The 72089-nt window shown below is 46.0% G+C and overlaps 2 protein-coding genes across 3 annotated transcripts in view; both read right to left on the bottom strand.

Annotated features, from left to right (window-relative positions):
• Window positions 1-25587: 25587 nt before the first annotated feature.
• On the bottom strand, window positions 25588-56411 carry commd2 (COMM domain containing 2). 2 transcript variants are annotated; one of them, XM_085989827.1, is made up of 5 exons: window positions 55964-56411; window positions 52447-52524; window positions 51236-51318; window positions 42985-43158; window positions 25588-29237 (listed from the first exon to the last, which is right to left on the bottom strand). In XM_085989827.1, the coding sequence occupies exons 1-5, from the start codon at window positions 56028-56030 to the stop codon at window positions 29130-29132; spliced, it is 510 nt and encodes a 169-aa protein (XP_085845953.1). In that variant the 5' UTR covers window positions 56031-56411; the 3' UTR covers window positions 25588-29129. The 2 variants fall into 2 exon arrangements, with proteins under 2 accessions (XP_085845953.1, XP_085845952.1); XM_085989826.1 differs by lacking the exon at window positions 25588-29237 and adding an exon at window positions 35911-39801 and having other exon boundaries at window positions 55964-56392.
• Window positions 56412-66916: 10505 nt separating this feature from the next.
• The window catches only part of LOC147115524 (protein ANKUB1-like), a 20848-nt gene continuing 15675 nt past the window's right edge, over window positions 66917-72089 (bottom strand). Inside the window, 1 exon segment of the mRNA XM_085989600.1 lies at window positions 66917-72089. This exon segment is cut by the window's right edge and continues 266 nt beyond it. The gene's annotated coding sequence lies outside the window, so the exon portion shown is untranslated.

Genomic DNA, 72089 nt, shown 5'->3' with positions numbered 1-72089 from the left:
CAGGGGAAAATCGCAATTTTTTGAAACCTATTAGTGGAGGCGGGATTCAAACCTACCCAAACCGAAACCCACCTCCATCTTGCCTCCAGTGGGAAAATCGCCCTCCCTAAGACTCTAGATTTAGGTAAGACCGACTTCAACGGGATGAGGCAGAGACTGTCCAAAGTAAACAGGGCAAATCTGTTAATGGGTAAAACGACGGAAGATCAGTGGGAGATGTTTAAAAAAGAATTTAACGTGATACAGAAACAGTCTATACCCCTGAGGGGCAAGAGCTCTACTTGGCAAAAAAAAACAGCCATGGACAACTAAAGAGGTAAGGGACAGCATAAAACTAAAGGAAAGGGCATACAAAAATGCAAAAAAATAGCACAGATCCTGGCGAATCGGAAAGATAAAAAGAACAGCAAAGGGTCAGAAAACAGATAGTAAGAGCTACAGAAAGGGAGTATGAAAAGAAACTTGCAAGGGATATCAAAATCAACACACAGAATTTTTATAGTTACATTCGGAAAAGAAGGGTAGTCAGGAGCAATGTTGGCCCCTTAAAAACTGAAAGTGATGATGTTGTCACTGACAATGCGGAAATGGCGGACATGTTGAATAATTACTTGCTTCAATACTTACAGTAGAAGAAGAAGATAGCATGCTGGAAATCCCAAAGAAACTAATATTGAATCAGGGACAGGGACTCAATAAAATTAACGTAGGTAAAATAACAGTTATAAAGAAAATAATGGCACTGAAGAATGACAAATCCCCAGGGCCAGATGGTTTCCATCTCAGGGTTTTAAAGGAAGTCGGTGAGCAAATCGCAGATGTCCTAACTATAATCTTCCAACGTTCTCTAAATTCAGGAACCGTCCCCTTAGAATGGAAAATTGCGCATGTCACTCTGTTTTTTAAGAATAGTGAGAGAGGGAAACCAGGGAATTATAGACCAGTTAGCCTAACATCGGTTGTGGGGAAATTGCTAGAGTCTATAGGTAAGGATAGGGTGACTGAACGCCTTGAAAATTTTCAGTTGATCAGAGAGAGCCAGCATGGATTTGTGAAAGGTAGGTCACGCCTGACAAACCTGATAGAATTTTTTGAAGAGGTGACTAAAGTAGTGGACAGAGGAATGTCTATGGATGTTATTTATATGGACTTCCAGAAGGCATTTGATGAAGTCCCACATAAGAGACTGTTAACTAAGGTAGAAGCCCACGGAGTTGAGGGCAAATTATTGACCTGGTTAGGAAATTGGCTGAGTGGCAGGAGACAGAGTACTGGGTAGGTACTCAAATTGGCAGGATGTGACTAGTGGTGTACCGCAGGGATCTGTGCTGGGGCCTCAACTATTCACAATATTTATTAATGACTTAGATGATGGCATAGAAAGTCATATATCCAAATTTGACGATGACGCAAAGATAGGCGGCATTGTAGGCAGTGTAGATGAAAGCATAAAATTACAAAGGGACATCGACAGATTAAGTGAATGGGCAAAACTGTGGCAAATGGATTTCAATGTAAGCAAATGCAAGGTCATCCACTTTAAACATAAAAAGGATAGAACAGGGTACTTTCTAAATGGTAAAAAGCTAAAAACAGTGGAGGTCCAAAGAGACTTGGGGGTTCATTAAAATGTCATGAACAGGTGCAGAAAATAATCAAAAAAGCTAATAGAATGCTGACTGGAGGACTAGAGTACAAGCGGGAAGAAGTTATGCTGCAGCTATACAAAACCCTGGTTAGACCACACCTGGAGTACTGTGAGCAGTTCTGGGAACCACACCTTAGGAAGGATATATTGGCCTTGGAGGGAGTGCAGCATAGGTTTACCAGAATGATACCCAGACTTCAAGGGTTAAGTTATGAGGAGAGATTACACAAATTAGGGTTCTATTCCCCAGAATTTAGAAGGTTAAGGAGTGATCTGATCGAAGTTTTCAGGATATTAAGGGGAACAGATGGGGTAGATAGAGATCAGCTCGAGGAGTTGAATGGCCTACTCCTGTTCCTGTGTTCCTATGATCCTATGGTCAAAGAGGTAGGTTTTAAGGAGCATCTTAAAGGAGAAGGAAGAGGTAGAGAGGTGGAGAGGTTTAGGGAGGGAATTCCAGAGCTGGGGGCCTAGACAGCTGAAAGCAAGGCCGCCTATGGTGGAGCAATTAAAATTGGGAATGCTCAAGAAGCCAGAATTGGAGGAGCACAGATATCTCGGAAGGTTGTAGGGCTGGAGGAGGAAACAAAGATAGGGAGGGGTGAAGCCATGGAAGGATTTGAAAACAAGAATGAGAATTTTTAAATTGAAGCATTGCCGGACCGGGAGCCAATGTAGGTCAGCGAGCACAGGGGTGACGGGTAAACAGGACTTGGTGCAAGTTAGGACACGGGCAGCGAGCACAGGGGTGACGGGTAAACAGGACTTGGTGCGAGTTAGCAGAGTTTTGGATGAGCTCAAGTTTATTAAGGGTGGAAGATCTTCTCTTCATATTGAAGCTGTTAGGAAGTGTATAATGTAGAATTCGTCCTTCTAGATCTCCGATTTAGGACACAGATTTAAGATTTTGGCAAAAGAACCAGAGGCGAGATGAGGAGAATTTTTTTTTAACGTAGCGAGTTGTTATGATCTGGAATGCACTGCCTAAAAGGGTGGCCGAGCAGATTCAATAGTAACTTTCAAAAGGGATTTGAATAAATACTTGAAGGAGAAAAACTTGCAGGGCTATGGGGAAAGGGACTAATTGGATAGCTCTCTCAAAGAGCCGGAACAGGCTCGATGTCCAAAGATGTCCAAAGATGTGCGGGTTAGGTTGATTGGCTATGATAAATTGACCCTTAGTGTTAGGGGGATTAAATACGTGGGGTTACGGGGATAGGGTGGGATATGTGTCGGTGCAGGCTCGATGGGCCGAAATGGCCTCTATCTGCACTGTGGGGTTTCTGTGATTCTGTGATGGGCCGAATGGCCTCCTTCTGTATTGTATCATTCTATGATGCCAGCCCACAAATGACCAGATTTATTGAATTTAATTTCACAACTTGCTGTGGTGGGGTTTGAACTCCCAACCTCTGTAGGATTCAGTACTATAACTGCTACACTACCATACCTCCCTCAACCAATGCTACGATTCCACTGCCTAGAGCCCGATTTAGCAGCGTAAATTCTGGCTGCCTCTCTCCCGGAATCCAAACTAAAACATTGTCAGTGTAAAAGGAGCTCTGGCCAATATTCCTCCTTCAAACAACAGCGCTAAAAAAACAGAGAACCGGTCATTCATCTCATCGTTGTTTGTAGGATCCTTGCTGTGCACAAAATGGCTGCCATGTGTGTCTACATAACAACGGTCATTGCACTTTAAAGTAATTGTTGTGAAGCACTTTGGGGCATTCCTGAGAGACGTGATAGGATGCTGTATCATTGCAAATCTTTCTTTTTCTCAAATTCAGGAAAAGGCAGCACCAACCAACAAGATGGAGCATGGGTTAGTCTCCGGGAATCACCAGATTGTGGGTTCTACATTGGAGCAATGCTATGGAAGGCTGAAGAGCAGACCACAGGCCCTCTTACACAGGGAGGGACAGATTTTTCTAATGCCGCTCTCTGTCACCACTTAGTTGTCAGCCAGTGGCTCAGTGGGTCGCACTCTCTCTCCTCTGAGTCAGAAGGTTGTGGGGTCTGTTAAGTCTGTGTGTTATATTGAGAATTAATACACAGACCACAAGAGTAAAAATTAACAGGTCTTTACTAGTCGAAGGTCAGGGCGGAACTGCCCAATAAATCATTACACAGCACTTATATACCGGTGTGGTCACCGCCGGTATTACAGTATACAGCAACCAAGATAAAGTAGTGCAACTCTTAAAATAGTTCTCTTAAAGGTGGAACGGTTACATACAATAGTTCTCTTAAAGGTGGAACGGTTACATACACTACAATCCTCCCTTTTTAGCTTACAGTATATATATTCCCCATTAAACATAACATCATAACATATATACACAACTTCATGTAAAAACAGTTCACAGATTCAGTCTCTGCGGAAAACAGTTCACAGATTCAGTCTCTGCGGAGGCGCCTCCTGCGCTTCTTGACTCGTCCTGGATAACGCCTCGGTGGTGTAGTAGTTCTCGGTGGTGTAGTAGGTTCTCGTTGCTGGGGTGACTCATCTAATAGTCCTTCACTGGACTTAACAGCTTGAACTTTCGTAACTTCAGAACCAGCCTTGCTGACTTCTAAAGGCTCGAGTACCGTGGGAAGTTTTCCTACTTCCAGACTGATTTGGCTCAGTTCAGAGGGACCACCTGCGTGACCTGGTAGGGGTGATAATGGTTCAGATGAGTCATCATCTTCATCATCATGGGACAACTCACATGAATATACTAGATTGCTGTCCTCCTCAGTATCTACGTCCTCCAAATGGTTTATTATTTCTATTTTTGGAGCTTCAACTGTGAGTGTGGCTGTGGTCTGTGCATTACTTGATTTGCAGCTATATTCACCAGAGCCTTTGGGTGTGAGATTTGTAATGGTAAGTTCTATCACATTCTTATTTTGTTTAAATTTGTAACGGTCAGAAGATTCGATTAAGCTCTGGTCTTTGTACCATCTGACCATCTTGGGAGTAGGTGTAAACTCACAGCTCAAAGTAGCAGAATGCTTCTCTTCCCCTGTAATGTTCTGTAGTTCTTTGACTACCTTTGACGGAGGCTCTTTAATAGTAAGCCTTGCCTCAGATTTTGATTTCCCTGCAAAAAACTGCAGCAAGCCGGTCATCTTACAAGTTGTTTTTTTCAGAGTGAGACGATGAATAGTGCCACGATGCTCAATGTCCACATCTTCAGAAGCATGAAGAATTTCACCCTTTAGTATCCATTTTGGAGACTTCACGTCAGCAACTGAAAGCTCACACTCAAGAATGGCGTCACTTGGCTCTGACACGTCCACATCACATAGGGTTTAATGATGGCAATTGATTGCTCTTCTACATATAACTTTGCTGTGCTTTGGTCATCTACGGCGTCGCACATGTAGTTGCCTTCATCTTCAAAAGCGACATTATTAATAACGAGCTTCCTGTACACATCTTCACTCACAATCTCATATTTATTACTGGGATGAATCTCTTTGTCTTTGTAATACCACTTGACAGCAGCATTTGGCCTGGAAACCTTGCATTCGAAAATGACACGATGTTTCTCCATGTCAATCTTCTCTCTCAAGGGTTTCACAATTTTAACTGGCAATTCTTTAATTCGAAGCAAAGCTCTGGAAGTAGCGCTTTCAGCAACAAACTTGATCTCTGCAGCATCTTCAGTCTTTGCCTCTGCCACCAATTCCCTGAGTGGCTTATTACTGCTGACACTGCTCACAAAAGGGTGCTCTTTCTTCTTAGTTTTCAACTGCTCGATGAATTCGACATATTCCCTTTCTTTTGCCCTGCCAGTACACTTTACACCTAATCCCAGCCTATTACTATCTCGTCTAGCTTCTAATCTCTTTTACTTCTTTTGTTTCTTTTATTCTTTTGTCCGATCGCAGCCCTGCCTCCGATCTAGTTTCTTTTCTTTCCAGTTTTGAAGAAGGGTCCAACCCGAAACGTCAACTCAAATTTCTCTCCACGGATGTTGCCTGACCTGCTGAGTTTTTCCAGCATTTTCTGTTGTTATTTCATATTCCCTTTCTTGCTCAGCTTTGATTCGTTTGGCCTCCTCGCGCAGACGGTTTGTGTGTTCCTGCTCCATTTTCTCAATCAGCTGCTTCAGCTGTCTTTCCAGATTCTCCCACTCTGTGTCAAAGAACTTTTTCTTTGCATTCATCTCTTGCTCAAAACGGCGAATCATTTGTTCTAATTGCTGTTGTAGTTTGAAATTGAGTTGAGTTCGAGCCCGGTGTTCCTCAGAAATGTGCATGTCTGTAGACTGGACAGACTCAGAATTCTCTGTCAAACTATGTTGTTGTTGTTCAGTGGAAATCTGTTCTGATACTTTGTTCTCTTCTGAAACATTTATGCACTCCTTTGTTTTTCCATCATTAGTCTGCAAGTCCATTTTAGACTTGTCTTTTGCACATGGGCTGGTCTTACCATCATCAGTTCCAGAGTCTGAGCTGATTGTCTTCACCGAGTTCTCACTCTCTGCTTTGTCACTGTCACTGTTGCATATGCCCTCATCCAATATTCTGGACAATCGTGCAGGTTTGACATTTTTCTTTCCGGAATCTACTGTTATTGCTTTTAGGGAGTGCCAGTCCATAATTATTTTCCTGATCCACTCCCGTCCCAGAAGTGGTGGACCTCCCTCAGGTAGTACATATAAGTCCATTCCTTGGTGTTCTTTGCCCTTGTGTCTCACCTTGACTTTTATCTTTCCGATGGGGTATACTCTTTGCCCCGTGTATGTCTGCAATACTATCTTCGTATCCCGTAGGGGAATATGTGTGAATAACTTTTTGTAATCTTGTTTATTCATGACCGTCAACGCCGATCCGGTGTCCAAGTCCATCTTCACGTGGACTCCTGCTATCTGCAGTGTGACCCAGATAGTTTGTCGGTCAGCTTCCTTACTCACATTGTGAATTCTCAGACTACCCAGTTCCTTGCTGTTGGAGTCTGAATCCGAATTCTGTTCATCCGAACTCTTCTCAGCCACCTTGTGTACCTTGCTGCACTTTTCCTGCGGTGACTTTTTGTTGCTGGTCTTCTTTCCTGACCGGCATACTTTAGCTATGTGACCAAGCTTGCCACATTTTCTACATTCCTGGTTTTTAAACCAGCATTGGTTCTGATCGTGTGTTGTCTTCCCACAACGATAACATTTCGTTGTACCCGAAGCCATTTGATCCACGCTGAGTACCGCTGCCTTCAGCTGCATTTCCGCAGTGCCTCTCGCTGCGGCTTCGTGCGATGCTGCAATAGTGACAGCCTTATCAAGTGTAAGATCATTCTCTTCGAGCAGTCGCTTTTGTGTTCCTTCCTTCAACAACCCACACACGAACTTGTCTCTCAGTGCCTCTGTCAGATTTTCCCCAAACTGACAGTATTTCGCTAGCCTACGCAGTTCAACCAAGTACTCCGCGTTGCTTTCCTCTTTCAGTTGCGTTCTCGCATAAAATTTAAATCGTTCCGCTAACATCAGCGGTGTGGGGTTCAAATGATCCTTCAGGACAGCAACAATATTAGCGAAAGTCTGATCCGCCGGTTTAGCTGGTGATAGAAGATGCTTCAATAGCCCGTATGTCTTCGCACCCATTGAGTTTAGTAAGGTTAGTGCTTTATCATCATTTGATATTTTATTTGCCTTACAATATATCTCTATGCGTTCTACATACGTGGCCCAATCTTCCACATCGGGATCGAAATCGTTGATGTTACCACGCTTAGGCATCTTCGCAATCTTTTTGAGAAACAACAACAAAATTTTTCTTTAACTTTTTTTTTAAATGACGGTTTCCCGCGCTTGTCTTCTTCCCCGCCTACTTCCAAAATGGTGGTTTCCCGCGCTTGTCTTCTTCCCCGCCTACTTTCAAAATGGCGGTTTCCCGCGCTTGTCTTCTTCCCCGCCTCCGAAAAATGGCGGCTTCCCGCGTTTGCCTTTCTCCCCTGCTGGCTGTCTCTTGTCACTCCCGCTCGCTCGGTCTCGGTCTCCCTCGCTCGGTCTCCCTCGCTCGGTCTCGTTCTCCCTCGCTCGCTCGGTCTCCCTCGCTCGCTCGGTCTCGTTCCCCCTCGCTCGCTCGGTCTCGTTCCCCCTCGCTCGCTCGGTCTCGTTCTCCCTCGCTCGCTCGGTCTCGTTCTCCCTCGCTCGCTCGATCTCCCTCGCTCGGTCTCGGTCTCCCTCGCTCGGCCTCCCTCGCTCGCTCAGTCTCTTCTCTCTCCCGCTCGCTCAGTCTCGCTCGCTCGCTCGGGCTCTGTCTCTCCCGCTCGCTCGGGCTCTGTCTCTCCCGCTCGCTCGGGCTCTGTCTCTCCCGCTGGCTGTAACGGCGATTGCCGTATTGCTGCGTTCGCCCTCCCCAGCGGTTTTCAATTGTGCCTCCCAGCCCCTCTTGCAGTCCAGTCCTTTCCCCCCCGGCTGCAGCTGAGTGCTCCGCGGTTTTTTTTTTTTTTGTTTTATTTTCTCCCGCGCCTTGCTGTCCCGGTCGCTGCGCCTCGCGGCCTCGGTAGCTGCCCGGCCTTTTTCACCGGTCGCAGTCGAGCTTGCTCTCGAAGCTGCTGCGTCTCCCAGCCCGCTTGCAGCCCGGTCTCTCACACCGGCTGCGTTTGCATTCACTGCGGTCTCTCACACCGGCTGCGTTTGCATTCACCGCGGCTTCCGTGCCTACGCTGCCCCAGTCTCAGCGCTTCTGGCCCCGACTTCTGTCCGGCTCTTTTCCCCGGCCGTGGTCGAGTTCTCCGCCCTTATATCCTCCGATCTTCCCTCCCCTATTTCACAGCCAACGTGGCCGCCTCGCTGTTCGTCGCTGATCGGCTTACCCACCACCGTGATAGAAGGGATGATCCTGCCTGTTGCTGATGGAAGGCTTCGTGTTAGAATTCTTCCGTTGCTCTGCAGACCCGAGTCTTCTCTCAGCAGAATGATGAGGGCGGATGCCTCTTCTCAACGCCCGTTAAACTGCCTTGGATAATCTCTGCCGCAGGGTAAGATCGTACTCGTCGCCACTGTTAAGTCTGTGTGTTATATTGAGAATTAATACACAGACCACAAGAGTAAAAATTAACAGGTCTTTACTAGTCGAAGATCAGGGCGGAACTGCCCAATAAATCATTACACAGCACTTATATACCGGTGTGGTCACCGCCGGTATTACATTATACAGCAACCAAGATAAAGTAGTGCAACTCTTAAAATAGTTCTCTTAAAGGTGGAACGGTTACATACACTACAGGGTCAAGTCCCGCCCCAAGAGACTTGAGCAAATAATCCAGGCCGACACTCCAGTGCAGTACTGAGGGAGCGCTGCACTGTTGGAGGTGGAGATGAGATGAGGCGTTAAACTGAGACCCCGTCTGCTCTCTCAGGTGGACGTAAAAGATTCCAAGGCACTATTTCGAAGAAGAGCCGGTGTCCTGGGGCCGATATTTATCCCTCAATCAACATCACTAAAACAGATTATCTGGTCATTATCACGTTGCTGTTTGTGGGAGCTTGCTGTGCGCAAATTGGCTGCCGCGTTTCCTACATTGCAACAGTGACTACACTGCAAAAGTACTTCATTGGGCGTAAACATTTTGGGTCATCCTGAGGTCATGAAAGGCTCTATATAAATGCAAGTCTCTGTTTTTTTCTTTTTCTTTGCTGGACCTTATTGATAGCTGGGCACGTCTGCCCTTTTAGCCGGTGTATGCTAAGTGGCACAGGTCGCCTAGAAAAGAAAAACAGAAAAAGTTATTAAATAGCACTCCCTCTATTTTTCTGCCCATCCCTGGGCTGTGCAAAAACTGTGTGTAGAAATGCTAAAAGATGGAGGCAAGACAATCTGCGACTATTGGCCTAGATTGTCAAATGGAAGGTGTGAAAAAGCAAGACCAATATTGGAACCCTGTACGAATGTGCCTGGGCTACTTTCAGTCCATTTCCGCTATGACATGGCTTAGATCCGTAACTCAGCAAAGAGGAGGGAGTGCCGGGGCAGCACCGTGTATTGGCAGTTCAGCGCAATGTGTGCACGATAGAATAGCATTGCAAAACAAAAACCACTGAAACTACTCCAACGTTTTCTTCTCAGATTCAAATAAAATCCCATTCTGTACAGTTATGTAAGCAAGACGTTCCTTTAATCACTCATTTCTTTTAAAAGGATAGTGTTACCTTGGTACACAAAAGAAAGTGCAGTAATTGCAACATATCATGGTTCCGTCACCAAACAGGCCATTACACGTCTCTGTTTTCAAACCTGGTCACTTGCCATGGAAAACACTTTGTCAGATGGCACAGCTCGTCAATAAAACACAGGGGCCTAGAAATTGGGTTTTGGCGCAGCGACGGCTTTAGCGCCGGAAGTTAGTGCCGGAGCTAAGTCGCGCTGGGCGGGCCAAAAATTCACTAGTTCTGCGCCCAAATGGCTGCCGGCGCTGCTGAAAGCTGTTTGCGCCTGAAAACTGGCGCTATGCGCTGAATTGCGGCGCTATTCCGGCGCTGCGGCGCCCGCTGCGGTGCGGCAGGTTCGGGAAGTGCAGGCCTCCTCCTTCCCTTAAGGAGGAGCTGCCTGCACCCGGCCGCGGCCCGCGAAAATCATTGTAAAAATGAGCCCGGCACCTCGGACAAGTGCCGGGCTTGCATCTGTCCCGGAGGGGGGGGGGGAGAAGTCCGGGGAGGGAGCTGCGGCCAGGCGGCCGGCCGCCGCGGGGCCTTTAATGCGCCGGCGCAAAGTCCAGTAAGGCACCTCTGCCAGAACGTTGCTTGCGGCTGCCACGGGCGAGGCGGCCGCAAGTCAATTTCGGAGTTCGGGCGGGTTACCATGGCAACCGGGACGCTGTGCACACCGATGACGTCATCGGTGCCGGCGCAGCGCTAACGGCCTAACGCCGATTTAGGGACCCACTCAATTTCCAAACTGGCCATAACTCCGGCGCTAGGCCCTCTAGCGCCTCAAAAGCGGCGCTAAGCCTACCGAATTTCTAGGCCAGGAGATTTACATCAGCCATTATACTGAAGCAACCCTCTTGCTTTATACCCGCAGTTAAAACCAAAGGAATGAGTTGGAACCCTCAAGCTATGAGCTAAAGTGTCAGCCTTTGGCTCAGTGGTAGCACTGAGTCAGAAGGTCGTGGGTTCAATTCCCCACTCCAGAGACTTGAGCACGAAAATCTAGGCTGACACTCCCAGCGCAGTACCAAGGGAGTGATGCACAGCCGGAGGTGCCGTCTTTCGGGTGTGATGTTAAACCGAGGCCCCCGTCTGCCCTCTCAGGTGGACGTAAAAGATCCCATGGCACTAATCGAAGAGCAGGGGAGTTCTCCCCGGTGTCCTGGCCAATATTTATCCCTCAATCAACATCACTAAAATGGTCATTATTTCATTGCTGTTCAAGGATATTCCCAATGGCGCGGGAGTCCAGAACCAGAGGGTCACAGTCTAAGGATAAGGGGTAAGCCATTTAAGACTGAGATGAGGAGGAATTTCTTCACCCAGAGAGTGGCGAACCTGTGGAATTCTCTACCACACAAGGCAGTTGAGGCCAATTCATTAAATATATTCAAGAAGGAGTTAGAAATATTTCTTAAGGCTAAAGGGATCAAGGGATATGGGGAGAAAGCAGGGACAGGGTACTGAATTTGGATGATCAACCATGATCTCATTAAATGGTGGAACAGGCTCGAGGGGCCGAATGGCCTGCTCCTATCTTCTATGTTTCTATGTTTGCGGGAGCTTGCTGTGCACAAATTGGCTGCTGCGTTTCCTACATTACAACAGTGACTACACTTCAAAAGTACTTCATTGGCTGCAAAGCGGTTTAGGAAGTTGTGAGAGGCGCTATGTAAATATAAATTCTTTCTTTCTATGAATTCAGATTGGAGAAAATGGGAGTAATTTTAACCTTGGCTGCATGACCGGTAATCTGGCGGAATGGTTTGCCCTCCCTTTATAGAACCCACCCTACTGTGTAAAAGCAAAAACCGAGTGTGCGCAGATTTTTGAATGGGTCGCGCAGCCCGTTAAAGGGAACATTGGTGATGGGTGAACGGGACTTGGAGCGAGTTAAGATACAGGCAGCAGAGTTTTGGAGGAGCGCAGGTTTACGTAGTGTGGAAGGTGGGAGGGTGGCCAAGGCAGCATTGGAATAGTCAAGTCTCGAGGTAATATAGGCATGGACGAGGGTTTCAGCAGCAGATGAGCTGAGGCAAGGGGGCGGAGTCGGGAGATGTTACGGAAGCGGAAATCGGCGGTCTTGGTGTTGGAGCGGACATGCGGTCGGAAGCTCATCTCGTTTAACAAGTTTATTTACTTTCAGCACAATGTTCCAAATTTCACATCACCAGAGGAATTTCATGGGAACTTTACAACATTTTGAGTGGGCTTTAAATAGTTTAATTGGACTAGCCACGAAACTCAAGCAACCGAAACCGTTAATATGGATTTTTTTTCCCCATGTACTGCCTCATTTCCAAAATACTTACAATGACAAAATAATTTATTAGAAGTTTTCCATATGTGGACTTCTGAAAACCCAGTTCTCTGTCCTTCTCAGCTCCCTATTGGAGTGAGATGGGCAACAGTGCCTGAAGGCAGCTCCCTGTGATAGGGCTAATCATCAAAACTCCTTCTTAAAAAAGACTAGTCAATACATGCGCAGCAGGAGTGGCCCAAACCATTGTTCCGTGGAAAACCTTCTTATTTTAATTCCTCCACACCCGGCCCCACCGGCTTTTTTTCACAGAACTCCACAAGGCAATGGGGTTATCATCACTATACGGTATTCAGTTTCTAGTTAATGTACAGCGACTGGTTTTAGAAGGATTGGAAATTAAATCTGAACTGAGCTAACATCACTCATAACAGTCATTAAGCCCACTTTCTAACTAAATGGATACACTCTGTTGATGCGAGCAGGGTAGACATGCTGTGATTTTAATTACTACCCAATTTCTTTGTAACTGTGAAACCACCTGTGGGTTGGAAAGAGCTCCTAGAGCATCTAGACAGCAGTGTTCTGGCACTGAGCGCTGACAGATTAGCTGAGAAAAGTACAGGGGGGCAGATACAGCAATTAAACAGCGTCTAGAAAGTGGAGGCAACTCACATTAGTAACCAAAAGCTTTAAATTGCTGAGCTAGCTCATAAATTAGGGGCACAGCTTTGACTTTTACCACATTTACTTTTGGGTGGGTCTTCTTTTGTTGGCTTCTCAGAATAATAATGGCATTTTGATGTCAAACAGACAAAGGGATTTTAAAATGGCTGGCTCCTGACTAATGACATGTTTAATGATGTGTGCAATGTATCAGCGAAACCTTGTTGTAACTTGCCTACGTTTGTCCAACAAGAATCAACATTTTTCTGTGTGTGTATGAATGTGTGTGTATGAACAAATAGTTATCAAAGTAAGTGATGGACGGTAGGTTTTTGGACCGTCCAGATGGACTGCATAATCTTTTCCCAATCTGTATTTTCCTATGTGCTGAGTGCTGGGAAACGGAACTTATTTTTGACTTTGAACCCACCGACCAAATTAAGCACTGGGTCAAAGGGGACGGTACATGGCTGACGAAATCGAATGCAATGCCTACATCACCTCGGTAATGAAACACAGCAGTACCTTCTCCTGTGCTGCCCCTCCACTCCCACTCCCCCCCACCCCCGCAACACCTCAGAAGTTTACATCTACATCCATGCCTGAGAGATTCCAAGCTTTCAGCCGGAGGAGCTGTATTTTCAGTTTCCTCAAGGTCGTGTAATCGATGCCAGGAACTCATTGAAATTCAGATTCTTCTGAAGAAACGCTGGTGAATGGTATGTGTAGTGGCAGCATAGAGTGGCTCACCTTTATCTGTGCTTTTGTTACCTCAAGATGCCAATCTCTCAAGCACCACCTCCAAGATCCCCTCCAAGTCACAACACCATCCTGAGTTAGAAGTATATCGCCGATCCTTCATCGTCGCTGGGTCAAAATCCTGGAACTCCCTACCCAACAGCACTGTGGGAGTACCATCACCATACGGACTACAGCGGTTCAAGAAGGCGGCTCACCACCACCTTCTCAAGGGCAATTAGCGATGGACCAGCGATGCCCACATCCCATAAAAATGAATTAAAAAGAAAACCGCCCTACACAAACTCCAATTCATCCAAAATCTCGCTGCTTTAAAAAAAGCTTCCTCTAACCTATCTTTTTACCACCATTTCTATCCTAACCTACTATTACTTCTTGCACAATTGCCTTGGGACCTTTAATTATGCTAAAGCTGCTATAAAAATGCAAGTTCCTGTTGCTGCACTGCTTGTGATTCACATTAACAGGAAGATTGAGCTTTGTGGATGCTGAATGAGAAGTGGCCAGATACCACCAAATACAAATGAAACGCCTGGAAATGATTGTTAGCAATAAAGAAAAGAAAGACTTGCATTTATATAGCACCTTTCACGACCACTGGACATCTCAAAGCGCTTTACAGCCAATAAAGTACCTTTGGAGTGTAGTCACTGTTATAATGTGGGAAACATGGCAGCCAATTTGCACACAGCAAGCTCCCACAAACAGCAATGTGATAATGACCAGATAATCTGTTTTTTGTTATGTTGATTGAGGGACAAATATTGGCCAGGAGGCTGGGGATAACTCCCCTGCTCTTCTTCAAAATAGTGCCATGGGATCTTTTACATCCACTTGACAGAACAGACGGGGCCTCGGTTTAACGTCTCATACTGAAAGATGGCACCTCCGACAGTGCTGCACTCCCTCGAGTATCAGCCGAGATTTATGTCCTGGAGTGGAGCTGTGAAACCAGAATCTTCTGCCTCAGAGGTGATGGTGCTACCCACTGAGCTGCAGCTGACAATGGTAGTGGACACACATTTAATACGTTTGTACAATGTTCCTCTGTCCATTATTTCATTATTGTAACAAGAGTTTACCTATTTAAACATAAACAGGTTAACACTTCTGTTAAAATAGCATACAGAGGAATGTCATACAAGAGAATTCAGGAGAAACTTCTTTACCCAGAGAGTGGTTAGAATAAGAACATAAGAATATAAGAATTAGGAGCAGGAGTAGGCTGTTTGGCCCCTCCAGCCTGCTCCGCCATTCAATAAGATCGTGGCTGATCTTCAACCTCAACTCCACTTTCCCGCCCGATCCCCATATCCCTTGATTCCCCTTGAGTCCAAAAATCTATCTATCTCAGCCTTGAATATACTCAATGATTCAGCATCCACAGCCCTCTGGGGTAGAGAATTCCAAAGATTCACAACCCTCTGAGTGAAGAAACTCCTCCTCATCTCAGAATTAAATGACCGACCCCTTATCCTGAGACTATGCCCCCTAGTTAGTATTTTTATCATTGTTATGCCATATTTATTCCAATGTTGGGAGGACTCGTAAAAATCAACATTTCATTGTGCAGTACACACGTCTGCTGCATATATGACAAATAAAATTGAATAAAATTGAATTGAATTGAATTGAATTGAATAGTTCTAGACTCTCCAGCCAGGGGAAAGAACCTCTCCGCATCTACCCTCTCAATCCCCCTCAGAATCCTATCTGTTTCAATAACATCACCTCTCATTCTTCTAAACTCCAGAGAGTATAGGCCCAATCTAGCCCAATCTCTCCACATAAGTGTAGGACGTTCCGATTGTCTGACAGTTTATAGAGTTCAGACCCATGGAACAAACACAAAACCCAATGAACCTGTGAAACTTCTTTTACTTCAAAATCAACAATAGGTTAGAAGTAATTACCAGAATACAAACTGTACTCAATTCATGTACTTATTACAAGCATGCATCTAAAATCATTGGCCTAGAAATTCAGTTGCGTTCACCAGCCGTTAGCGCCATAAGAGGGGTAGATTTCGAGCGCTAGGCACTTAGTGCCCGGGCGCAGGCCGATCTGCGCCTACGCCCAACTTCAGTTGACATTTAGCGCCGGCGCAAAGTGTTTGCGCCCGCTCAGCTGTGCGCGCAGCTTATGACGTCATTTCGTCGTGCAACGCTGTTTGTGCGCCCCAAACCGGAAATTCAGTGGCGTCCGCCCAATGTGGGCGTGGCACTGTTAAGAACTGTGAAGTGGAACGCAGCAGAGGCCCTGCGGGCCTCGGGGAGCGATAATTAAAGGGCACTTAGACTGAACTATAAAGGCCAGCCATTTTGCTGCAATGACTTTAGTGCTTTGGATTTCTGGACAGAGACCAAGGAACAGACCTTACTGATTTGGGACAACATAGGAGAGGTATTTTTGGCTTCTGGCCAGAGCTTGGAAATTTGACTCATTGTGATTTCACTGTTTGCAAGTTTATTATGGGGGCTGCATGGGGTTCCAACCCTCAGTTCCAGCATTATGTGCGAAGGGCTCGCAGACGCTGTGTGAGAGGGCCAGCCATGCCTAGACGCAGAGGGGCCATCAGGCGTCGGCAACGTAGGCCTTACCCACTCAGGGAATACCGGCAGCAGGTGTCCTATCTCACCATGACTGCCGCGCATTGTGTTAAGAGGCTGCGCTTCAGAAGGGAGGTGGTTGCAGAGATCTGCCAGCTGCTTCACAGAGATCTGCGTCCACAGCTGATGTGTAGGACGTCTCTGTCGGTGGAAGTGAAGGTCACGGTGGCTCTGAACTTTTATGCAAGCGGCTCCTTCCAAGCCGCTGCTGGGGACATAGCGAACATCTCCCAGTTCGCCGTGCATCGCTGCATCCGGCAGGTCACCGATGCCCTTTTCGCAAGGAGACACCAATTGATCTCCTTCCCCATGACCCTAGAGAGGCAGAAGCAGCGTGCAGTCGGTTTTGCCCGGATCGCCGACTTCCCCATGGTGCAGGGCGCCATTGACTGCACGCATGTGGCTATGCGGGCACCTATCGACAATGCCGAGGATTACCGCAACTGGAAGGGCTACCATTCCCTCAATGTACAGCTGGTGTGTGACCACAGGCAGCGCATCCTAGCTGTCAATGCCCGCTTTCCAGGAAGCAGCCACGATGCATTTATCCTGCGCCAGACTACTGTGGCTGACATGTTCGAGGCACAGCCTCCACCAAGGGGATGGCTTATTGGGGACAAGGGCTACCCTTTGTGTACATGGCTCATGACCCCGCTCCGCGCGCCCAGGACCCCTGCTGAGGAGGCATACAATGAAAGCCATCAAGCCACAAGGAACATCATAGAGCAAATGATTGGCGTCCTCAAGCAACGGTTCCGCTGCCTGGATCGTTCCGGCGGATCTCTACAGTATTCGCCGGATAGAGTCTCCCAGTTCGTCGTCGTTTGCTGCATGCTGCACAACCTGGCTATCCGCAGGACTCAGGCACTGCCACCTCACGTTGGACCACCACCTCAGGAGGACGAGCAGGAGGACCATGAGGAGGAGGAGGAGGAGGAGGAGTACCAGCCCAGGAGGGAGCCACAAGGTCCAAGGGCCGTCCGCCGGTGGCTTATTGAACGACACTTCTAGGCCCCCTGTCAGGGAATGGCTTGTGGCAATGAACGCACCTGAATGCAGCCGCTCCGCAAGCCCTCAGCCGGTTAACGCAACAACCACTTGAAACATGACACCTGGACAAGCTGAATAAATAAAAAGCTTTATTTAACAAACTCAGGGCCCTTCCCACATGAAACAGAAAAACAGACAAGACCCCCAAAAAAGTCAAAAACATATCTCGCTCCCAGAACCTGGGGAGGAATAACAAAACTTGTCCATCCAATTGGCCTTCATCCTCGGCCTAACCAAGACAAACCCCCCCATACAGAACACAAACGCCCCCATATAAAAAAACAGTTGCCTTCATCTTCGGCCTTACCAAAATAAGCCCCCCCCATACAGAACACAAACACCCCCATATAAAAAAACAGTTGGCAACACACTCTACTTGGTGTGCCGAGAGGGCGAGTCCTTGTGCAGTCTTCTCCGGCCCCTGCCCGACCTGTTGCTCCACCTCAACCTGGGCCCTGTGGGTGTTGCAAGGCTGGGGGAAGGCTCCTGAGGGGCACAATGCGTGACGGCAGATGCCCTTGGGGGTCGGCCTAGATGAGGTCCGGCCCAGGAGGGGCCGGCTGCTGACTGCTGCAGCTGTGGCTGGGCAGCATCAGTCTCTGCAGCAGCTCGTCGCAGCTTGGCTGGGGGAGTGGCTGTGGCGGCTGCAGCAATGGGGGCAAGCTGGCTGATGCCAGGCGCTCGCTGGTCGCCAGAGACACTGGCACTCGGCCGGGCTGGCACTGCAGCAAGCGCAGCAATCTGGTGAAGGCCAGACCGCTGTGCTGCAGCAGGGCGGCGGGTGCCCTGGCGATGCCTCCGTGACACAGCGAGTGTGGCAGAAGTGAGTGCCCGAACTGCCCTGGTCTGTGCCCGCATCAGACCAGCCAGTGTCTGCACGGCACCACTCAGGAACTCTCGACTCGCGTCCTGTGCTGCCGCGAGTTGGTCGACACCCCTGGCCTGTGAGTCCCCGAGATCGGCCACACTATGAGCCAGGGACTCAATGGCCTGAGGCAACTGTCCCACAACCCCCATGAACTCGGTGTGGCGCCGCTCCGAGTCCGCGGACATTTCATCAAGGAGGCACACCTCCTGGGCGAGGACCGTCTCCGGACTGGAGGCCGGACTCTCCCTCTGGGGAGAAGGCCGCCGAGCTGCCCGACCCTTCCCGCGTGCCTGGACGCCACTGGGCCCAGCACTGCCCTCCCCTGCAACACTTCCCCCCTCTGGGGAGAAGGCCGCCGTGCTGCCCGACCCTTCCCGCGTGCCTGGACGCCACTGGGCCCAGCAACTGCCCTCCCCTGCAACACTTCCCCCCTCTGGGGAGAAGGCCGCCGTGCTGCCCGACCCTTCCCGCGTGCCTGGACGCCACTGGGCCCAGGAGCTACACCCCCCTGCAACACTTCCCCCTGGCTCTCCTCCAGGCAAGACGTGTCCCCTCCATTGCCATCCCCTGGGCGGATGAGGGTTCCCCCGATGTGCCGCCTTCCTCTTGGTCCTCGTCGTCCTCCTCTTCCGAGGGACTGGCACTCTCAGCTTCAGGGACCTCCTCCTCACCAGCTGAAAGCAGGAAGGCACAAGAGTAGCTTTAGAGTGAGGACAGGGCGTCAGCGAGGGAGGCATGAGTGGTGGCATTATGCGCATTGGTGGGACAGTGGCAAAGGATGTAGATCTGAAGCGCAAGGGGAACGAGAGAGGTGCAAACAGTCATGTCCTTACCATTGGGGCCCAGCACAGGGTCGGCATCTCCAATAGCTACGGGGCCAACCACCCGGGCACGCATGAGCCGAGCCACGCGCTCCTCCAGGTCACTGAGCTCCTGGAACTGGACACGGCCTCCCCCGGTGACAGTCCGGCTCTTCAGATTCTGCGCCAGCTTGGCCTGCAAGAGAAAGGACGGCCTCTAAGTACAGTGTGGTGCCCTGTTGTTGTGTGCACTGCCTCCCATGGTCGAATAGCTTGGCCAGTGTGGTGCCCTGTTGTTGTGTGCACTGCCTCCCATGGTCGAATAGCTTGGCCAGTGTGGTGCCCTGTTGTTGTGTGCACTGCCTCCCATGGTCGAATAGCTTGGCCAGTGTGGTGCCCTGTTGTTGTGTGCACTGCCTCCCATGGTCGAATAGCTTGGCCAGTGTGGTGCCCTGTTGTTGTGTGCACTGCCTCCCATGGTCGAATAGCTTGGCCAGTGTGTAAAGTGCAGAAAGTGCTATTGATGATCATGCCAGTGCCATAGCTGCGGGAGGAGGGCTGGCCATTAGGCCTTTGAGGTCCCTTTGCCCATAATGTGAGGTGCACATGCAAGGATGAGGAGGACACTGGAAAGGGTACTCACCCTGACCAACCGACTGAGGTCGTTGTACTTCTTGCAGCATTGGTCACCAGTCCTGGGGACATTGCTGTTGGCTGAGACCCTCTGGGCGATTTCCCTCCAGGCTCTCCTGTACTGCCTCCTGGGAGCCTTCTTGCCACTGTCCGGGCACAAGATCTCTCTTTTCTTTTCCAAACCCCTAAGCAGCACCCTCAAAGCATGCTCTGAGAAGCGCTGCGCTCGTTCACGGGCCTTCTGCATGGCTTCAGGCGCTATTTGGGTCCACCAGCAGTGTTCAGGCCTAGCTGCAGGGCTCCACTATCCAGGGTGTGGCAGCAGACCAAGTCGACCCTTCCCCCTTTAAGAGCTGGCCGGCGTCAGGGTGTCTGCTGTCAATCAAAACATGACCGCACCTGCGCTGCGCCCGGCCTCGGCGTTATCAGTCTGCACCGCCGGCTTAGCGCCTAAAGATAGGAGTGCAACGCCAGTTTCAGCGCTCGCCCAAACTCCTTGGCCAAAGCTACTGAATATCGGCGAAGTGGCCTCCACTTTCCGGCGGGCGCTAAATTTAGCGCCCACCCGACTTTACCGCCCCAAAAGTGGCTATACTGAATTTCTAGGCCATTTACTTTAAACTTATTTGATTATAAGCAAAACCACATACGTTACTATTCACCAGATGGGAGGCCAATTCAACAATGACTAGACGTATGACTAACTTGGGGAAAGGCCGATTTTAATATGATAAGGCAGGATCTGGCCAAAGTGGACTGGGAGCAGCTACTTATAGGAAAATCCACATCAAAGCAGTGGGAGACTTTCAGAAGGGAAATAGAGAGAGTACAACGCCAACATGTTCCTGTAAAGGTCAAGGGTGGGACCAACAAGCAAAGGGAACCTTGGATGACAAGGGATATACAAAAATGCATTAGGAGAAAAAGGGGGGCTTTTGGCAGTTACAAAAGACTAAAGACGGAGGAAGCCCTAGAGGAGTATAAAAAGTGCAGGGGCATACTTAAAAAAGAAATTAGGAGGGCGAGGAGGGGCTATGAAATAACACTGGCGAGCAAAATAAAGGAAAATCCTAAGATGTTTTATAAGTATATTAAGGGCAAGAGGATAACCAGGGAAAGGGTAGGGCCCATTAGGGACCAAAGTGGCAATCTGTGTGTAGAGCCAGATGATGTAGGCGGGGTTTTAAATGAATTTTTTGCATCTGTGTTCACTATGGAGAAAGACGATGTAGACATAGAAATCGGGCAAGGGGACTGTGACATACTTGAACATATTAGCATCGAGAGGGAGGCGGTACTAGCGGTTTTAGCAGGCCAAAAAGTGGATAAATCCCCAGGCCCGGACGAGATGTATCCCAGGCTGTTGTGTGAGGCAAAGGAGGAGATTGCAGGGGCTCTGACACAAATTTTCAGAACCTCTCTGGCCACAGGGGATGTACCAGAGGACTGGAGAACAGCTAACGTAGTACCATTATTCAAGAAGGGTAGCAGGGATAAACCAGGGAATTACAGGCCAGTGAGATTAGTCTCCACTTGGAGAGGCAAGGGTTAATCAGGGATAGTCAGCATGGCTTTGTCAAGGGTAAATCATGTCTGACCAATCTGATTGAATTTTTCGAGGGGGTGACTAGGTGTGTGGATGAGGGAAATGCTGTGGATGTGGTTTACATGGATTTCAGTAAAGCTTTTGAGAAAGTCCCGCATAGGAGACTGGTCAAGAAGGTAAGAGCCCATGGGATCCAGGGTGCCTTGGCGCGTTGGATCCTAAACTGGCTGAGTGGCAGGAGGCAGAGGGTGATGGTCGAAGGTTGCTTTTGTGACTGGAAGCCTGTGTCCAGTGGGGTACCTCAGGGATCGGTGCTGGGACCCTTGCTGTTTGTGATCTACATAAATGATTTGGATGAGAATGTAAAAGGTATGATCAGTAAGTTTGCAGATGACACGAAAATTGGTGGGGTGGTAAATCGCGAGGAGGAGAGCCTCAGGCTACAGGACGATATAAACGGGTTGGTCAGATGGGCGGAAAAGTGGCAAATGGAATTTAACCCTGAAAAGTGCGAGGTGATGCATTTTGGACGGACAAATAAGGCAAGGGAATACACAATGAGTGGTAGGACCCTAGGAAGTACAGAGGGTCAGAGGGACCTTGGTGTACATGTACATAGATCTCTGAAGGCAGCGGAACAGGTAGATAAGGTGGTTAAAAAGGCATATGGGATACTTGCCTTCATTAGCCGAGGCATGGAATATAAGAGCAGGTAGGTTATGATGGAGCTGTACAAAACGCTGGTGAGGCCACAGCTGGAGTACTGTGTGCAGTTCTGGTCGCTTCACTATAGGAAGGATGTGATTGCTTTGGAGGGGGTGCAGAGAAGATTCACCAGGATGTTACCTGGGATGGAGCGCCTCAGCTATGAAGAAAGACTAAACAGGCTGGGGTTGTTTTCCTTGGAGCAAAGAAGGCTGAGGGGGGACCTGATTGAGGTGTACAAAATGATGAGGGGCATAGATAGGGTAGATAAAGAGGAGCTTTTCCCCTTAGTAGGGGGGTCAATAACAAGGGGCCATAGATTCAAGGTAAGGGGCAGGAGGTTTGGAGGGGATTTGAGGAGGAACTTTTTCACCCAGAGGGTGGTTGGAATCTGGAACTCACTGCCTGAAAGGGTGGTAGAGGCAGGAACCCTCATAACATTCAAGAAGCATTTGGACGAGCACTTGAAATGCCATTGCATACAAGGCTATGGACCAAATGCTGGAAAATGGGATTAGACTGGACAGGGATTGATGGTCGGCGCAGACACGATGGGCCGAAGGGCCTCTTTCTGTGCTGTATAACTCTATGACTCTATGACTCTAACTGTAACTGGCAACTGACCAGGTCACCATCGACTATAGCCCCGAATGTCAGTGTCCAATAACATTTATACCCCAAAACTTGGCAACTCGCCCTCAGCATTCATGTTTTCCTCTCTCTCTCTCTCTCTTCCTATCTGTTTTGACGTTGAGTTAACCAAGGCCAGACATCCAAGGGTTGGAGAGAGTCATTGTTTTTCACATCTGCAGTGTTGTTGACTCGTGGTTCTCACAGAATTTTCAAGATCTTATCTTTTGAAGGAAAAGTACCAGCACATCACTTATTTTACAAATGTTTTTAGCCAAGCAATCTCATGCTCTCAAAGCTTGTCGGTACACTTGGTCACTTTTAGATTCAGTCAAATGGAGATTCAGTCAAGTTTACCATGACAGTGTTACATGGGACAGCATTCTCATCCCAGGAATCAATCTAGTGGAATATGGAACTTGCTACCACATGAAGTGGTTGAGGGGAATAGCATCGATGCATTTAAGGGAAATCTAGATAAACACATGAGGGAGAAAGGAATAGAAGGACGTGCTGATGGGGTTAGATGAAGAGGGGTAGGAGGAGGCTCGTGTGGAGGTTAAATAACAGAATAGACCAGTTGGACTGAATGGGCTGTAAATTCTATGTAAGAACACTCAGCATTTGTCTGCTAATATCGACAATAGTCATTTCTAGGTTATGGGCTGTAAAAGGATCAACCCCACTGACACAAATACCTTTTCCTATGTCACTCCAGTATGTCAGCTATAGCCTGGAGAACTGAAAATGGAAATAGTATAGTGAATAGTAAAGTTGAAAAAAAAACTTCTTTCGGATGAGATGTTAAACCGAGGCCCTCTCAGGTGGATGTGAAAGGATACCATGGCACTGTTTTGAAGAAGAGATGGGGATTTCTCGCAGTGCCCTGGCCAACATTTATCCCTCAACCAACACAACCAAAAGCAGATTATCTGGTCATCGATCTCATTGCTGTTTGTGGGATCTTGCAGACAAATTGGCTGTAGCATTTGTCTACATTATAACAGTGACAACACTTCAAAAGTACTTCATTGGCTGTAAAGTGCTTTGAGACATCCTGAGGATGTGAAAGGTGCTACTGGCTACAAATGCTACTTCATGCTTTCTTTCAGTTCGAGTCCAATTCAACAACAACTTGTATTTATATAGCGCCTTTAACATAATAAAACGTCCCCAGGCGCTTCACAGGAGTATTATAAGACAAAAAAAATTGACACCGAGCCACATAAGGAGAAATTAAGCTCAGTCAAAGAGGTGGGTTTTAAGGAGCGTCTTAAAGGAGGAAAGAGAGGTAGAGAGGCAGAGAGGTTTAGGGCGGGAATTCCAGAGCTTAGGGCCTGGGCAGCTGAAGGCACAGCCGCCAATGGTTGAGCGATTATAATCAGGAATGCTCAAGAGGGCAGAATTAGAGGAGCGCCGATACCTCGGGGGGGTTCTAGGGCTGGAGGAGCTTACAGAGATAGGGAGGGGTGAGGCCATGGAGGGATTTGAAAATAAGGATGAGAATTTTGAAATCTGTTCTGGTAATATAGAAGCATTAGAGAGTATTCAAAGGATGGTAACAGGTCTTAAATTAGTTAGTTATGGAGAGTGGCCAAGGGAGGTAACTCTGCTCCAATTCGCATTAAAGAAAAACTGACAGGGATTCCCGATCTTGATTGCTCATTTATTATTGCCTTCAGCCTGTAGCAAACTTCGCAAGGCTTACAAACAAGTTTTCTTTACTGTTCAGCCAATTTAACTAACATACATGCAGCTGTCAATCGTAGAAAGAACCATAGAAACTTACAGCACCGAAGGAGGACATTCGGCCCATCATGCCTGCGCTGGCTCTGTGAAAGATCAGCCATGCTCAGTCCCACACCCCCACTTTTTGTCCCTAACCCTGTAAGTTCCTCATCCTCCAGTTCCCGTCCAACTCCCTTTTAAAATTATTTATGGAATCAGCTTCCTCCGCCTTTTCAGGTCGAGCGTTCCCGATCCCCACAACTCTCGGAGTGAAAACGTTTCTCCTCATCTCCCCTCCAGATCCTTTGCCAACGATTTTGAATTTATGACCTCTGGTTATTGGTCCACTCGCCAGAGAGAATAGTTCGACCCGAAACGTCAACTCAAATTTCTCTCCACGGATGTTGCCTGACCTGCTGAGTTTTTCCAGCATTTTCTGTCGTTATTTCGGATTTCCAACATCTGCAGTATTTTGCTATCAAACAAAGCCTTCATTAGGTCACCTCTTAACCTTCTCTGCTCCAAGGAGAACAGTCCGAACTTTTCCGACCTCTCCTCATAACTGAAGACCCTCATCCCTGGCAACATCCTGGTAAATCTCCTCTGTACCCCTTCTAAGGGCTTTATACGTATAAAATACAAACACCTCCAGGTCAGAGGGAGCAGTCAGAGTACTTTCTGAACATGACTATGGATGCAAAGTTATTTTAAGTGAAATTCTGAAAAGTGATTTTAAACTAAGGAAGCTATGACCTGAAGTAGCATAAGAACGAAAGACTTGCATTTATACAGCACCTTTCACAACCTCAGGACGTCCCAAAGCGCTTTACAGCCAATGAAATACTTTTGACGTGTAGTCATGTTGTAATGTAGGAATCACAGCAGCCAATTTGCACATGGCAAGCTCCCGCAAACAGCAATGTGATCATGACCAGATAATCTGGTTTGGTGATTGTAGTGTATGTACCCGTCTACCCTTAAGGAAATTATTGTATGTAACCGTTCACCTCCCCAGCCCTCTCGCAGACCGGTGTTTCCCTCCCCGGCTGCGGCTGGGTTTCTCCTCCCGCGCCTACTCGCAGGTTCAGCGCTTCGTGGCTGCGGTCGCTGCCTGGATTTTTCCCGCCGATCGCGGTCCGGCTGTCACCCGACGCCGTTGGACCCGACTTTTGGCCGGTACAGCTCCCCCTCGACCGAGGTCGAGTGCTCTGCCCTTCTCCTCCGGATACTTCTACCCCTTCCCCTACTCACAGTCTCTTCGGCCGCCTTGTTTCTTGCTGGTCGGCTCACTCCACACCGTGGTAGCAGGGTAATCAGTGCCTGTTGCTGATGAAGCTTTTGTTGCTAGTCTTCCAGCTTCTGTAAAGTACCACACTTTCTGTTGTTGTAGCCTCGTGTTTTCTTTTGGTAGCACGACGAGGGCGGTTGCCTCTCTTCGACGCTCTTTGTTACTTTGCTATTCTTGCCGCAGGGTACGATCCCATCCTCGTCGCCACTGTAAAGTCTGTGGGTTGTGCAGTAAATAAATACACAGACTTTTGAAGTACAAACAAACAGGTCTTTACTATTCAGAGGTCAGGGCGAATCTGCCCCAGTTATCCTGTCACAACACTTATATACTGGTGTGGTCACTGTCGGTACTACAGTATACAGAAGCCAAACAAGTAGTGCCACACTTAAAGTAGTTCCCTTAAAGGTGAACGGTTACATACAATAATTTCCTTAAGGGTAGACGGGTACATACACTACAGTGATGATTGGTTGAGGGATAAATATTGGGCCAGGATGTGAAAGTCCCCCTGTTCTGCTTCAAAATAATGCCTTGAGACCTTTTAGATCTACCCAAGAGGGCGCAGACAGGGCTCTGGTTTAACCAATCATCTGAAAAATGCACTCCCTCAGTACTAGCGCCGGAGCGTCAGCCTAGATTGTGCGCTCCAGCCTCTGGAGTGGGGACTATGAACCCACAACCTTCAGACTCTAGAGGCAAGAGTGCCACCCACTGAGCCACACCACGTCTTCTGTGATTCATTTTGCACTCTGCCTAAATTCGATACCGACGGGCACTGTTGTCTCTGAGTACAAGCTGGATTGACAAGCAGGAAAAATGTTACATGTAGCAGAACGAGAGCACATAAAATCCATATATTATGCTATTTTCATGGAACTATTTCAAACAGTGGTTTTTCCCAGTCACTTTACAAAATATTCTGATTTTACTCCCACAAATAAAATGATTAACTTATTTAGCTGCACTGATTTATGTGAAGTAATAAATAATGTGTTGGATCGGTTACACTTCACCAATGGACTGCGGCGATTTTTTTTTCCCTCTCTTTTTTTGGAAAAATTCCCAGAGCAGAATAAGCTTTTCTACGAAGTGCTTGGGTGGGAAAGGATTTATTACAAAGAACAGATGTTTCGAATTTGTTTTGCAGTGGATTTGATGGTGCAATAGGACTTACTAATAAAGCCATGCATGGGGCCCATGGGCCAGAGGAAAAGCAGGGAAGGAGAGGAGGCTATTTCAGGGGTGTCCCGTCTTACCTTTTATCCCATGTTAACTCAATTCCTTTTCACCTCAGTCGTGCAGAATGCTGCACGTAACTGGTATCCATTTTTATACAGTTTCAATTGCTGTTTTTTTGCAGCTCTGAGCTGTTGTACTATCGTAAGCTCAATCGTTGCAGCTGAGCAAAGGCTGCAGTGCCTCCCTGTGAGGGGAGGGAAAATGGAAGGGGAGTCAAAAATGGGAAGAGTCATTCATACCTAGCACTCTCTAGCACCTTACGGCAACTGGCATCGAGGGACATTGGCAGTGAGCCAAGAATTGGCAAGCCCGTGCTTCTTAACAGTAGAGGTAGCTAAGTTGTGTTGGCTGAATTGGCACTGTCTTACCCAGCTGATTTCTGTATCAGCCAGTGGCTCAGTGGGTAGCACCCCCACCTATGTGTCAGAAGGTCGTGGGTTCAATTCCCACTCCAGGGGCTTGAGCACATAAAGCTAGGCCGACACTCCAGTGGAGTGCTGCACTGTCGGAGGTGCCATCTTTCAGATGAGACATTAAACCCTGTCTGCTCTCTCAGGTGGATGTAAAAGTGGCACTATTTCGAAGAAGAGCAGGGGAGTCCAGGCCAATATTTATCCCTCAACCAACATAACAAAAACAGATTATCTGGTCATTATCACATTGCTGTTTGTGGGAGCTTAAAGTGTGTAAATTGGCTGCGTGTTTCCTACATTACAACAGTGACTACACGCCAAAAGTACTTCATTGGCTGTAAAGCGCTTTGAGGTGTCTGGTGTTCGTGAAAGGCACTATATAAATGCAAGACTTTCTTTTTTATTCCAATACAGACTGTGCTGCAAATGGGGTTTTGACTTCAGAATTAAGCGCAACTCCACTTTGGGCCTCATCGCCTTTATCTCCAGCTCACTACAAGGACTCGAACTAGGGATTTGATTGAAGTTTTGGGGGTGGGCGATGAAATTTGCACCAACGAGTGAAACCGCTGTTGCCTGTATGAGATTGTCGGTGACAGCAGCACCAGGTCATCTAATGCCTTGAACTCAAAGAAGAGCTTGGCTCTGGGCTTCACACTTTACTGACTTGGGGCCAACTCAGCAATCTTGTGTCTGCCTCCAGGAGCCAACAACATTTGCAGCTGAAGCCAAAACTGCCTCCATGATTGAGGATAAATAATTACTTATGCACAAAATATGCTTTCAACTGTTTATGTGTTAATCCTGGAGCCCTCTTTGACTTTTATCAATCTATACAAGGCAATCAGCCACTGGCAATAAAGCTCACAATAGTGGTACTCAAGAGCCGACTCCCCCTTTTGTTATATGAAGAATTTGACTTACTTTCTCTTCTTCCCCCTCTTCGCTCTCTACCCACCATGGACCAACCTCAACCAAGGTGGCAAGCAGGAAATGACTCCGGGATGTGCCGACGCCAAATGCTGAAGCTGGCCAGTAGGAGATGTAGAAGTGTGACCTGGAGTGATGCCCTCACCTCCCCTCCCCTCCCTCCCGGTGAGGAAATGGCTAACTGCTGGCTTCAGTTTGCCGTGTGGGAAAATTAAGGCGTAAATCAGCGTTCTATCGCTCCAAGACACAGTACATTGGAGGGGGCGAATGTCGCGCCATGGGTTTGTTCACTCCAGTTGCTGCATAGTTTGTGGCTGCAGAACTTGCACACAGAGCAAGCTCGCAAATGGGCCCTGTGGCGAGTTCCCTATCTCGGCCAAGCCATGTGGTGGGAGAGGGGGAGGCAATGAGAAGAAGGTAGGCAGCTCCCACAAGGAGGGAAGGTGTCCTCTAATGGAGCTCCTAGAGTGCTGTGATAGAGCATCATTGAATCTATCAGCCAGGGAATCACAGAAACCCCACAGTGCAGATAGAGGCCATTTCGGCCCATCGAGCCTGCACCGACACATATCCCACCCGATCCCCGTAACCCCTACACCCACACATATCCCACCCTATCCCCACGTATTTAATCCCCCTAACACTAAGGGTCAATTTATCATAGCCAATCAACCTAACCCGCACATCTTTGGACTGTGGGAGGAAACCGGAGCACCCGGAGGAAACCCACGCAAACACGGGGAGAATGTGCAAACTCCACACAGTCACCCGAGGCCGGTAAAAGGGGAGAGGTTGCTGGGAAGTGAAGGATGCCACCCATCCAGCTTTGGAATCAGCTGCCTGGAAATTTACAAGATATAAACCAGACGCCACCAAGATCTGATTTTTAACATTGAAGCCCACATTTTCCACATACGTTGGAACCTCAATTACCCATCATGAAGGAAGGGATCCCCCGGCAGACCATGACTGGTGGCAGGATAATTGAGAATTCCGAAATAAGTAAACCCACGAAGGTCTCTTTTATTGCAAACTAAAAGGTTTAAAAAAAAAAATAAGATAAAATTCTGACGCCCGCTGATCCATACCTCAGACTCGGGTGAAAATCTGACGGATAATCAAGAGTACAGGTAACCGGAGTATAGTCGAGCTGCCATTGTACCGTTATCTCTCATGATGTGGAGGGATTCATTATCGAGATTAATATTTTTAATTAATTTTCACCGTCATCATCAGCGCTCAAAGCCAAGACTGCCCCTTCCTGATCCCAAGTCCTGTCCCAGTTTTGGACGTGGCAAAAGGGTGACCATTGTAGCAATAGCTGCAGAAAAAAAGGGGAAAAATTAAATTCTTTACAATTATAAAGAAACAAATTACGCATTTGTGTATTTCCTTCATGCGTGCGATTCTTGGGATCTTTTCTGTAGGTTAAAGCGCCCTGCCTTATCCTGCCAGAAGTCACAAAGCACGGATGGTTCACAGCCCCACATTCTTCAGTGTCCTTAAAGTGCCCTCCAGTGGCTATTGAGAGAATTGTCCATTTCCAACATCTTTGAAATGGGTTATTGATTATTAAGGATAATAGGCCTGCATGGTGTAAGACACGTGTTTTAACTGTAATCCCTGCACTCGCTAATTACTAATTAACCGAGCCGCCATGGGGGAGAGGTGCTGAGAGCAGGGCAGGCCCTTACCTTGAGGAAGGAGGAAAATGAACACACCCAGGAAATCGTACCTGAATGGGGAAAAGGAAAATAATAATGTGTAGCTTACAAATTAAGAAAGAACTTGCATTTATATGGCACCCTGAGGACATTTCAAAATTGTTCTACAACCAATGGAATATCTTCGCAGTCTAGTCACTTGTTATACGTGGCGTCTAATTTGCACAGAGCAGGGTCCCAGAATCAGCAGATGAATAAATGACCAGGTCGTCCGATTTTACTGGTCTTGATTTAGGGAGGAATGTTAGCCAGGATCACCGGAAAAGCTCCACTGCTCTTCCTTGAAGAGCACTGTGGGTTCTTTTACAACCATCTGACCTCCACTTCTAGTCTCATCTGAAAGATGGTACCTCCAACAATGCAGCACTCCCCCAGTACTCCACTGAAATGTTAGCCTCGAATATGTGCTTATCTTGAACCTAAAAACTACTAACTCAGAGGCAAGGGTGCTAGCAATTCAGCTCAGCGGGCTCTTCCCAAGTAAAACTCTACCAAAACTGGAAAAAAGGTTACCCAGATTTTCTGCTTTTGATTTGCAGTCTGGTGACCCCTGCTGGAGGCTGCCTGTACAGGACTGAGCTCGGATGTGATGATCTCTGCAATTGAATAGCCTGCCAGCAGTCATTGCCTTGGCTCACACCTGATGAATGGCCACTCGGGTGACATACCACTGGTTAGCCAATGCCCACGCAATCATGAGGCTGACTACGCCATGGGGTGAGCTGGTCGTCCCAGCAACCCGTCAGGTGAGCAGGCCTGAGGCGTGTTTCCCCTCTGAAGTGCACGGGACAGCACGCTGCAGCCAGTCTTCAGTACAAGAGCAGCGGGGCACAAGAACAAAAGAAATAGGAGCAGGAGTAGGCCATATGGCCCCTCGAGCCTGCTCCGCCATTCAATAAGATCATGGCTGATCTTCGACCTTAACTCAACTTTCCTGCACTATCCCCATATCCCTTGATTCCCCTAGAGTCCAAAAATCTATCGATCTCAGCCTTGAATATACTCAACGACTCAGCATCCACAGCCCTCTGGGGCAGGGAATTCCAAAGATTCACAACCCTCTGAGTGATGAAGTTCCTCATCTCAGTCTTAAAAGGCTGACCCCCTTATCCTGAGACTATGACCCCTGGTTCTAGACTCTCCGGCCAGGAGAAACAACTTCTCCATTTTTTTTTATGTGCAATCCCCTCAATAAGCTATTGAGTGTTTGAAGACCAGGACCTCAAACCCGGCACTAAGCTCATGGTCTACAGAGCAGCAGTGATACCCGCCCTGCTGTATGCCTCAGAGACATGGACCATGTACAGCAGGCACCTCAAAGCACTGCAGAGGTACCACCAATGCTGCCTCCGCAAGATCCTGTAAATCCATTGGCAGGATAGGCGCACCAACGTCAGTGTTCTTGCTCAGGCCAACGTCCCCAGCATTGAAGCTTTGACCACGCTCGATCAGCTCTGATGGACGGGTCACATTGCCCGCATGCCAAGACTCCCAAAACAAACGCTCTACTCGGAGCTCCGAAACGGCAAGAAAGCCCCAGGTGGGCAGAGGAAACGCTTCAAGGACACCCTCAAAGCCTCCTTGAAAAAGTGTAACATCCCCACCAACACTTGGGAATCCCTGGCCCAAGACCGCACAAAGTGGAGGAGAAGCATCCGGGAAGGCGCCGAACACCTCGAGTCTCTTCGCCGGGAGCAAGCGGAAGCCAAGCGCAGGCAGCGCAAGGAGCGCACATCAACCCAAGCACCCCACCCACCCGCCCCTTCAACCACCGTCTGCCCCACCTGTGACAGAGACTGTAGGTCCCGCATTGGACTCATCAGTCACCTGCAAACTATTTTTAATGTGGAGCAAGTCATCCTCGGTTCCGAGGGACTGCCTAAGAAGAAGCTATTGAAACTTAGGCTAATTTGCATAAAGTATCTGTAGATGCCATTTTGCATGCCAGGGTGCACTTAAGTACATCAATCCTATTTAAAATGCATGTCGTTTTGAAGAATCCTTCAGCCAATTTGGGCCTAGCATTTCTGAAGTGCCACTATTAGGCGTAGAACTTTCTTTTGCTGCAGTACTCTGGGCTCATTTATTTTTTGGATTGTTTCGTTGCAGGTTTTGGCTGTGGCTTAAAATTTTGCATTTATTGGATAATCCAACAACTGCAGCTCGACATTTTCCATCCAGGCCATTTTTTGGTTGCTGCAAGTTTAAGTTGCTCATTTTCACACAGCCCATCAGGTTTTGGTCATAAACACAGGCTAGATGCTTCCTCAAAGGGAGTGAAGAGCACGTCATATCACAGGTGTCAGCTTTGACTGTGGGTAGTGCTCGCGCCTCTTGAGCCAGAAGGTCGTGGGTTCAAGTCCCGCTCCAGAGACTTGAGCACAAAAATCTAGGCCGACACTCCCAGCGCAGTGCTGAGGGAGTGCTGCACTGTCAGAGGTGCCGTCTTTTGGATGAGATGCTAAACCGAGGCCCCATCTGCTCTCTCAGGTGGATGTAAAAGATCCCATGGCAGTATTTCGAAGAGGAGCAGGGGCGTTCTCCCCGGTGTCCCGTGCAATATTTGTCTCTTAACCAACATTACTAAAACAGATCATCTGGTCATTATCATGTTGCAGTTTGTGGGAGCTTGCTGTGCGCAAATTGGCTGCCGCGTTTCCCACATTACAACAGCGACTATGCTTCAAAAAAGTACTTCATTGGCTGTAAAGCGCTTTGGGATATCCTGAGGTCGTGAAAGGCGCTATAGAAATGCAAGTCTTTTTTTTCTTTCAAATACAACAAATTCAGCTTGCCATCAATTAGATATGATTTTATACTCCTATTTCTCATATCTAAAATAGTAACATGAATTGCACATGAACCTTTGTTAGGCAACTTGTCCTGGTTCCTTTAAAGTGCACCACTTGAAAGCCTTTGGGCAATTCTTATTGTGCATTTATTAGGCAAAGTTTCATTGCATAGGTCATAATCCATCTATGGATAATATTAGTTGGAACCTCAGGATAGTATCAAATTAAATACCACCGTCTGCAGGATTAAGTGTGTGCATCTGAAGCTTGTCATTCAAGTGAGATACTAGTTAGGACGGAATTCTTAGGAACAGAACAATTCCTTTACGAGCACTTAAGGTAACACCTTATTGTTTGATTTGCATACCAGTAATTACATTAATTACAGCAGGATGTCTGGTTTGTTAAATAACACACTTGGATAAACGAAAGACTTTGTTGCAACTGCACCAGGTGTAGCAATATACCTTGATGACGGTTAAGGTAGCGAGATATTTAATCAGGTATGTAATCGGCAAATCCCCTTTATTTGACTTTTTAAGAGTGGCAACGATTTTTCTGTACTTATTAAAACTCTTCTATGGACATTGGTTAAAGGTGAAATATTTTATTGTGGCACATTGAAATGATGCTTTTTATAAACGGTTTATTTTTATGTATCAAGCCCATCCTTGTTCACCCCATCCCATCCCCTTTTACAAACCCACCTCTTGGGAGAGGCAAAAATACCAGAGGTTTGTAGCCAATCTAGGAATCCTCTGTCAAAATTCCTCTCTGACCCCTCAACGCCGATCAGGCCAAGCCCCAGGAGGCCCCAACCCCATTATTTTCTAAAACGATTTACCGTGTTAACCCCTTAATCCAGAAGTTCATCTATCGCCTTTTTGTATTTTGTGGAGAAAGGTGACTGCCCTCCGATAACAAGAAATAATTCGAGTGATGTATCTTCAAGGCGAATGTGAACTGCACAAGCTTCGGTACTACAAGAGGCCACCTTTTTGTATCAAGGTGAAGTCAAATCTGCTTTGCATTTGTAAAACTTGTGTGAAGGGGTTTGATAGGGTGGACCTAGAGAAGATGTTTACACTTGTGAGGGGGCGGGGGGGGGAGTCTAAAACTAGCGGTCATAAATATAAGATAGTCACTAATAAATCCAATAAGGAATTCAGGAGAAATTTATTTCCCTAGAGGGTGGTTAGAATGTGGAACTCACTACCACAAGGGGTAGTTGAGGCAAATAGCATAGATGCATTTAAGCGGAAGTTAGACAAGTACATGAGGGAGAAAGGAATAGAAGGATTTGCTGATAGAGTGAGATAAAGTAGGGTGGGAGAAGGCTCGTGTGAAGCATAAACACTTGCATAGATCAGTTGGGTCTGTTTCTGTGTTGTAAGTTCTATGTAACTAAACTAGTACCTGTAACATAACTGGAGCCTAAACCAAATATACCAATTTTATAAATATGCTTGCTTGGAATGTGGGTGATGGTAATAAGGCTGTATTTATTAACTCCCTTGAAGACAACCAGGGATGGGTAAGAGTCAACACCATAGTGTGGAACTTTTTAAAAATTCATTCTCCGGATGGGCGTCACTGGCAAGGCCAGCATTTATTGCCCATCCCTATTTGCCCTCGAGAAGGTGGTGGTGAGTCGCCTTCTTGATCCGCTGCAGTCCATGTGGTGAAGGTACTCCCACAGTGCTGTTAGAGAGGGAGTGCCAGGATTTTGATCCAGCAACGATGAAGGAACGGCGATATACTTCCAAGTCAGGATGGTGTGTGACTTGGAGGGGAACTTGGAGGTGGTGGTGTTCCCATGCGCCTGCTGCCCTTGTCCTTCTAGGTGGAAGAGGTCGTGGGTTTGGGAGCTGCTGCAGTGTATCCTGTGGATAGCACACTCTGCAGCCAAGATGAGCCGGTGGTGGAGGGAGTGGGTGTTTCAGGTGGTGGATGGGCTGTCGATGAAGTGGATTGCTTTGTCGTGGATGGTGTCGAGCTTCTTGAATGTCGTTGCAGCTGCACAGATCAGGCAAGTTGAGAATATTCCATCACACTCGTGTCTTATAGGTAATGAAGAGGCTACGGGGCATCAGGAGAATACACAGTCTCTGACCTGCTCTAGTAGTCACAGCATTTATATGGTTGAGTTTCGGGTCAATGCTGACCCCCAAGATGTTGATTTGGGGGAATCAGCAATGGTAATGCCATTGAATGTCAAGGGAAGGTGGTTAGACTCCCTCTTGTTGATGGTCATTGCCTGGAACTTGTGTGCCCTGAATGTTACTTACCACTAATCAGCCCGAGCTTGGATGTTTTCCAGGTCTTGCTGCTTGCAGCCATGGATTGCAAATGGAGCTGAACACTGTGCAATCATCAGCGAACAGGCTCACTTCTGACCTTATCGTGGAGGGAAGGTCATTGATAAAGCAGCTGAAGATAGTTGGGCTTAGGTCCCTGGCCCGAGAAACTCCTGCAATGATTTCATGGGGCTAAAAAGATTGGCCTCCAACAATCACAGCCATCTTCCTTTGTGCTAGGCATGACTCCAGCCACGAGCTTTCCCCGATCCCCATTGATTCCGTTTACTTGGACTCCTCCATACCACTTGGGTCAAATGCTGCCTTGATGTCAAGGGCAGTCACTCTCACCTCACCGCACATCTGGAATTCAGATCCTTTGTCAGTGTTTGGTACTATTCTATGAAATGAGGTCTGGAGCCAAGTAGACCTGGCGGAACCCAAACAGCATCGGTGAGGTTATCGGTAAGCGTCGCTTGATGGCACTGTTGACGACTCCTTCCATTACTTTGCTGATGATTGGAGTCACAAAAAACTGATAGGGGTGAAGGACATTAGCGAACATGTTGTGTTTTTAATAACAATCCAGCAGCTTTCACGGTCATTTTCTGGTGCTAGCACACAAATGATCAGATTTATTGGATTCAGTTCCAAAAACTTACCCTGGTAGGATTTAAACTCACAACCATGGATTGTTGGTCCAGTACAATAACCACTTTTATGGTGCACACAATATCCAATTATTTCAGTTTAAATAGAACTTTAAAAGCTGTGGCTCAGTGGTAGGGCCAGGTCGCGGGTTCAAGATTTGAGCACCTGATCTAGCTGACATTTCAGCGCAGTACTGAGGGAAGGTCATGTCACAGGTGCCGTCTTTTGGATGAAATGTTAAACCAATTCATCTGCCTTCTCACATGGACGTAAAAGATCCCAGGGCAATTTTCAAAGAGGAACAAGGGAGCTCTGCCGGTGTCCTGGCCCTCATTTATCCCTCAATCAACATAACATAAACACAGATTATCTGGTCATTATCACATTGCTGTTTGTGGGAGCTTGCTGTACGGAAATTGGCTGCCGCGTTCATTGGCTGTAAAGCACCTTGGGGACGCCCTGAAGACGTGAAAGGCGCTATACAAATACAAGTCGTGCTTTTAAAAATTCAAATAAAAAGACAGTAGCCATTTTTAAAGTCAAACAAAAATTGCATTTAATGACACATTATCTGAGCCCTAGCCAGCTCAAAATTGCTGTGGCGCCCATCGCTTTTCTTTAGTCCCTTAAACTTACATCTATTAAACATCCATTTTCAGCCGACCAAAAAGGCAAAGGATTGTACATCAGCCCAAGCGCACTTGTTCCCAGTAGACAATTAACATTACACATCAGTCCTGATCCTCTGCCCTCCGAACATACCTGTCCGATCTTACAAATGCTGTCCTCAGCATCCATTTAAGGAGTACTGAACGGAATGACCAGGCACACTGGGTGCTTAACGGATTATACAATTGAAACAGTAACACAGCAAAACCCGCTGCAGTCATAGTTTGCCAGTTTCTACGTGGCCAGGGAGATCAACTTGCAGTAAGAGGTTTGCCAAGTGCTACAAATCAATATGCAGGATCTTTGCACGAGTTTGAGTTTCTTCCTCAAAGGTTTCCAGAATCCTGCAGCTCTTTCCCATTGTACTTAGCAATTTGGACAGAGTGCTCCCTTTAGATTAAAAATCATGAAAAAACAAATCCTGCTCATCGCAAATTCTATTGAGGACAGAGCGTTTCTCAACCATGGTTCTATATGGGCATTTATTTTAACTTAAGCATGGACAAACCTTGAGATGCAAAGGTGTAATCTGTCTTTCTAAATACGGCCCACAACATCAAACCAAAATTTCCGACACTCATACCTAAATATTTTAAACAAGCCAGACCAAAAAGAGTTAATTTCAACAGCAAACGATACACGGAAGCATTTCTTCAAAGATCCAAGTATTTTCTCCACTATCATTTCAGATACACTGTGAAACCACGGCGATCGCTGAGGCAGGTTTCACTGTATCTGACACAGCAATTAATTTCAAACTACAGCATATTACTGATGTGCTGTAAAGGCGAGGCACAGCGTGTGTTAGGTTAGGTTAGCTAAGTAACGAATTGGTAGTCACCATAATATCTGGAGTATGATTTGTACCATGCCATTTTGGTTGCTAAATATATGGGTCAGAGGGCAATTCAAGTTTAAGAAACCAAAACTGCACCCCCAGAATTAGAGGAGTTATTTATAATGCGCATTTTATAACATTATAGGCACCCGAGTGAGGAATTAGGAATCAAGTGTAAACTGAACCACGTTACAGTGGTAACTTTCTGTATAACGTTTTGGCACAAACAATTGTTTGGCAATTCCATTGTACCAGAAGCCTCTATTCCTTTTCGCGAACACTACTTTTTCATAAATCTGGCACCAGTGCACTTGACTTTTGAATAATCTCAAAAATAAGTTTATAGAACTCACATTATAAGTAATCACGGTACATCAGTGAAAAAATATGGAAGTAATGAAATGTAATTCAAACAGAAACAGAAAGAGAAAAAACAAATCCAGAGTTGTAGAAAATTCTTACAAAAATAAAAAGTTAAGTGTATTTGACCGAATTGACAACATCTCGAATGTCATAAAGGGAGATAGCTATACAATTACCAGTGACTCAGTCTCCATTTTAGACTTTGCTGGTTAGAATATTTTTTGGATACTTAATGGGGACGTGTAGACAACTGAATAGTTCCATTAGTATAAATGTTAAAGAGATGCTTAATCCTCAGTTACCCTTATTTGCCTGATTTAATGCTTTACAGCTGCCGGTTAGAGGCTCTTTGAAAACAGCCATTTTAAATAGAACTGGCCCTTGCAGCATACTGAGTGGGTGATATCATGAACAAATGTGGACAGCATTCCCCATTCATCTGAAGGTGGAGGCCATTCTACCCCAAGTGTCCACTTGCAGGCTGCTTTTAGCCAGCGGCTGTAAATAAATCGAAACAGAACAAGGGGCAACTGAGGGAAATGGATTAAGCGTACCTTTATCTCTCTATGACACTGCAACTTATGGTGCCTGTTCACGTTACCCATTAAGTATCCATCCCCAAAATGTGTGATTACGTGTAGTGTAGAGAATAAGACGGTCAATTTATCCCTCAGCCATCTCTTTCAAGTATCAGAGAGAGAGTAACATGAATAACTTAGCCAGGTGACATCCGTGGCACAGTGTGCTTGCTCTCCACTTATGCAATGGAACAAAACTGGTGCCGAGAGGTTGGGTAGATTCTATCTCCGTTCTCTGCTTTCCAAGTTGCTAACAGATTCATTGGGGGGAGGGGGGGAGAGATGTGGCTTTGGGAAAGAAGAGAAAAAGGTGGAGGAAAGCCCCACAGAAACCAGGAAACACATATTCAAAAAGTTAAAGCAATCAGAACAAACAACAGCACCAAAGGGCGGTTGACATTCTTGTTGGAGGCTGTAGTAAAGTATCCAAGTTGGACAGCATTATAATGTATTGAAAATAAGACTCCAGTTGTACTAATGTTCGGACCGAAATGTCACTGGCACATTCAGTAAATATTGCATCTGATTTACAAAGCATCCGCGCGTCATCTATGGGGTGGAGCACAACTGGTACACCAAGTTTAACTTCTCAAATCTAATGCTGGACCCCGTGAAATTGGATATGGCAGGATGAGTGAACTTTTAATTTTGTAACCTTGATCTACCAGTCATTAGCAACGAATCGACTCTTTTATGTCAGACAAGAATCGCGATTGAAAAAACCCAGTTAAACAGCATAGTATTTAAGTGCCCTGACAATGAGCTTAGAAGAAAAAATGGACGGTCTTGAAGCGCACAACAAAATTCAGGGCTTTGCATTAGTGATATTGTTTTCTTCACTTTTTCCTCACCCTGGTCAAGGTAACAAGCGTCAGTGATGGCGAATCCAACATTCTTCTACTTTTTAAGCACCAACACTCTCAAGCTACACAGGGTATAGCTCTTTCTACTCGGCCCCAACAAATGGCCTTATACACTACTCTTTTGAAGGTGGGTTACGTTCCTTTTCTCATAAATACCATCGCGCTCAGCGAGGCTGCCAAGCCGGTGCATTTTTGCGGGCAGCTTTGTGCTGCGTACAATGAATTGGGCAGACAAAGCCCAAATTCATTGCACACAGGAGCTTGGCAGCTGCCAGATAGACGAGAGACTTCCATCTCATCAGTCTGGTGTTGATTGGAGTCTGACCCCCCAGAAATAAAAAGGACAGCATGGATTATCCAGTCCTGTAAACAGTGGTTTTGTTGCCATTTTGCACACCCCCCCACACCAAAATCAACATTTCTTTTCCCACTACTGGTTCATTTTAACTGCCTTGTATGATCAGTTATTCCAGGCCCCTCTGCATTTCATTCTTCTGTTGCTGCTCCCTACAGTTTTCTCCCCCCTCCCATCTATCCTCCTTTCCATCCAAGGCAACATTTATTTGGCCAAAATGAAGCACTTGTGTGCGACCGTCTGGAGTTTAGATCTTAATCAATATAAAGCACTTTACAGAGTGTGTCGTGACAGCTCCAGCCAATACCATTCTCTTAGTTTAGCAATGACAAAGGTTCCTGTGTCAAAGTGCCTCAATAAAAGCAAACAAAGACTAAAACCAACTCTCATTCTGCAAAGTGCTTCCAATAACTCATATCTAGTTGTACACAAAACAGCAACAAGTTTGCCCATCAGACCGAGAGATTCCCAACATATGGCATCCCAAATTGGCCAATGTTCAGCTGTCTCACTTTGGCACATGGAATGCCAATGGTTGCCAGTCTCTCAGCATTTCCCTATTTTATGTTGCGCACTATCCTTCTGCAATGGTTCGTCTTCATTTCACTCAGCGCTTGCTCCAACTTGCGAATTAGGTGCAGCAAGGTGGCGGGGTCAGTCTGGAGTACGTTGGCGCTCGGACGTCCATTCTGTTCCAGGTGCAGTTTCAGAGTCAGGAGTGGTTTGATCTGCTGCCTTAAGGCACGACTGGCCAACTGACGGAAGAAACAAATGAATGTTTGGTATCATCTTGACATCACAGCACTTGCATCAAACCAGCAGAAAACAGAAATATGAATATTCTTTTGCTTACAGTTTTGTAATATATTAGTTTAATAAGAAACATCCATTAAGGTTTTAGAAGAGCACAGACATGCTCAACAAACATCCCGGTCTTTTTTTTTTTTTACAGACAATGCACATTAAATAGATAGTGGAACTCCCGATGATGTAGTTTATTTGGACCTCCAGAAATCATTTGGCAAGGACCAATACGAGAGACGACTAATGGAATTAAAAAGCATGGGAATCCAGCGCAGAACTTGGGGCGGAGTAAAAACAAAGTAGCAAAGAGTATCTGTGGGCGGTGCAGTCAGACTATTGGACATCATTGGGAAATGGGGGAATCGGACATCGCAGGGGGAATGAGGGAGTTGGGCATCGCAGGGGAATGGGGTAATCGGACATTCTGGGGGGAATGGGGGAATCCGCCACCGTGGAGGGCATGAGGCAATCGGACATCGTGGGTAATGGGGTAATCGGACATCACGGGGAGAATGGGGGATTTGGACATCGCCGGGGAATGGGGTAATCGGACATCATGGGGGAAGTGGGAATTGGTTATCCATGGAGTGGAGTACTGCAGGGGCCCCGAGCCCGAATCCCTGTTTCTTATCTACACAAGTGATCTGGATGGTGAAATCAATTGCAAATTCCTGGCAACACAAAATTAGGCACAGCAGCTTACCATGGCACGTACTTAATGATTTGCAGACAAATTTAAATCAGTTATGGAATTCGTTGAACCAGTGGAAAATAGATATCAGGGCACAAACCCAACACTGAATTACAAGACTGCAGTTACATTACCACTTTCAAGTTGATGCAAAGTAGCTTTAGGTGCACATGAACATGAAAGTGGCAGTATATGGCCCAATCTGACACCCGAGTACACTAAAGTCAGGGATAAGAACAAGGTGGGCAATTCAACCCTTTGAACTTGTCAGTTCAATCATGGCTGATCTGTACCTCAAGTCCATTTACTTGCCTTTGCCTTGATATCCGCACCCAACAAAATCTATCAATCTCCAGTCCCGAAAATTTCAATTGACTCAGCACCTGCAGCCTTTTGGGGAGAGTTCCAGATTTTCATGATCCTTTCCTGATTTTACTCCTAAATAGCCTATCTCGACTCCGCTTTGTTCTGGATTCCCCCCCACCAGAGGAAACAATTTCTCTGTATCTAGCCCATCAATTCCCTTCATTTTAAACACCTCGATTCGATCACCTTCTAAACTCGAGGGAATACAAGCCAAGCTTGGGCAAGCTGTCCTCACAATTTAACCCTTTAAGCCCCGGTATGGGGGAGTTCAATGAAGGATTAATGCCTGCCAATGCCTCAGCCAACCAACAACCATATCTACAATAGCAAAATACTGCGGATGCTGGAACTCAGAAAGAACAGAAAATGCTGGAAACACTCAGCAGGCCAGGCAGCATCCGTGGAGAGAGAAACAGAGTTAATGTTTCAGGTCTGGGACCCTTCATCAGAACTGGAAAAAGCTGGAAATGTAACAGATATTAAGCAGGTGCAGAGACAGGGGGGGGGGTTTAGGAGGGGAGGAAGGAATTGAAAGAACATACTGTGAAAATGTTGCAAATGGGAATGGCAAAATAATACAGCATGAAAAATGGGGCAGGGATTATTATCTGAAATTGTTGAACTCGATATTGAGTCCGGAAGGCTGTAAAGTGCCCAATCGAAAGATGAGGTGCTGTTCCTCGAGTTTACGTTGAGCTTCATTGGAACAATGCAATAGCCCGAGGACAGAGAGATCAGAGTGGGAGTGAAGCGGAGAATTAAAGTGACAGGCGACCGGAAGCTCAGGGTCACCCTTACGGACTGAACGGAGGTGTTCCGCAAAGCAGTCGCCCAATCTGCGTTTGGTCTCCCCAATGTAGAGGAGACTGCATCGTGAGCAGCGAATACAGTATATTAAATTGCAAGAAGTACAAGTAAATCGCTGTTTCACCTGGAAGGGGTGTTTGGGGCCCTGGTCAGTGGGAAGGGAGGAGGTAAAAGGGCATGTGTTGCACCTCCTGCCCTTGCACAGGAAGGTGCCAGGTGAAGGGGAAGGGCTGTTGGGGGTGATAGAGGAGTGGACTAGGGTGTCTCGGAGGGAGCGGTCCCTTCGGAATGCTGAAAGGGGAGGTGAGGGGAAGATGTGTTTGGTGGTGGGATCACGTTGGAGGTGGCGGAAATGACGGAGGATGATCCGTTGAATGTGGAGGCTGGTGGGGTGAAAGGTGAGGACAAGGGGAGCCCTATCGTGGTTCTGGGAGGGAGGGGAAGGGGTGAGAGCAGAAGTGCGGGAAATAGAACGGACACGGTCAAGGGCCATGTCAACCACAGTAGAGGGGAATCCTCGGTTGAGGAAAAAGGAAGACATGTCGGAAGCACTGGGATGAAAGGTGGCATCGTCAGAACAGACACAGCAGAGACGGAGAAACTGGGAGAAAGGAATAGAGTCCTTACAGGAAGCGGGATGGGAGGAAGTGTAGTCCAGGTAGCTGTGGGAGTCGGTGGGCTTGTATAATACCGAGTTCAACAATTTCAGATAATAATCCCTGCCCCCATTTTCTCATGCTGTATGATTTTGCCATTCCCATTTGCAACATTTTCACAGTATGTTCTTTCAATTCCTTCCTCCCCTCCTAAACCCCCCCCCTGTCTCTGCACCTGCTTAATATCTGTTACATCTCCAGCTTTTTCCAGTTCTGATGAAGGGTCCCAGACCTGAAACGTTAACTCTGTTTCTCTCTCTACGGATGCTGCCTGGCCTGCTGAGTATTTCCAGCATTTTCTGTTGTTATTTCAACAACCATATCTACATGGTCATAGGGACCGACTGACATCATCAAAATGTGTGCCCTTCTGTTGACTATGTAGAGGTTTTGCCATTTGATACAGAAGGTACATAATTGAGTTTATAACAAAGAAATTCTGCTGCGCACACGACAGATAGATAAGATAGATTAGATAAGATAGATTAGATAAGATGGATTAGATAAGATGGATTAGATAAGATGGATTAGATAAGATGGATTAGATAGATGAAAAATACATACGAGATTGTGTAAAAATGACTGGGCTTTACAGGGTATTCTAAACTCTTTACCTGTACATCGAGTCTCCACTCTAAGTTGAGGTAATGAGGGAGGTCTGGGGCCAGTTCATTCAGGATGCTCCGAATCTCTTTCCTATTGTCCAGGTAAAGCTGAAGCAGCAATTTATTCAGATCTTCAGTAAAACCCAAAACAAGCACAGAGTCCTGGAAATCCACCTCGGAAATCTAACCACAAATTATATTGGTTATTGCACGTTGCATTTCAATTCAACACTTAAAAAAAAAAGCTACAATTGCACCAGCTCTCCTAGATTAAGGCAGTGATCAACCAAGCAATGCAAACCTGGAAAGTCTCTGGCTTAATTCTTGGCCTGTACCAAGTTGCCAGGGCAGTAGCAGCTCAGGGGAAACCCAGCAAGCGATGCCACTTCTCATCACGGGCCAGTGACCCCTGCTGGCTACGCACAGACATCAGGCTTGATGACCCCTGTGGTCAAATATCCTGCTAGTTAAACTTATTAGTTAGGCTTATACATGAAGAATGGCCACTGGGGCGAGGTGATGGAGAGCAACTGAGGATATAGAATGCAAAAATAGGGTAACAACTCGCTTCGCATGGCCAAGGACCCTGTCAATCTAAAATGGAGGATCCTGTTAGCCTAAAATGGTGGTGCAATGTCGACATCGCTGAGTCACTTGCATATTGTGAGAGATGATCATGTTAATTCAAGAAACTGAAGGCAGCAGGAAGTAAAATGCTAATATGGCTGGCACCCACGATGTCACACCTTGCTGGTGGAACAATGTAGGGTGGAGTGCAAAGGGTATACTGACAATAGGCGATCCGAAAACACATTACCATGCATTACCATAATGATTAGGTGATCGTGAAACCATCACCTGCATATTTTCTATATTATAAACCATTCAGTGAACTGTGACTTCTTTATTTCAAACTGCCAGGCCAGGAAATCACTTTAAACTGTGTACGTGCCTCGCTCGGGATTGGTGTAGAATGTACGATGTGTTAATGTCTTTTCAAAAGTAAAGTATAATAATGTGACCCACTGTATGAAAGATTGCTTGCTCTGGTGGAACCTGTCGAGACTCTGCTGGAGTCAGAACGGTGCTGTATCAGAGTAAGTCTCCCGGGACAACAGAATAAAACAACTGTTGAACTAAACCAGTATTCCGACTCAGTGTTTGTACTGAACCAGATTGAGGACCAAAAAAATCCGTTTCAACATTTGGTGTCAGAAGTGGGATCTCAACGGACGATCACCGAGAATTCGCGAAATTAAGAGCCGAACTAGTTTTGGACGTGAGAGGAGGAAATGGGCCCCCGGAGTGAGTATGTTTAAATTTACCACTTCGGTTTTCCTCTGATCCGTAAGTCCGATAAAAGTTTTGCCACTCGCTAATTCTTGTGTGGTGTCCCGACGAGATCTGGGTCAATCTGGCGAATACTGTGTAAACTTAGGAAATAAGTATCCAAGTCGGGTAAAGCGCCGGCCTCGTATTTCACTCGGCCCGCTCAGGCTCCGATTGGACTAAAAAGTAGATAAGTGATTTTAAAGAAAGAGAAAAGGAATACTTGAAAGAAAGTAAAAAGAGAGAGTCGGGGACTCTAGAGCTATAGCAACCTGTACTCGGGGAGTGCAAGATAAGGGTCGTACGATTAGAATAATTAGGCTAAGAATACCTGTACCAGGTGGTGACAGAGGCTAAATTTACGATTTGAATAATTAGGCTAAGAATACCTGTACCAGGTGGTGACAGAGGCTAAGAATACCTGTACCAGGCGGTGACAGAGGCTAAAATTACTATTTGACTATAGACGACTCTGTGTTTTTGTTAAGTCTAAGTGTTGTACTGTGTTTTTGTTAAGTCTAAGTATTGTAAGTATTGTAGTGTTGCGTTTCATTTTGTGTGCCGGTATCCGTGAAATATATAAGACACGTGCAAAAAGTAACTCGAATCCTGAAAAAGAACCCTTAGTGTAAGAGAACCATGGGTAATTACCTAGATACCACAAGTGATGAGGGCAGTGCCTTACAAACCTTATGTGACCAATACCCGGACAAAGCCAAACAATTGAGACAACTCTCAGGGGGTTTAAATAAAAAGTTAGGCAGCGAACAATGGCCACTAGGGGGTCCCAAAAGTTTAGAAACGGTTAAACAAGCTCAAGAAATTATTTGGAAAAAGAACATGGGAAGTAAGACTAAGAAACTAATTGGACTCTGGCGACAGTATTGCCAAGAAATTAAAGACAGTTCCCTATTAGCCAGCTGGCAAGAGAATGCTGTTAAGTTAGGAATAAAGCTAACTGAAGGAGGGAATCCTAAACCCATTGAAATACTTAAGAAAGAATGTGCACATGAGAAAAGGTCAAAATCTGAAATGGCGCCAGATAAAAAGGATAAAAATGAACTACGTAGTTCAATGGTTGGCCTTAGGTTGACCGAGGGAGACGGAACAGATGAGGACTTAAACAATTGGACAATTAGAACTCCTACCGCGCCACCTCCTCAGCCACCCCAATATAATAACATTTATCCCGACCAACCTCTTGCAAATCAGACTGGCTTGATCCCTATTACGTCCGTTACCAGTCCACCGACACCCTCCCTTACTGTCCCAAGTCACTCCCCAATCACGCCGATTTCTGATGTTTATGTAGACCCTGTTGCTTGTCGAACCCGATCGAAAGATCCAACAAATCCCAAGAAAGACGTGAAACCGGGGAATACCCCTAGTCTGAATTGGCAGAAGAAGAAACGTAGACCCAGACAATTAGTACAACATAAACCAGCAAAAGCAGATGACACTGACTCATGTAGTGACCTTACTGATTCTGAAGACAACCTTTCACCCTTAAACAGTTCCGACTCAGAACCCGAAATTAGCCTTACTAAACCAAAACGAACGCCAAGGAATCTGCCAGTAAGAACAATGCCAAACCCGAATGCAGCGGCTGCCGCAGCCAACCCCACCATAGATGTATTTTTCCCTTGGAAACCTAATGAGATAATGGCTATCCTAACCGGTATGCCAGACAGGAAAAAGGCGCCGGCTAGGTTTGTGGACTTTCTTCGAACCACGATACAGGTGTACAATGCAGACTCCCAAGATCTATGGGCTTTGATTCAACAAGTTTTAACTCCTTCCGAACACACTAGATTTTTGGAACACCTGACTCACCCCAATCATGCCGCTTTAGAGACCGCCCACGTCCTCACAGCCGACAGGGAGCGACACATGCTTGCAGCACTCAATGCTACACTCCAAAAACCTATCAATATATCTAATGTCCTAGATACTAAGCCAAAGAAAGATGAGGGACCTGAGGAATTTTTGGAGAGATTCTGTGAGGTTTATCAGGGACAGTCGGGGGACACCAATTATCAAGGAGGAGCCAATTCACCCCAATTCTGCGCCATTCTGATGAACTGTCTTCCGGCTGCTGTGGCGACAGCCATTAAAACCAATAATATGAACTGGGCAGAAAACAGCCCGACTCAAATGACTAGAGCTGCGAAATATTACTGGAAAGAAAGTAAGAGTGCAGAAAGTTAACCCCACGTTAAGGTCAAGGCGGAATATGTAATGAAGCGAGAGGACGTGCCCATACAGCCAAAAGTAGGGCCAGACCTAACCGGATATCAAATGGAACCCCAGTATTGTGTTCCAGGATGGGTAGACTCCCAAAACTATGGGTATTACAATCACCCAACTGGACCCGACGCTCCTGCTTATGGCCCACCCTATGCGCCCCCACAACAAAATTATGGGGGAAGAGGAAGGGGCAGAGGACAAGGACAAGGTCTATGCTTCAATTGTGGTCAGCCTGGCCACTGGAGTAAGGAGTGTCCGGCCAGATGACAAGGAAGGGGAGGTCAGACCCGAGGAAATAGAGGCGGTTGGCAAGGAGGTCGAGGAAGGGGAACATACACTGATTTCTCCCAAACCAATCCGTTTCCACATGTTACAACCAGATCGAGAACCCCTATTAATGCTTCAGATTCAAGATCAATGGTATCCCTTTTTGGTCGATACAGGGGCCGCTATGTCATCTGTTCAATCAGACCTTAATCTCCCCAAATCGAAAGAAACCCGAAGCTTATCCGGCTTTCAAGAACAAGTATCTCAGTATGCGATGACGGAAGCAGTCGGAGTAACATACAAAAAGGAATCCGTGATTATGTATACAGATGGCAGTTCTTCAATTGATGAGAAGGGAAAACGAATTTCTGGTTATGCAATTGTGAATCAGGAAGGTGTCACCTTAGAATCAGCAGCCTTTGAATCCCTTTTTTCTGAGAACTGTTTGCACTCATACGAGCTTGTACTTTGGGAGAAGGATTACGAATTAATGTATATACAGACTCTAGATATGCCTTTGGAGTAGTTCACGACTTTGGGCAATTGTGGAAAAATAGAGGATTTCTAACCTCTTTGGGCAGTCCGATCTCACACCGTCAGTTAGTTTCAGACCTCTTGCAAGCCCTTTTACCCCCCAAACAGATAGCTGTGATTAAATGCTCTGCCCATACCACTGGCCAAAACCCAGTAGATATAGGAAACCGCCACGCTGATGAGGCAGCCAAAATTGCTTCTAGGAGTCACCAAATGATTGTGCCCGAATTATGAGGCAGACTAAAAATTCCAAAAAGAATCAGTCTACCTCGGAAAAACTAATGCCAACCATCCAAGAGGTGATTAAGTTGCAGGAGGACGCTCCTGATAGTGATAAGCATTTGTGGAGAGAATTGGGATGTGTATATAACCCTTTATCAAAACTCTGGACTACTCCCGCGGAACAGACTTGCATGTCTGATGAGTTAGCTCTATGGGTTATTGAATGTGGATACTTTGCAACTCATTGTGGTGCCAGGGCAGTGGGTGATTTGCTATCAGTACAGTATATAGTAGATTTTACGAACAATCATTAATTTTATTTTAATTGATCAGCCATTGATAGGAGACTACAGAACTCGTGCTCGGCCTTGATAAAGGTGACTGCAGTTTTACGAGGTCTGGTGTTGTGTTTGGATTGTTTTGGCCTGCTGAAATCCTACTTTTATTATACTTATTATACGATTTTAATTTTAAATTTTTAAAATTTTAGTTTTAAGTTTTTAACTTTTGATCTTGTGTAAGCACTTTGTTTTCCAGATTAATAGTTAATAAGTAGCATTGATTGATCACCAAGAATCAAGATGAGGACTTTATTACTGCTTCTGAGCGTTATCCTGCTCGCGGGCGGGGCGTTCAATCGACTGAAGAAATGTGCCGAAGAGATATTCTCCAGTGCAAAGACAAGAATCTTAAAGCTTTCGGATCCTGGAACGTGACTAAATGGGACTTCTGTAATGGACTATTAAAAAAGGAAATCATCAGAAGAAGAAATTGAATTACTAAATATAGAGGGTGAAGCGAGTGAGATGGTAAAGGAGCAAGTTGAGAAGGAATTAATGGAGGAGGAGTATAATAGACTCAATAAGATAGAGATGGACCAGTAGGATGAAGCCAAGAATCACTGGGTACCTTAGATGGTTATCATGGAATGATAAAAGGGGGGAATGAGGATATAGAATGCAAAAATAGGGTAACAACTCGCTTCGCATGGCCAAGGACCCTGTCAATCTAAAATGGAGGATCCTGTTAGCCTAAAATGGTGGTGCAATGTCGACATCGCTGAGTCACTTGCATATTGTGAGAGATGATCATGTTAATTCAAGAAACTGAAGGCAGCAGGAAGTAAAATGCTAATATGGCTGGCACCCACGATGTCACACCTTGCTGGTGGAACAATGTAGGGTGGAGTGCAAAGGGTATACTGACAATAGGCGATCCGAAAACACATTACCATGCATTACCATAATGATTAGGTGATCGTGAAACCATCACCTGCATATTTTCTATATTATAAACCATTCAGTGAACTGTGACTTCTTTATTTCAAACTGCCAGGCCAGGAAATCACTTTAAACTGTGTACGTGCCTCGCTCGGGATTGGTGTAGAATGTACGATGTGTTAATGTCTTTTCAAAAGTAAAGTATAATAATGTGACCCACTGTATGAAAGATTGCTTGCTCTGGTGGAACCTGTCGAGACTCTGCTGGAGTCAGAACGGTGCTGTATCAGAGTAAGTCTCCCGGGACAACAGAATAAAACAACTGTTGAACTAAACCAGTATTCCGACTCAGTGTTTGTACTGAACCAGATTGAGGACCAAAAAAATCCGTTTCAACACAACCATCGCCTGTGAACTATATAATCCAGCGAGGAGTTAATGTCCGCAATAGAGAAGTGAAGGGAGAAAAATTGATGGAAGCAAGAAGAAAAAAGTCAACTATATGCAAGATATTGCGAGGGTGTAACACGTTGGAAACCTATTAAGATTTGCCACAGGGATAAGACTCAGGTTTAAATTATGCTTCTTTCCCCAAAACTCTGCTGCCTGTATCCTATCCACCAAGTCCCACTCGGGTATTACTCCTGGCCTCGCGGGCTTACATTAGCTTCGCGATCAATTCCTCAAATTTAAAATGGTGCAAATCAATGTTCCCTCTCCTCAGGTCTCGCGCAGCCGGTGAGCTGGCTTTTAAATAGAGAAACCACGCATGAGCGGAATTTGGAATGGCCCACGCAGCCCGTTAAAGGGGCCGTGCGGGCCAAAAAAAAATTAGAGCGAACATTAGATGCAAATACCTTCAAGGCCTCGCTTGTCCATATTTCTGTAACCGTGTAACCACCATCTCCCCCCACCCCTGACTCTTGTGCATCATCCCCTCCCTCCACCCCACCACTGCAGGTCATGCCATCAGCCACCTATGGTCAGGAATTCTCTCCCTAAGCCAACCCCCCTTTCCTCTTTTAAGACCCCCCCCTTAAAGCCCACCTCTTTCAGTCACCCCTTCCTAATATCTCCTTTGGCTCGGTATCCATTTGTTTGATTCCATTTTTGTGAAACGCCTTGGGATATTTTTCTACATTAGAGGCGCTATATAAATGCAAGTTTACCACTACTACACATTCCTCAATCCCTTTTATCCACAACAATGGGCCAGTAATTACTGTCCCAACGCGTGAGTACGGACGGGGTACTCACGCGTGGGCCCGGAGGAATTGCCGGTTTTCAGCATGCACAGCGCATGCGGGGAAAACCGGCATTTCCTCTCCTCTGACCCAAGGGGTTAAGAGGCAGAACGCGTACGACGTATCAGGCAGTGCGTGCGCGCTGAACTTCCCTTTTTTTTTTAATTAGAGTTGCCCGTGGGGAAAAGACTCCGGTTTTTACGCGTGGAAAAAGCAGCCGTAAGTACTTACTTTTAACAGGTAAGTGGTCTATTAAGTAAAATTAGAATTTTTTTTCCACAGGTTCATTATTTTTGAAGACTTTACAGTAAGGTAAGTGTATTTTTAGCCCTGATTTTTTATATAATTTTTTTTTCAAAATTTAAAATTATTGTTTAAAATAGTTTTTTTACAGTTATTTATAGTTTATTTAAGTAGTGCGATGTTTTTTTAATTTTCTTTCGAGTTTAAGTAGTGTTTTGGGGCCAGGAGTTTTCATGAGTTTGACAGTTCTTACTATCAAACTCATGAATGAACTTTTGCAACCTCCCATTGGTTGCCCAGTGCTCACGTGATCCCAGCCGGCTCATCGCACTAAGTACGCCGCTGGGTCACGCACGCACAGCGCGGCAGGACCTGAAGCGGGCCAGTGACAGGAAATGCAATGCGGGCCAGGATTGAAATGTCAGCGCGCCGGGTAAGTGCACATCGGGGGCTTGCACGCGCGGGCAAGCCCCCGAACCTAATTTCTGGCCCAATGCCTTTTGCTGGTGAAATATTCCTCAAGTCTGTTATACTATGTATTAAAAAAAAGTTCTGTCTGACTTTCCTTTTCACTCCTAATTTCTGAATTCTGCTCTCTGGCATAGTGAACAATTTTGCTGGATCAACTTTGTCACTTCCTTTTAGATATAAATGTAAAACAAAAAACTTTTATTGCTACCACCCTCCATCCCAAGTCATATAAAACACAAAATTGACGGGTAGGCAAAGGCCAGCAAGCCTGCCCCACACCTCATGATGGCCGGAGTATCATGATTAGACACGTCTCACCTGCACCACCCCACGTAATCTCCTGGGAGAGGCATAAAACCCTGGACCAGTAAGGGGGAAAAAATATTTTAGAAAATGCCTCTCCAATCCACTCAGGTGATCAAAACCAGTCCAAAAGATCAAGTCCAACCCCAAAAGGATTTGTAAATAATTGAATTTGTTTACCATCATCTTGGAGCTCTCGGTCAGCAAGTACATCAATCCCTCAACTCCATGTTGTACCGTTTCAGTGTTCACACTCAGCTTCCCTACAAAAACAAGTCAATTGGAAAGCTCCTGTGCTGATACGCATTACATTTCTCACACACACAGGTTATAGCCGTACCATATAGTTTGGTCGTTTATGCTCCATCTGAGGCACGGCATTGTCACAACAGTGGGGCAAAGGGGGATGAGGGGTAGGGGATTCCCACTCATTGCTATCAAGCAACCGTCATCTCTATCCAGCTGGAAGTGTATATATGGTCAGCGGGTGAGGGATTCGAGTTGGGATGTTCCTGAATGTAAAATAGTTGCTGCATTCCCTTACACATTAGTCAATAAGAAACTATATAAACACGTCTTAAATTTCTTTCTCTCGCCACTTATCACTCCGCGAGGAAACACAGTCTCCTTGGTATCACAGCTGAGATCACACCTGCAGAACCATGTATGTGAAACCACACTAGCATTCTGGGGCACAGCACATTGGTGCCCCAGTGCCTTTTACTACCCTGATGTAATAAACTCTCAAAGTAAAAAAAAGTGTTAGATCGGTAACAGTTTCACTTTTCACACTGTAATTCAATGCATCTCTCTATTACTGGGCAAGGCACAATATGTTGCCCCGTGCCTATGTTGGGTGAACCAGTAAAGTGGCATTGGGTGTGCTAATGCCACAAAACGACCAATTCCCAACAAGTCTCCCCTCAAGGGAGCACCACTAAAATAACTGGTTCAAACAATCTAAAAGCACGTGCATCAAGTTAGAATATGATATTAATCCCATCATCAATAAAATATTGTGTATCTTGTGGTGCCCACCTCATTGTCCCATGCACAGCTCCTTGATTACATGAATTCACCCCTGAATTCATTTAGTCCCAGCTCCCTCTAGATTAGCCAGAGTGGCACTCTTAATAAATGAGTCTATTGCATCTAATGGTCCCACCTACTGCATGGGAAAGAGTGTCAAGCTGCAGATGAACAACAGATACAATCTCAACGCTCCCAACATTCAGCAGGCAGGGTAACAGCAGTATATGCACACTGTAGTTATTTTCCTCAACACAGACTGCTGGTAGAGGAATTGGAATATTAGCCAATTCTACTGAGAGTTAAAGGACATTGCTCCCTTAAACAGGATCACAGATCAAAAGTTGCTTGTAATTACATACTTGCTGCTCCTTCAAATATTTTGGGATTTGAGCCTTTCTTCAAAAACTCCACAGCAATTCGGCAGAATTCTCCTACAACTGAACAAAAAAATTGGTTTATCAGATGAATGATTCATTACAATAACAAAAACTTGAAGTAAAAATTCCCCTTCTCTTCCTCCAGTGTATGTTTCAGTTATTTACTCTTCCCTATTTAGGTTCCTTCGCACCAGACTGATTGAAGTAACTGGTGGTGTGCTGAAGGACAATAAACTGCAGCGTGCTGCTCTACAGGGTGTTTGAATGCAAACTTCTGTCTGTGATTTGTCACACAGCAAGCTCCGAACATCAAGCACCCCATCAAGTAGAAAAAAAATTACCCTGGGCATCTCACTCATTTGCTGCCAGTCTAATACAAAACACAATGTAGTTTAATGGTTATGGTCCTGGACTAACAACCAAGAGGTTATCAGCTCAAATCCCACCACGGCGAATTGTAATCGGTTAATCTGCGGGCTAGCACCAGACACGATCACCATGGAGGTGCTCATCTCGACTCACCTCGGAATCATTGGAGTGGGGCTTCATCCCACAATCTGAGACTCGAGCACATAATCACGGCTGACGCTTCAGTGCAGTGCTGATGCTGCACTGTCGGAGATGCTGCCTTTCAGCTGAAACGTGAAACCAATCTGCCATCTTGGGTAGACATAAAACAGCTATAAAAAGGATCCCATTGGCACTGTTCAATGCACAGGGGACGTTAGCCAGTGTCCTGGCCAACATTTATCCCTCAATCAACATCATTAACACGGATTATCTGGTCATTTATGTCATCTACTGTTTGTGGGACCTTGCTGTGCACAATTTGGCAGATGTGTTTCCCTACATTACAACTGCAACTACAATTCAAAAGTACTTCATTGGCTGTATTAATCTTTAATTCTTGGAGACTCCAGGACAGTGTTCCCTGTAAGCTGCACGGCCACGCAACACTCCAGGGAACCTGCGGCTTTTCAATACTAAACCCGTGCATGCAGGGTATTTTGAATGACCCGTGCAGCACCATAAAAGGGGCCGCGGCAGACAAACTAAGTTCGCGGGAACATTGCTCCAGAACCATCCTGCAGAGTCGACAGCCCTAATTTGCATACATTAGGCGTCCTGTACCATTAAAATTAGAAAGGGCTTTGATTCACAAACTTAAAAAAAAATATGAATTCATTCTCAGCACATGAGCATCGCTGGCAAGGTCGGCACCCCGGGGTGCCCTGAGTTTGATACGACCGAGCACCTTATGGGCCACTTCAGAGGGCGGTTCAGGATCAAAAGCAAAATATTGCGGATGTGGGAAATCTGAAATAAGAACAGAAAATGCTGGAAACACTCGGCAGGTCAGGCGGCATCCATGGAGAGAGAGAGTTAATGTTTCAGGTCGATGACCTATCGTCAGAACACCACTGGGATAAGGGTCAACGAGGTTGGTGTGGGAATGTGGACGTCGCTGGCAAGAGCTGGCATTTATTGCCCATCCCTTAATTGCCCTCAAAGTGGTGGTGGTGGGGGCGAGCCGACTTCTTGAATACAACGGAGTGGCTTGCTCGGCCATTTCAGAGGGACAGTTAAGAGTCAATAATATTGCTGTGGGTCTGCGGTCACATAGAATAGGCCAGACCGGGTAAGGACCGCAGATTTCCTTCCCTAAAAGGAGATTAAAGACTTGCATTTATATAGCGCCTTTCACGACCACCGGACGTCTTAAAGCGCTTTACAGCCAATGAAGTACTTTGTGAAGTGGAGTCACTGTTGTAATGTGGGAAATGTGGCAGCCAATTTGCACACAGCAAGGTCCCACAAACAGCAATGACCGGATAATCTGTTTTTGTCGGTTGAGGGACAAATATTGGCCAGGACACCGGGGGAGAACGCCCCGGCTCTTCTTCAAAATCGTGCCATGGGATCTTTCACTTCCACCCGTGAGGGCAGACGGGGCCTCGGTTTAACGTCTCATCTGAAAGACGGTGCCTCCGACAGCGGAGCACTCCCTCAGCACTGCACTGGAGTATCAGCCTAGCTTTAATATAATGGTATGTTGGCCTTCGTAGCGAGAGGATTCGAGTACAGGAACAAGGATGTCTTGCTGCAGTTGTACAGGGCCTTGGCGAGACCACACCTTGAGTATTGTGTGCAGTTTTGGTCGCCTTATCTGAGGAAGGATGTTCTTGCCATGGAGGGAGTGCAGCGAAGATTCACCAGACTGATACCTGGGATGGCAGGAATGACGTATGAGGAGAGATTGGGTCGATTGGGCTTATATTCGCTGGAGTTTAGAAGAATGAGAGGGGATCTCATTGAAACTTATAAAATTCTAACAGGACGGTGGCATAGTGGTTAGCACTGTTGCCTCACAGCGCCAGGGACCCGGGTTCGAATCCGGCCTCGGGCGACTGTCTGTGTGGAGTTTGCACATTCTCCCCGTGTTTGCGTGGGTTTCCTCCGGGTGCTCCGGTTTCCTCCCACAGTCCAAAGATGTGCGGGTTAGGTTGATTGGCTATGATAAATTGACCCTTAGTGTTAGGGGGATTAAATACGTGGGGTTACGGGGATAGGGTGGGATATGTGTTGGTGTAGGGGTTACGGGGATCAGGTGGGATATGTGTCGGTGCAGGCTCGATGGGCCGAAATGGCCTCTATCTGCACTGTGGGGTTTATGTGATGTTATGTTATGTGTGACTAGACAGACTAGATGCAGGAAGGATGTTCCCGATGGCAGGGGAGTCCAGAACCAGGGGTCACAGTCTATGGATAAGGAGTAAGCCATTTAGGACAGAGATGAAGAGGAATTACTTCACCCAGAGAGTGGTGAACCTGTGGAATTCTCAACCACAGAAGGCAGTGGAGGCCAATTCATTAAATATATTCAAGAAGGAGTTGGATATACTTCTTAAGGCTAAAGGGATCAAGGGATATGGGGAGAAGGCAGGGACAGGGTACTGAGTTTGGATGATCAGCCATGATCTCATTGAATGGCAGAGCAGGCTCGAGGGGCTGAATGGCCTACTCCTGCTCCTATCTTCTATGTTTCTATGCTCTTCTTCAAAATCATGCCATGGGATCTTTTACTTCCACCCGTGAGGGCAGACGGGGCCTCGGTTTAACACCTCATCCGAAAGATGGCCCCTCCGACAGTGCAGCACTCCACTAGATTGTCAGCCTAGCTTTACCTGCTCAAGACCCTGGAGTGGGATTTGAACCCACAACCTTCTGACTCAGAAGCGACAGAGTGAACCAGAGGAGTTTGAATTTGCCAAACCAGCAAATTGTGCGCTGCAAACCGGCACAAATTAATCCTGAACCGCCAGAAAGACAGACATACACACACTTTTTCCAGCAACGAGACCTGCTTCACACACCCAGAGTGACCCAGTGAGCCCGGCCCGGCCCGGCCCCGGGGCCTCTCCCTCTCTCCTGTATTTCAGACCGGGTCCCCCCTCAGCCTGCGGCCCCGGAGCCTGCCCGGGGTTTATCACTCACTAACCCGCAGAGTCCACCCGCGTCAGGAATCCCAGATGCTCCTTGTGCTCCTCCGACAAAACCAGCAGCATTTTCACTCGGGTAGAGGGGGAGCACCAACAACGACGGACACTTCCGCTCCGCCTCCCCACATAGCCCGTGTTAAACACCGAGCCCGAACCAAGGTTCCGCCCCCTCCCCAGCGACGCCAGGCGCCACCGTGTGACTGAACCCCAGACTGTACTCTTTTGGCTGGCATGGGCCACACACAAATAAACTGTAACAACAAAAAAAACATGAGATGGAACTTAACAACTTAAATTAAAATTGGGTTGTCGCGGGTGACGATGCGCTCCAGTCCCCGCGGCGCCCACCGGTGGCGGAAGGCCTCGAGCGTGCCGGCGGACACCGCCTGCTCCATCTCCAGGGCCACCCGGGCACGAACGTGCTGCGGTAGAGAGGCAGGCAGTCGGGCCGAGTGACCCCCAACCCCAGACTGTAACACGCTCTGGGGCCAGAGCTGCCAATCAAGTGTCTCCCAGACACTGACAATCACTCGTTTTAGGTTTAAAAATGGGAACCACTTCGACTTCAGTCACTCTTAGGAAACATTTTTTAAAAAGACAACCCTGATTCATGTGTTCAAATTGGTTTGCAATCAGAATCACAGTAACCATTTATTTTCCGTGATACAATCATAGAATGGTTACAGCACAGGAGGAGGCCATTCGGCCTGTCGAGCCTGTGCTAGTCCCACTCCCCCGCCTTTTCCCCGTAGCCCTGCAAAATTTTTTTCCTTCCTGTGATGCTCACAGCCCCAAACTGTACTACACTCAGACCAAGGTAGGAATGGGTTCGGGCCGTGATTTGTGATGCCCCTTACCGAAGCCTAGCGACCTGGCTATACTTTCCACCACCTGCCCTGCCCAAACCACTGTGGTGCCAGTGTGCCCTTATCACCAAATCACACCATGGTCTAGCTCGGGTTGCCAATCGTCCAGGATTAGCCTGGAGTGTCCAGGAATTGAAGATTAATTGCAAGCAAAACCCAGGAGAAAATCTTAGGGGGCATTAAAGCACGTTTCATTTTCTTTGAACTGTTCTGTTTATTTGTTCTAAAAATATTGGGTATGGGAAAAATGACTGTTTGACTAACAGTCAAGCATCATCCAATCGGATAATGAAGAGTCTTCGTTTTCCAATTGATGCGGGAAGACGGGCCACTAATGGCAGGAGCATAAGCACAGGTCATGTGATGGAATCTTCAGGAATACATTCAACCGGAGTTGGCAACACTCGGTCTAGGGTACATTACATTGAGATCTCTTCCCCCTACTCCTCTCATACCTTCTCCTCCTTCAAACACCTCACCTTGTTCCACCCCCTCACCTCTCCTTTAAAATCATTGTTCTCTACCGCCCCCCCGCCCCCCACCACCACCACCACCACACTAGATCCTCCATGGGTTTCTCACCAAGATATCGTCCTTACTTTCCTCCCTCTGCCTTTGAACTGAGCGACTCTTCATCATTGGTGATTTCAATCTCCATCTCAACTCACCTTGCTCTTGCTCCTCTGTTTTCACTGTCCTGTTCTCCCGACATGTTAATTGTCCTACCCATATTCATGGCCATCTTGCAACCTTGCCATCTCATGTGGACTCTCTCCTACCTTGAGCACTGAAAAGACCATCTACGACCACTTCCTTGTATCCATCACTACCCCCTTCCAACCCCACTTTCTTCACCTGTAAATGTTCTTCCCTAAGTCATGTACAATTGCAATTTCAAGCTGCCAAATGCCTAGCCTTTGGTCCACTATTGTTGATCTGCTCAACCACTCCCTCACCTCTACCTTTGATGCCCTTGTCACCAGTAATACCTTTCCTCTCTCCCATCCTGGTCATTCCTCCTGGTACAGCCCCAATCTTCACTTCCTCAAGGGCAGGGGGTAAGACTTGGGTGTATCTGGTGCACCATCACCAGATCTGGCTGGATCACATCAAGCGCGATAGGACATCATCCCCTCTGTAAAATGACCCACTAGCCTTGGATTATCCTGGAGCGCGAAGATAAACCCCAGCTTCTTTTCTCAACTACCAACCCTCCTTAAATCTCTCCACACCCTTACTGCCAAGAACAAGTGCAAAAAGCTCATGGACCTTTCTGTCACTAAGATGAGACCATCTGAGCAGCTGCCTCTGCTGCTTCCCCCTTTCCTTTTGGCCACTAAACTAAACCACCCATCAGGCTCCCCCTGCTCCCGAACCCACGTCTTTCTCTAATTTGTCCCATCTCTCTTCAAACTCATCTTGTCCACGAGACCCACCCCCTGCTCCCTTGACCCCATTCCCACTAAACTACTAACCCTTACCTTCCTGGCACCATGCCAGCTGGTACTGTCTGCCTCCCCATTTCAAAACCACTGTCAACAACCCCCTTCTCAAAAACCCACTTTGGACTCCTCTCTGCTTGCAAACTACCACATCTACAACCTCCCTTTCCTCTCCAAAGTCCTTGAACCTATTGACACCTCCTAAATCTGTGTACGTCTTTCCCGCAACTCCATGTTTGAATCACTCAAATCAGTTTTCCATCCCTGCCACACGGCTGAAATGTGACATTCTCTGTGTCTGTGACCATAGCCCATTATCCTTCCTACTACAGGAAACTTTCGATTAACCGGCCTCTAAATAACCGGAACGCTCTATCCACCGGCAAAATTCAGGAGTCGGTTCAGGTAACTTTTTTTACTTTTAGTTACTTTTTTGCTCCATTTGTTGCTGTGCAAGGGTGTAGCTGAAGCTGTTGCTAAGCTACAGAGACGCTTGCAACTTGTGCCGATTGTTTTGAAGCTGCAACAGGGTTTGTTGCTTTATACGGAGCTCTGAGCTCCGTATGTTTTACTATAGCGTTCGGTTATCCGGAATTGTTGATGAACCGGCACCACGTCGGTCCCGTCCGTGCCGGATACCAGAAAGTTTCCTGTGTTCTTTTTTGACCTCTCTGCGGCCTTCAACATAGTCAACCAAACCATCCACCTCTAATACCTTCATTGTCCAACTGAGTGGGACAGCATTCACTGGGTTCCACTCTTACCTATCCAATCGTAAGCACAGCATCTCTAACAATGCCTTCCCATCGCCACACGGTTACCTCTGGAATCTCCAAGGATCTATCCATGGCCCACTCCTCTTCCTGATCTACATGCTGTGTCTTGGCAACATCATCCGAAGATGTGGGGTCAGCCTGTCAACATCCAGCTCTACCTCCCCAACATCTTCCTTGACTCCTCTGGAGCCTGTATTGTCAGACTGCAATTTTCTCCAATTGGACTGCCATCGCCTTTGGCCCCTGCTACAAAATCCACACTCTTGCCACCAATTCCAACCCCTTCCCCATTGTGCCTGTACCAGCTCTTTGAAAGAGCTATCCAATTAGTCCCACTTGCCTGCTCTTTCCCTATAGCCCTGCAAATTTCTAATTTTCAAGTATATATCCAATTCCCTTTTGAAAATTACTATTCAATCTGCTTCCACCGCCCTTTCAGGCAGCGCGTTCCAGATCACAACAACTCGCTGCGTAAACAGATTTCTCATCTCCCCTCTGGCTTTCTTGTCAATTTTTAAAAATCTGTGTCCTCTGGTTACTGACCCTTCTGCCAGTGGAAACAGTTTCTCCACATTTACTCTATCAAAACCCCTTCATGATTTTGAACACCTCTATTAAATCTCCCCTTAACCTTCTTTGCTCTAAGGTGAACAATCCCAACCTGTCTAGTCTCTCCACATAACTGAAATCCCTCATCTGTGATTTCTGGTCGAACATTATCCTTGTCTTTAAGTTAATGACACCTTTCCTGGAAGTGTGTCTGCAACCATTGTATTCTCTGCGTAACGTATCTAAATGGGTTTTTATACTTACCTGATATTGTAGATGAGTTTAAGAAGAGTGACTTCTCTGCGTCACTCTCCCGCTTTACACTTGGCTTCAGGAGCCAGTCTTAGGAGACGTCCCAGGCTCCGTTGTGTAATACTGAGATATGAGGGCAACATATGGGCTCACTGGAACAGCAGCCTTAACCTGATGGCAGATTCACAGACCCACATTTTTCATCAATCGACATTGCTGTTGGTTTCCTGAGATTGTCACTTACACTAAGGAATGGCAACCTTGGGAGGGAGAACTGGCTATCTGCCAGTGGCTGTGATCCTAGAGTAATAGCGCCTTTAAAAACCTGTGTTGTTTTACCCCCTCCCTGTCAGTGGATGCAATTACACGCTGGTCGAACATTATCCTTGTCATAAAGTTAATGAAATCTGAACTCAAAGAGTGTGTTGCTCCTATATTCATCATGACTCATTTTTTCAACACAGCCTCATAGTCTTCACATAGATTGAGCTACAAAGATTTTATAATATGCTAAATATAATAAAGGTGAAAAAAACCCCACTCCAGATACTTGAGCACACAATCCAGGTTGACACAACAGTGCAGTACTGAGGGAGTGCTGCACTGTTGGAGGTGCTGTTTTTCAGATGAGACGTTAAACCGAGATCCCGACTGCCCTCTCAGGTGGACGTAAGAGATCCTATGTCACTATTCGAAGAATACCAGGGGCGTTTATCCGGTGGCTTGGCCAATATTTATGCCTCAACCAACACCACTAAAACAGATTATCTGGTCATATCACATTGCTGTTTGTGGGACCCTGCGAATTGGCTGTCACGTTTACTACATTACAACAGTGACTACGCTTCAAAAGTACTTCATTGGCTGTAAACATTTTGGGAATGTTTTGGGAATCCTAGGGTCTTGAGGGAAGTGGCGGTAGGGATTGTGGATGCATTGGTAATAATTTTCCAAAACTCCCTGGACTCAGCAAAGGTCCCGGCAGACTGGAAAACTGCTAATGTAACACCCTTATTTAAAAAGGGCAGTAGACAGAAGGCTGGAAACTATAGACCGGTTAGCCTAACATCTGTGGTAGGTAAAATTTTGGAGTCCATTATTAAGGAGACAGTAACAGGACATTTGGATAATCATAATTTAATAGGACAAAGTCAGCATGGTTTTATGAAGGGGAAGTCATGTTTGACAAATTTGCTGGAGTTCTTTGAGGAAGTAACATATAGGGTGGATAAAGGGGAACCAGTGGACGTAGTGTATTTAGACTTCCAAAAGGCATTTGACAAGGTGCCACACAAAAGATTATTGCTTAAGATAAAAAATCATGGGATTGGGGGTAATATTCTGGCATGGATAGAGGATTGGCTATCTAACAGAAGGCAGAGAGTTGGGATAAATGGTTCATTCTCAGACTGGCAATCAGTAACTAGTGGTGTACCGCAGGGGTCAGTGCTGGGTCCCCAACTCTTTACAATCTATATTAACGATTTGGAGGAGGGGACCGAGTGTAACATATCAAAGTTTGCAGATGATACTAAGATGGGAGGGAAAGTAGTGAGTGAGGAGGACATAAAAAACCTGCAAGGGGACATAGACAGGCTAAGTAAGTGGGCAGAGATTTGGCAGATGGAATACAATACTGGAAAGTGTGAGGTTATGCACTTTGGCAGGAAAAATCGTAGAGCAAGTTATTATCTTAATGGCAAGAAACTGGAAAGTACTGAAGTACAAAGGGATCTGGGGGTCCTGGTGCACGAAACTCAAAAGGTTAGTATTGTCAAAGTCTTGACTTCCGAGTAAGACTCTTTAAACACAAAGTATCATCAAAGGAAGACTTTATTAGTTCTTGTATACAAGGGAAGCGGACATGTAGACAATGGCCACGCTGACCACTTCTAAGATCAGAGGCAAAAGGTAACATATTTATAGTTAAAGCAAGCCTTCAGAATCACATGATCAAAGTCTGAGATCATAATTAGTAACAAGAAAAATATAGTGTTAGTCAAACTGTAATCAAGGATAAAAAGGACTGGAACAAAAAGGAATGCCTACAGATAGGGTTATCTAATCTATAAGTTCTGTTCTTCTCTAACTCCCCATCCTGGTTTATACATGACTCAAGGACTCTCTTCATCTAGCTATGAGAAAGAGATAGGGAGGCTTACAGTATGTACCTTTGAAGGTCTTTGTTCTAATTAACATTTGAGGTCATTTTGTTAATTGGAGAGTTCTGCTTTTTCAGCAGAACTAGCAATTACTAATCTATGGAAGCCATTTTGTGTTTTCTATTCTGTACCTTGGGAAGCCATTTTGTAATATAAAAGTACACTTCCTCAGTATGCAGGTGCAGCAAGTGATTAAGAAGGCCAATGGAATGTTGGCTTTCATTGCTAGGGGGATAGAATATAAAAATAGGGAGGTATTGCTTCAGTTGTACAAGGTATTGGTGAGACCACACCTGGAATACTGCGTACAGTTTTGGTGTCCATACTTAAGAAAGGACATACTTGCTCTCGGGTCAGTACAAAGAAGGTTCACTCGGTTAATCCCGGGGATGAGGGGATGGACATATGAGGAGAGGTTGAGTAGATTGGGACTCTACTCATTGGCGTTCAGAAGAATGAGAGGCGATCTTATTGAAACATATAAGATTGTGAAGGGGTTGGATCGGGTGGATGCGGGGAGGATGTTCCCGATGATGGGTGAAACTAGAACTAGGGGGCATAGTCTTAGAATAAGGGGCTGCTCTTTCAAAACTGAGATGAGGAGGAACTACTTCACTCAGAGGGTGGTAGGTCCATGGAATATGCTGCCCCAAAAAGCTGTAGAAGCTAGATCATTACATAAATTTAAAACAGAAATAGACAGTTTCCTAGAAGTAAAGGGAATTAAGGGTTACGGGGAGTGGGCAGGAATTTGGACATGAGTCTAGGTTCGGATCGGTCATGGCCCTGTGGGTAGCGGAGCGGGCCCAGGGGCCGTGTAGCCTGATCCTGCTCCTATTTTGTGTGTCTAATTCTGTTAGAGTCAGGAGATGATTCTGTGATAGTGGATTGGCGGTTAGGATCAGATCAGCCATGATCTTATTGAATGGCGGAGCAGGCTCGAGGGGCCAATTGGCCTACTCCTGCTCCTATTTCTTATGTTCTTATGGAATTCCTGAGGTTGTGAAAGGCACTGTATAAATACAATCAGATGCCAGTGTTTGGCACGAGGGTGCATCCAAGATATTTATGGTGCATTGGCAACTGGGAAGCGATTTCATGGTGGAATGAAAAAAAGATATAAAGGCTGCTTAAAAGCAACTCTGAAACAGTGCAAAATAGACATCTTTAAGTAGAATCACAGAATCATAGATTGGCTACAGCACAGAGGAGGCCATTCAGCCCATCGAGCCCATGCTGGCTCCCTGCAAGAGCACTTCAGCTAGTCCCACTCTCCCGCCCTTTCCCCGTAGCCTGCAAATTGTTTTCTTTCAGGTACTTATCCAACTCCCTTTTGAAAGCCACAATTAAATCTGCCTTCACCACCCTTTCAGGCAGTGCATTCCAGATCATAACCACTCACTCGCCTTTGGTTCTTCTGCCAATCACCTTAAATCTGTGTCCTCTGGTTCTCGACCCTTCCGCCAATGGGAACAGCTTCTCTCTATCTATACTCTGTCTAGACCCCTCATGATTTTGGACACCTCTATCAAATCTCCTCTTAACATTCTCTGCTCTAAGAAGAACAACCCCAGCTTCTCCAGTCTATCCATGTAACTGAAGTCCCTCATCCCTGGAACCATTCTTGTAAATCTTTTCTGCATCCTCTCTAACGCCTTCACATCCATCCTAAAGTGCGGTGCCCAGAATTGGACACAATACTCCAGTTAAGGCTGAACCAGTATTTTAAAAAGGTTCATCATAACTTCCTTGCTTTTGTACTCTATGCCTCTATTTTTAAAGCCCAGTATCCCATAAGCTTTTTTAATCGTTTTCTCTACCTGCGTTGTCACCTTCAACAATTTGTGCACATATACCCCCAGGTCTCTCTGTTCCTGCACCCCTTTTAGAATTGTACTCTTTAGTTTATATTGCCTCTCCTCGTTCTTCTTACCAAAATGTATCACTTCGCACTTTTCTGCGTTAAATTTAATCTGCCACTTGTCCGCCCATTCCACCAGCCTGTTTATGTCCTCTTGAAGTCTATCGCTGTCCTCCTCACTGTTCACTATACTTCCAAGTTTTGTGCCATTTGCAAATTTTGAAATTGTGCCCTGTACACCCAAGTCCAAGTCATTAATATATATCAAGAAAAGCAGTGGTCCTAGTACCGACCCCTGGGGAACACCACTGTGTACCTTCCTCTAGTCCGAAAAACAACTGCTCACCACTACTACAAAAATACAAAAGCAAAATACTGCGGATGCTGAAAATCTGAAATAAAAACAGAAAATGCTGGAAATACTCCCGTTCACCTCTACTCTCTGTTTCCTGTCACTTAGCCAATTTCGTATCCACTGTCCCTTTTACTCCATGGGCTTCAACTTTGCCGGCAAGCTTATTATATGGCACTTTATCAAACACCTTTTGGAAGTCCATGTACACCACATCAACCGCAGTGCCCTCATCAACCCTCTCTGTTACCTCATCAAAAAACTTGATTCATTTAGTTAAACACGATTTGCCTTTGAGAAATCCATGCTGGCTTTCCCTAATTAATTCACACTTGTCCAAGTGACTGTTAATTTTGTCCCGGAATATTGTTTCTAAAAGCTTCCCCACCACGAGGTTAAACTGACTGGCCTATAGTTGCTGGGTTTATCTTTATACCCTCCTTTGAACAAGAGTGTAACATTTACAATTCTCCAGTCCTCTGGCACCACCCCCGTATCTAAGGAGGATTGAAAGATTATGGCCAGTACCTCCGCAATTTCCACCTTTACTTCCCTCAGCATCCTAGGATGCACCCCATCCGGTCCTGGAGACTTATCTACATTAAGTACAGCCAGCCTTTCTAGTCCCTCCTCTTTATCAATTGTTATCCCATCCAGTATCTCAACTATCTCCTCTTTCACTATGACCTTGGCAGCATCTTCTTCCTTGGTAAAGACAGATGCAAAGTAATCATTTAGTACCTCAGCCATACCCTTTGCCTCCATGCGTAGGTCTCCTTTTTGGTCCCTAATCAGCCCCACCCCTCCGCTTACGACCCCTTTATTATTTATATGCCTATAGAAGACTTTTGGATTCCCTTTTATGATAGAAAGAAGACTTGCATTTATATAGCGTCTTTCACGACCACCGGACGTCCCAAACCGCTTTACAGCCAATGAAGTACTTTTTGAAGTGTAGTCACTGTTGTAATGTAGGAAATGCGGCATGCAATTTGCGCACAGCAAGCTCCCACAGACAGCAATGTGATAATGACCAGATAATCTGTGTTATGTTGATTGAGGGATAAATATTGGCCAGGACACCGGGGAGAACTTCCCCAGCTCCTCTTCGAAATAGTACCACGGGATCCTTTACGTCCACCTGAGAGAGCAGATGGGGCCTTAGTTTAACGACTCATCTGAAAGATGTTATCCCTTGTTATAAATGGGAACAACTTGCTGAAGATAAGAAAGCATGACGAAAACCCATCCACGAAGGCACCTCCCACTATGACCCAAAATAAATTTCACACTAGGAACAACCAAAATTGAACAAACCACTAACTACACATACTTGGGCTTAAAAATCAGTTCTACGGGAAACTTCAAACTGGCTGTGAATGAACTGAAAGAGAAAGCAAGAAGGGCTTTCTATGCCATTAAAAAATCAATCCAAATAGAAATCCCAATTAGCATTTGGCTAAAAAATTTCAAATCAGTAATTGAACCAATTGCACTCTATGGCAGTGAGGTATGGGGACCGCTAACACAACAAGAATTTGCAAAATGGGACAAACACCCAATTGAGATCCTACATGCAGAATTCTGTAAAAGTATCCTCCGGACTCAAAGGAAAACAGTAAACAATGCATGCAGGGCGGAACTAGGCCAATATCCATTAATAATCACTATCCAAAAAAGAGCCACCAAATTTTGGAATCACCTACAAATGAGCAACCCCCAATGCTATCACTACGACGCCCTGAAATGCCAAGAGCTGACCATAAAGAAGAATACCCTCAGTCAACTAGTCCTGGGACTCATTGAGGTAACTACTAACACTACTAACAATAACCAGCCCCAGGACAGTGACAGCGTAACACAAAGAATTCGACCCAACACAATCGTCACTAAGCAAAAGGAAAAATATCTGACATATTGGGCAGAAACAACAAAAACCCAAAGCAAACTCAATTGCTACTTGGCCCTAAACAGACAATACAATATAGCTGATTACCTGACCATGGTAAAGGACAGCAAACTGAGAAAAATCCTGACAATGTACAGACTTAGTGAACATAGCCTGGCGATCGAAAAAGGTAGACACAGGCAGACCCGGCTACCAAGAGAGGACAGGATATGCTCTCACTGCAGTCAGGGAATGGTAGAGACAGAGATGCACTTCCTCACAGCTTGTAGAAAATATCAGGGCATAAGGGAGAATTTCTACCCAAAATTTACAAAAATATGCCCGGAATTCAGAAAATTGAATGACGACCAAAAACTCCCATACCTACTAGGGGAAGAGAGAAGTTGCATAACACTAGCGGCACACTATGTTACAGCTTGCCATAAACAGAGGGACAACCACTAAAGATAAGATAAGAGTATATATAAATTATATGAAAGTATATTTATACACTCAGGGATATATCTGTTTATACACTGTATGGATAGATCTGTATTTTTGTGAACAAACATGAATGTTTTCCGATGCTTTGGCAACATAAGATGTAACTTGTCATGCCAATAAAGCGATTTGAATTGAATTGAATTGAATTGAATGTAAACACCAGCTGAGGAAGTCTCGACTGAAAACCAAGATTCCCAACCTGGTGTATCCGGGATCCACTGTTCAATCTATGGACACCCATTCCAAGCAAAAATAGGTCTCATCTGTCATCTAAGAACACTGCAAAAAATGAGATGACATTCTGGCTGTCTTCTTTGATATCGAAGGACGAACAGCAATATAAATGCAAGTTCTTTTCTTTTCTTACAGGACATATTTTATTCATAATATCCTTTGGAAATGGTAAACGCTTAAAATAAATTGGAGGTTAGTTGCAGGGAAAAGTTTAATTTTCAAGTTTAGGATTTGAATATAAATTGTCTTTTATTTGATTAACTGTCCAGTCCTTAAATTAATTAGCCTCATTAGAAGGTGAAATGAAAGGTCACTTCATTGGTCCGTGAGCTGTCACCCACAGGGCTTTTTAAACCGTTGTATTTGCTTCACAATTGTTGCGGAACCATTTGCCCTAAAGACAAAGAAAGGTGTTAGAAAGGTTCATTGTTTTGCTGATTTTCTCCATTCTTTATAGTTTCACAGATATGTGCAACGAACTAAACATTCACATTAGCAGCTATTAGTGCGGCATAGTGTGTTGCATCACAAGGCCAGACATGCTACTGTGCTTTTTATTTTTCAGGTGAGACTCCCTCTGTAAATATTTCCTTTTTTCCCCATCTTGTTCTTCCCATGACAGGCACCATCTGCAGATTACGATACTGAACGAGCAACACAGAGATCCAAGGCTAGTTGTGAAAGTAAATTCAATGAATCTGGTCATTTGTGGGCTGGTACCAGAAAAATGACCCTGAAATCTGTTGGATTGTCATATAAGACCAACTAGGTTGTCTAGTGTTCTTCAGGGAAGGGACCACCATCAGGTCTGGCCTATATATAACTCCAGTCCCACACTGTGTGGTTGACTCTTACTGCCTACAGGGTAACTAGGGATGGGCAATAAATACTAATTTACCAGTTTTGCCCACGCCCTGAGAAGAAATAATAATGAAACAAAAATGAATGACTGTCGGTGAAAACAGTCCAAGGTCTCTGTGCCTCTCCAATTCTGGCCTCTTGAGCATCCCGATTTTAATCACTCAACCATTGGCAGCTGTGCCTTTAGCTGCCAAGGCCCTAAACTCTGGAATGCCCTCCCTAAATCTCTCCATCTCTCTACCTCTCCCCCCTCCTTTAAGACGCTCCTTAAAATCGACCTCTTTGACCAAGCTATTGGTCATCTACCCTAATGTCTCCTTATGTGGCTCGGTGTCAAATTTTGTTTTCTAATGCTCCTGTGAAGCGCCTTGGGACGTTTTACTACGTTAAAGGCGCTAGATGAATACGAGTTATTGTTGTTGTTGACTCTATGAAAAGGCAGGAGATACTCCAGGAAGTTTATTGTGGTGTTAATACCTAACTACACTGTGCTACACAATTGTATAGAATTCAAATCCAGACTACACTTTCAGTGCACTTAAACACATTTAATAATAAACCATTTAACACCACCCATCTGTTTCTTCACAGTTTGTAAACAGATTCCATAATTTCATAAGTTTCTTTTCAAGATCATGTTTAGACATTTCGGACATAAGTGCAGAGGCTGACAAATTCTAATCTCCACCAAAATAAAATCACAGACTATTTCGCAGTTCACAAGACATGAACATTTTTCTTTAAGTTTTAATGTTATACTGTACTCACCTTTTAAGATGTTGTATATAATTCTTTGCTGCATAAAAAATAACTCACAAGGTATGAGCTTTTATTCTTTATTATTTTAAGATGTTGTACTGTAGCACCCTTGTTCTAAGATGTTGTACGAAATGTGGGCAAATAAAGGTTCTTTGCACCAGACCAGCCTTGATTTCTGTTGTGTTGGTTGCTTCCCGCTTTATAGTCATTCCCATTTTATCGCAATTTGCAAGGTTATCCCAAGTGGTTGCAATAAGTGGGTTTCCCAGTAGCGTTAATGCCCTTTATGTACAGGGCTGGATAACTTATACAATTCATCTGATTTTTGAAACCACAATTCTAAAAGTGGAAGCGTAACTGTTGTTGTTTCTTATGGTTCGGTCCCAACTGGAGTACTGTGTCCAATTCTGGGCACCACACTTTAAGAAGGATGTGAAGGCCTTAGAGAGGGTGCAGAAAAGATTTACAAGACTGATTCCAGGAATGAGGGATTTCAGTTATGTTGAGAGACTGGAGAAGATGGGATTGTTCTCCTTAGAGCAGAGAAGATTGAGAGGAGATTTGATAGAGGTGTTCAAAATCATGAAGGGTCTGGACAGGGTAGATAGAGAGAAACTGTTCCCATTGGCAGAAGGGTCGAGAACCAGAGGACACAGATTTAAAGTGATTGGCAAAAGAACCAAAGGCGATGTAAGAAAAAACTTTTTTACACAGCAAGTGGTTAAGATCTGGAATGCGCTGCCTGAAAGGGTGCTGGGGGCAGATTCAATGTTATCTTTCAAAAGTGAGTTGGATAAGTATCTGAAGGAAAAACAATTTCAGGGCAGGGGAGTGGGACTAGCTGAGAGTCGGCATGGGCTCAACATGCCAAATGGCCTTCTTCTGTGCTGTAACCAATCTATGATTCTATGTATGATGGGAAAAGCTTATAATGGGATGTCTAGTTTGCCTATCCATTCGATGGGCTACTGAGATGCCGAGTGGTGAAACGAGGGGCCTCCCGCCACAGATCTCAGTGGGCAGGTTGATGTGATGTGTTCCACGGTCTGGGACTCATGGCCACAGTCGCACTTCGGGCCGTCCCTCATCTTCCACTTGTGGAGCAGGTGGATGCATTGTCCGTGCCCTGTGCGGATTGGGTCGAGCGCCGTCCACTGTCTTCGAGGGAGGTCGGAGCCAGGGACCTCTGCTGTTGGCTCAGTGATGAGGTGTTGATTCTTTATGTTGCATGCATCCCACGATTCCGTCCACCTGAACAGTGGGTCGATACCAGCTGCATGAATATTGGCTGCGTAACTTATATTCAGACACAATTTATACACCAGATTTTTACAATAGATAGTACATATTATGAGCTTGCTTGTCTACAATCATGCTTTCGCCTGAGTGATATATTTGGTATATTTCATTGAAAAAGTAGATTTATTGCCAGAGGCCATTTAGTGTCAACATGTCTGATTTGATTTTTATCCTCTGATATTTAATAACTGACGTTGCAAGAGATCACCGTAAGATCTTTACAAAGCTACTGTGGAACAATTTATTTCTAGTTTAGATAATAACTGTTTATGGAATTGAGTGAGTCAGTGGATTGAAAACTTTCATCTCTGTGATTCAGACTTGTTCCTCTGCAGAGTGAGCTTGGGGTAGTATCAATCCAAGTAGTAGGTACAAGTGCATAGTCCAAAACTGCCCATAATTGAGATTTCAATACCACTTCTCACTACAGAAAGACTCCTCAAACTGCTTTAGAGAGCGGAGGAGAAAGGTGGAAGCGGAGCGAGAGGGAGAAAGAGAAAAAAAACAGGAAAAAGGAGGTGGGGTGTGGCTGAAATCCCAGTCAAAGGGCAGAGTCTTTCGGAAGTTTTGTAAACAAGGAGGAAGGGGGCAATGTCAAGGGATTCGGGGAGGTAGTCCCAGAGGGCAGGAATGTAACAGCTAAAAGAGTGGCAGCTGATGGGTGGAGTAGAGAGATGGGTTGATAAGGAGCAGACCGGTGTCGGAGGAGTGGATGGTATGTGCAGTTATGTACGGATGGAGGAGCTCACTGAGGTAGGAACATTGGAATTCCTGGACCAGAAAAAGACCAAGGTCCATTTAATTCACCTTCTACCATCCCAGTAGTCACGTGATACAAGGATAATGGAGTTGTTGACTAATTTTTTTAATTCATTTTTATGGGATGTGGGCGTCGCTGGCAAAGCCAGCATTTATTGCCCATCCCTAGTTGCCCTTGAGAAGGTGGTGATGAGCCGCCTTCTTGAACCGCTGCAGTCCGCGTGGTGAAGGTGCTCCCACAGTGCTGTTAGGTTGGGAGTTCCAGGATTTTGACCCAGCGACGATGAAGGAATGGCGATATACTTCCAAGTCAGGATGGTGTGTGACTTGGAAGGGAACTTGGAGGTGGTGGTGTTCCCATGCGCCTGCTGCCCTTGTCCTTCTAGGTGGAAGAGTTCGCGGGTTTGGGAGGTGCTGCCGAAGAAGCCTTGGCGAGTTGCTGCAATGCATCTTGTAGATGGTACACACTGCAGCCACGGTACGCCGGTGGTGGAGGGAGTGAATGTTTAAGGTGGTGGATGGGGTGCCAATCAAGTGGGCTGCTTTGTCCTGGATGGTGTCGAGCTTCTTGAGTGCTGTTGGAGCTGCACTCATCCAGGCAAGTGATTATAGCAATCGATTCAAACATGACATGAGGTAAACCCCAGTGGTGGAGAGCTTTGGGAACCATAGGTCCTCCCAAGCATGCTACACTTACCACATGTCCACATGTCATGCCTCAAGCATAGGGTGAGGTTCTGGAGGGATTTGAAAGTGAGGACAAGAATCTTAAAATCAATTCGCCTGTCATTTTAATTCTCCACCCCACTCCCACTCTGACCGCTCTGTCCTCGGCCTCCTACACTGTTCCAATGAAGCTCAACATAAGCTCGAGGAACAGCACCTCGTCTTTCGATTGGGCACTTTACAACCTGCTGGACTCAACACTGAGTTCAACAATTTCAGACCTCGGCCCCTATTTTTCGGACATGAGCTGTTGCTGATGATTCTGCTGTTCCCATTTACACCTCCTCTAGACCCATCTTTTGTTTCTTTACATGTCCTGTTACCATCTCCTTTCACCTTGCACCCTTTTGTCATTTAATCTCTCCTGCCTTCCACCCTATCACAGACCTTCCCTTTTGTTCTTTCCTCCCCTCCCCCCTTTCCCTGCCCCTACACTTGCTTAAAATCTGTGACATCGCTAACATTTTCCAGTTCTAACACAAGGTGATCGACCTGAAACGTTAACTCTCTTTCTCTTTCCACAGATGCTGCCTGACCTGCTGAACATTTCCAGCATTTCAGGTTTTTATTTTAAAACCAATTCATTGGGGCACAAGGGTGAGGTGCGGGGTATGGGGGGGCCGGTGCAATGGAGCTCGTGTTGTCATCTACATCTGATTTGAGAATTGCCGAGCGAGCTTGCACCCAACCCATAGTTTGCCTAACACGAAGGTGGTCGGGGTGGGGTGGGGCGGGCGGGGTGGAAGTGCAGCTGTTCAGTGCTGATGCTGGGTGCTAATATGTTTTTTTTTTAAATGCCTCATTGCTCAGCAGTGATGCCCAACGCCCTCGTGGC

Source organism: Somniosus microcephalus, chromosome 6 (genome assembly GCF_052327205.1).
Source record: "Somniosus microcephalus isolate GS21.2 chromosome 6, FLI_Smic_1.0, whole genome shotgun sequence".
NCBI classification, from domain to species: domain Eukaryota; kingdom Metazoa; phylum Chordata; class Chondrichthyes; order Squaliformes; family Somniosidae; genus Somniosus; species Somniosus microcephalus.
Note: the sequence above shows the minus strand (reverse complement) of the source record. Positions and strands in the feature narration are given on the sequence as shown.

Excerpts from the sequence above, each read along its gene's own strand:
- commd2 (XM_085989826.1), bottom strand. The coding sequence starts at position 56,030 with ATGCTGCTGGTTTTGTCGGAGGAGCACAAGGAGCATCTGGGATTCCTG. Across the intron at positions 52,525-55,963 it reads GACGCGGGTGGACTCTGCGG|TTGTAGGAGAATTCTGCCGA; the intron begins GTTAGTGAGTGA and ends TTTTTTGTTCAG. Across the intron at positions 39,802-42,984 it reads AGTGGAGACTCGATGTACAG|TTGGCCAGTCGTGCCTTAAG; the intron begins GTAAAGAGTTTA and ends TTCTTCCGTCAG.